The 68,224-nt window shown below is 47.4% G+C and overlaps 1 protein-coding gene across 3 annotated transcripts; it reads right to left on the bottom strand.

Annotated features, from left to right (window-relative positions):
* Positions 1-8,756: 8,756 nt before the first annotated feature.
* Vangl1 (VANGL planar cell polarity protein 1) lies at positions 8,757-59,859 on the bottom strand. 3 transcript variants are annotated; one of them, XM_029475559.2, is made up of 9 exons: positions 59,742-59,859; positions 52,166-52,350; positions 44,603-44,741; positions 38,545-39,152; positions 19,691-19,824; positions 18,597-18,635; positions 18,179-18,311; positions 16,158-16,392; positions 8,757-11,368 (listed from the first exon to the last, which is right to left on the bottom strand). In XM_029475559.2, the coding sequence occupies exons 2-9, from the start codon at positions 52,234-52,236 to the stop codon at positions 11,108-11,110; spliced, it is 1,620 nt and encodes a 539-aa protein (XP_029331419.1). In that variant the 5' UTR covers positions 52,237-52,350; positions 59,742-59,859; the 3' UTR covers positions 8,757-11,107. The 3 variants fall into 3 exon arrangements, with proteins under 3 accessions (XP_029331419.1, XP_029331421.1, XP_021013846.1); XM_029475561.1 differs by lacking the exon at positions 59,742-59,859 and adding an exon at positions 58,168-58,256; XM_021158187.3 differs by lacking the exon at positions 18,597-18,635.
* Positions 59,860-68,224: the final 8,365 nt, after the last annotated feature.

The raw sequence follows: 68,224 nt of genomic DNA, 5'->3' as shown, positions 1-68,224 counted from the left end.
GTCCTTTCCATGAAGCCCCAGCCTGGATGATTGCTATTACTGTCTATGCCATTGTCTAGGTCCCTGGAAGTGCCTTGCTCACCTCTGCTCCCACCGCACTGGGTGCACACTCGTGGTCACAGCACTCATCATTGAATTGATAACACACTACATGGCCATCCTTTCACTAAATGCAGGCTTTAAGGGACAAGGCGTTTACTTATCTTTGTATTCCAAGCACTTTGCTCATCACAAAGCAGGGCTTAGTTATTGAATCAGTCAGTGAACAATGGGTCAGCCAAAGCAGCTGCCATTGCCTCGCTGTGCTGGGCAGTGGAGCTTACAGGGCACATAAGGTGCCTCACGCTGTGTTAGGTAACAAAATACTTGAGAGAAACAACTGAAAAGAGGGGATTTTACTTCAGCTTACAATATCATTGGTTTTAGCTTAAGGTCTGATGCCTCCACAGCCTGCAGCTGGAGCTATGGCAGAAGGGAACCATGGGAGCAGCTGCTGGCCTCACTGCAGTCAGGAATCACAGAGAACGAGGGAGGGATCAGGATTCCAAACTATCCCTTAGTGTCCCTCCCTCCAGTGACCTTCTTTCCAGTCTCCTAAGAGTTCACACAGTTGTGAACTCAGAACAAGCCAAGATGAGGTTAGTCATGTCACGATCTGGTCACCTCTAAAGCCCCACTTCTGAATATAGCTGCATCGGGGCCCAAGTTTTCAATACATAAGTCTTCGAAGATATTCACCTTCATATCACAGCAGAATGCTTCAGTCTGGGCGGGTTATGCAGTAAAAGTCTGCCTTTCACAGCTTAGTCCAATGCCAAGGTGCCAATTGTGTTGGTTCCTGCTCAGGGCTTTTTTTGAGGCTTTTCATTCTGTTTGCATATGGCAGACAGACAGACAGACAGATAACTTATAGAGATAGATGATGATGAAGATAAATATATTGTAGTAAATAGGTAATTCTCTTCTAGAAAGGATGCCTGTCCTGTCAAATTAAGGTCTTGCTACTATGACTTCATTTCACTGTAATTATCATCTGAAAGGGCCTTGTGTTCAAATGCATGATTTTGGGGATGCATAATTCAGCCTATAAAGCAGAGCCTCAATATAATTTTCTCCCCTCACAAAACTAAGCAGGCTGTGCTGTGTTCCACCCACCCAAGCCCAGCCAAAGCTCCAGCAAACTCTTAGGGAAGTCATTGTGTCCCTCAAGGTCTCAATGCTAAAACTTTCAAGTAGCCAAGGAGTTGAGGGAGGTGGTCCATTGCAGAAGTGGTCTGTTTCTCAGCCCAGGAAGATCTGGTATTCTCAGAGGCCTATAAATATGCGTGAAGCTGAAACTATGCTCTGATGGTCCTGCATTAGGATCTCTGGGAGTCCATCTGGTTCTGCCTGGACGGTGCTGTGTAGTCAGTCCTGAGCCCTCTAAGCTGATATGGATTGAGCACTTTCTTGCATGCCTGGAGTACAATGCTAAATGCCTTCCATGTTATCACAGCTAATTCTTAGTGCAGATTAGAAGATTCGTCTTGTTACTGTCCTTAATAAAGAGAGGCAAAGAGAGCTCAAGCAACTTCTCAGCATTACACAAACACTCTGAAGGGTCACAGATAACCCTTCATTTTATACTTAAAAGGATTTGCATTAAGAACCAAAACACTGCATTCTTTTTCCCTCAGAGCATGTCTGAGGACAGACTCAAGTGAATTTCCAATAATTCTTTTTATTGCTTGAAACCATTTATCTTCCCATTCTGAGTTCATAATCAACTCAAACAAAACTAAAAAAATGTGGGCTAATTAAAAAACACAAGACCTGCTATCCTGTTAAAAAACGAGGAGTAAGATCATGAGTGTTATCTGGAACAAAGCATCCCCTTCAGTGTGTGTTGATGAAACTGCATCTCAGAACTTGAAAAGATCCTGCCTTTTCTAGAAGAGAGTGTGACCCCTCGGGTCTTCTGGACTTCGTGTTTGTCACCCTGTGAGGAACCATTATTGTACCTTGTGCTGACTACATATAATCTCACTTTCATTGGTACACATTCATCACATACATGTCTGATGGCAACCTTAGGGGAAAGACTGTTTTAGTCATTTCTACTTTACCCAAATTTGGGTGAGCAAGCAATAAATCTTGTGACAACTTTATAAACATGATACAACTTGACCCTCATGGCTATTATCCCTATTAAAAATACACAAACTCAGCCCAGTGATTATTTAAAGTGAATATAAACCAAAAGCTTTTTGTAGCATGGCATCAGCTGTTTGGATTAGCTTAGGATAGCAGACTGCTACAGAAGCAGACCAGGAAAACTTCTCAGCTCACAAAGGATGCTTGCCATGTAGGGTGACCTTTTTCCTCAAGTGAGCAAAGTCCTCCAGAAACACAGCCCTCCTTTGTGAGGGACAGAGCAGCAGCTAGAAAGGAGTACAGACGTGTCACATCATGTGGGAATGGAATGACCACAGCCACCTAGCAGACCAAAATATTTGCAAGATGGATTAAGAGGAGTCTTTGGAATCAGTGTGATATTTTAATAATCTGAACCCTTTATCGATAACTACAAGTCAGAGTGGTAACCCTGGGACTGCCATCCGCCTTGACACTCCTCCTACGTAACAACGTTCGATTAGTTTGTAGTCAGTGCTTTGATGCTGAATGTCCTTCTGTTCTCATTCATCCACTCGCCCATTAAAACTCACAGCCTTTTTAACAGTCTAGAGACCGGCAGACTCCCAATCTTTGTCACACATAGATTAGGGAAGGCAAGAACAAGCAGGTTGTAAATGGAGCAGCTGAGCAGAGAAGCAAGAGAGAAAAAAAAATGTCTGAAGCACCCAGCTTTCGTTCTGAAAAAAAGGCAACTTCATTATTTCCTGAAATATTATAAAGCCTTAGACCACAGAAACACCTTTGGACATTGACCCAGAAAGCAGAGCCAAAAGTCATCTCTAAGTTTGGAAACGGAGCCTGTGTAACTAGAGGATGGTCCCGTGACACATTGGCACTAATGGTGAGTTAGCCTCTTCTCTCCTATAGCTGAGATCCTATCTGTGCCAGCAGGCCCTGCCTCTTGCTCTGGGATTTCCCTACTGCTGTCCTGATATCTTCACCCCACTTCCTTAATATGGCAGTTTACCATCCCAGATTCTCAAAACTCCTCCACATTCTACAGCGGCAACCCCGGGAAAAGGCCGAAAGCGAAAAGGGCCTTTGGCTGCGGTCTGCATGTGGCTTTAATTTTTTTTCCAGCAGGTTTTGCTGTGAACTTATGAACTGTGAGCATCTGGGCTGATGGCCCAAGGAAACAGCTTATCATTAATCTATACGATGAGTATCTCCGAGTCAATTGCTTTCTCTGATCCCTGTCCATGAAACTGGCAAGAATGTGTGTGCTATCAACATTCCATGCAAGGGAAGGGGAGCTGAGTGCAGAGGCAGAGGCAGAAAGCAGCAACATTTCTTCATCAGCTAATCTAGCTCCCTCATCTAAAGTAAGTCTGTATATCTCACACCCCTATCCAATGTATACCAGGTCTCTTGCTTCCCACATCTCATTTTTTTTTCTTTTTGGTTGTTGTTTTCTCTCTCTCTCTTTTTTTTTTTTTTTTTTATTTACTCACAAGGTTGGCTTCCTTTCCAGGTTTGAGAACCTAAGGGTTTTATCTTTTGCTACCTATTCACTTAGAATTTCCCTCCCCATAAAATGATCAGCAACTGTTCGTTTTCCTTACTCTGTTCACTGCCTTTCATTGCCCCCCTCCTCTATCACATGTCCCCTGGTTGTCACAGGAACATGTGAGATTGCTGAAAAATCAAATCAAGATCGAAGATGTTCCCTGAAAAGTAAACAGACCTTAGAGCTAAGATACTCACATCAGTCAGAGAGACGGTATACCACGGGAATCTCAATTTCCAAGATTAGAGCATATTCAATGTGTAAATGCTCATTTGGAAGGGGGCGAGGGCACTAATGGAGGACCCAAAAGAAAGCCAAATAACGTTGGATACTAGATACAGTGTGTCCATGATAGACACCAGCCCTCACCAATGTCATGATCAGAGTCCATTTCATACAGCAAACCTTCATGACACAAAGAGACTTGTGTACATGGCAAGGAGCCATATAATTCAGTCATTTATATGTTCAAAAATGTCCAGTGAGAGTGCAACATATATTCAGACGTGGTCATACACACATGGTATCTGCTAACTGTAAGTACAGGCTAAGCCAGAACTGCCTCTCTTGGTTACAAAGCACGGCACTAAACTATTCAAGAGTAATATGGTCTCTGGCTACCTATTTTGTATTGTTGACTCTACCAGATAAGGATCGAAGCTGGGTTCAAAATTCAGAGATTAAAATCCTTGGTAACAAAAGCACCTGACAGATAACCTCTCCCTTAAGGCCTGGCCCAGGTATCTCTGGTCTGGTCCTTATCAAGAGTTCAATTCATACCTTGGGTGGGACAGTGCCTGCCATGGCTGCATCCTTGCTGGTGTCCCGCACTCTGTGAACACTTAGAAATTAACTTTAGTTAAGCGGGTCCAGAGGAGCTGGAAAGTTAAAGCATGGAGTAACCTACATAAAAATAAGATATTATTAACATTAGAGGTCTTTGTGGTCCCATTTTTAGGTACAGTGATCATACTAGATGACTATTCCTTCATGTCTATAACGGAGGGGCAACAGCACCTGAAGGCAAGGGCTGCATCTCCCTTCCTGGCTCCTAGCTATGCCGCATGCTTCCACTACAGTACTTGTAATACAGCATGAACTAAACTCGTCACTGTGTGTCAGGTGTCTCAGTGCCATAACTAATTCTCTAGGCAAGGGTCTGTTGTTTGATGTTTTTGTAGGCTGGCAGTTTGGCAAGGCCTACATCAGCAGTTCTCAACCTGTGGGTCATGACCCCTTTGGGGAAGGGTTTAATGACCCTTCTCAGGAATCTTCTAAGACCATCGGAAAAAATACAGATATCTACATTATGATTCATAACAGAGCAAAATTATGGTTATGAAGTAGCAACCAAAATAAATGTATGGTTGAGAATCACCACAAAATTAGAGACTGTATTAAAGGGTGACAGCCTTAGGAAGGTTGGGAACCACTGTTCTACATGAATGAATCCACCAGGGAACGCACCTGGCCATGTCTGAAGGCTCAGAGAGACAGAAAGACAGGCAAAGCCAGACAATCTGCACGCTCAAATGCTTTTATCCGAATGCTGTTTCAGGGTCAAAAGAATCAGAGATTCAAGATAAAAGCTCAGGAGGTTGTTACATTTGTCCCCGGGAGTTAATTCAAAAGTGTCTTTATCTCGCTGAATGAATCACTGGACTTTTCTGAGAAAGCCACCTTGCCGGCACGGCCTCAGGCTCCAGGAATCTCTCTAAGGGGCTGGAAAACTCCGTCCCACTCTAATCCACCAGGGAAGCACGTTGCATAGGCAAAGCAAGTTAGGTAGAAATGGGACAGATGGAGTCAAGGGGCTCTTGTTCCATCAGGAGTTTCCCACTCTCTGTCTACCCTCAGAATCTTATCTTAATTCCCAATGCAGGGATAATGTGAGCACCATCCCGCCATCTCCGTCCATCTTTCCCTCCAACAGCACAACCAAAGTATAACTTACACACGGTGGGGCAGGGGAAAAACAGGTCTTCTCTTCTTTCCTTTGACCCTTGGATTCCATTTTATGTGTACTCTGCCTGCAGTCCAAAGGGTAGGTATGGGGAAGGGGAGAGAAGCTGAGAACAGAGTCAAGGAGCCAAACGAAAGGCTCCAGAGCCACCGGCTGCAGCCAATCGCGTATCGCACCTCAGCTGGGCTACCTTAGCTCTCCCACCCACAAAGCCAACTCAGGCCCCTGTGCCCAAGGGCCAAGCAAGCCTCTTGGCCTGGTCAGGTCCAACAGAGAGAGGCAGCTGGACCTGACCAGGCAAATGGCTGTGGTTGCTGGCAGCTCAGTGGCAGCAGCCCAGGCCTGCCAGGTTAGAGCTTTCCTGGGAGGAGGGTCTCTTGGGTTGTTCTCATTATATATCCCAATAGGTCAGCCTGGTGGTGAGGCTCCCCACAGGACCAAGCGGTATAAACCCAAAGGGAAAGAAATGACCTTCCTCCCAAGGAATTCTCAGACTCAGGTTCCCACTCACGGTTGGTGTCTCCAGGTCCCTCCTCCACACCCAGAAATACCAAACCACTTATATCACGCTGCTGGGGAGAGTGGGCAGAGGGGCCAGGCTCTGAGCACTTGCAGAAATCCCTTTAACCAACCAGGCAAGTCTCTTCTTTCAACTTTCTTATTTCACCTGCAAATGAAAGGATCCCTAATTAAGACACTGTGGGGGAGGGGCAAGCTGTGCTGCACAGTGTCTGATGGGTAACAGCTGGAGAGTGTCAGCACCCTCCCCTTCCCTCCCTTCCCTTCCCTAAATACAATGGTTTGTCAAAATAGGGACTCCATTAATTTTCATTAGAATAATTTCACAATGAAATCCATTACTCTATATACTAACACAAAAAAGTTAATCACAAAATGTGGTCCCCAATTGGATTTTTTATTTTTATTTTTTTTGAGCACCCATTCAATTAAACGTGGTTTCAATGGAGTCGAACTGGTGTCAGCTCACCACTCTGTGAGTACCATTCAAGAACTGCACTATGGACATAAAAACAAGGCGTGTTTTATTTATAATTGGATATAATAAGATTACATATTAGTAAGTTCACAGTAGTGATTTATTTGTTTGTTTTTCTGATGTAACAAGATCCATAAAGAGCAAACATTACCCAGAAATACGTTATGTTGCGTTCTAATTGTAGGGTCTCTGCTGCAGGGCTCTCTTCAAATGATCATATAGACATCCCTGTCAATTTCAGTCAGGAATCATTGGTTGTTTAAAAGTTACATTAAATAGATGCATGGGAGGCTTCCTGGGGAGTGCAGTTTGAATAGTAACACCCCACATCCCACCCCAAGTTTGCCTGGTTTTGGTCTTGTTTCTTGCTGTTTGTAGGTCATAGAGGTCCCAAGGCAAGAAAGAAATGAATGGGCATGCCTGCAAGGTGACAACGGGCTCCCACAGACAGCTCCTCATGGAGAAGCCAGTATAAAGAATGAAGGAGAGGACAAATGAGCCAGCTTTGAGAAACAGTCCTGAAACAGACTCAGTCATACACACATGTACAAACGAGACACACAACACGACTTGTCACTGGCCACGTGGATGTTATGACTGCCAGCGTGCAAACATGGCAACGCACACTCCGAGAAGTTCAGGTGGGAACACATCCTCTTCTTCCCTGGTTTGCATCCACCTGTATGGAGTCTTGCACAGCAGGGCCAGGGCTGAAGAGGGCAAACCAAGGTCTCTGCTTTGTTGGTTCACTGGGTCAATGATTGGCAGTGGGGAGGGTGGGTAGTCAATTTCCATGGGTACAGTGTGTTGGTAGGAGCTCACAGACAGAGCTCTGTGCTGGCTAGTTTTATGTCAATGTGACACAACCTAGAGTTAGAGAGGAGGAGCGCCAACTAAGAAAATGCCTTTGTAAGATCGGTCTGTAGATGAGCCTGTAAGGCACTTTCTTAATTAGTAATCCGTGGAGGAGGTCCCACCCCACTGTGGATGGGACCATCCCTGGGCTTGTGGTCCTGGAAGCTATAAGGAACTAGACTGAGCAAGCCTTGAGAAGCAAGCCAGTGAGCAGCACTCCTCCACGTTCCTGCCTCCAGCTCCTGCTCTGTTTGAGGTCTCATCTTGACTTTCTTGAGGATGAACTATGACGTGGAAGCGTAAGTCAAATAAAACCCTCTCCTCCCAAGTTGCTTTGGCCATGGTGTTTCATCGTAGCAATAGTGTCTCTGACTGAAGCAAGCTATTACATTTAATACATGCACTCCAGAAGATGATGTAGAAATTAGAACTGCTCACCACCACCTCTGACTCAAGAGATGGCAAGACCGTGCAAGCACCCTAGGCCTTTCTAAGACTTATCTGCATGGCCAGTCTCCCCATTCATTAGAAAGCCCCACACTCTTAATCCCAGCACTCGGGAGGCAGAGGCAGGCGGATTTCTGAGTTCGAGGCCAGCCTGGTCTACAAAGTGAGTTCCAGGACAGCCAGGGCTATACAGAGAAACCCCGTCTCGAAAAACTGAAAAAAAAAAAAAAGAAAGAAAAGAAAAGAAAACCCCACACTAACGGTGAATTGTGATAAGGCAAACATACCCAGGCCACTGACTTCATACTCTGCGCTATAAAGAATCTGTCTTCTTGCAGATCTCAAAAGGGAGAGTTAGAGGAAAGAAGGGAGATGATAAATGTTGGGTAAGCATTTACTTTGTGAACTTTAGCCAAGACAATTTTGACCCCACGGATTACTTAAGCATGTGTGAGCCTTATAACCTTAAAATCCATTCTAATTCCCACTTCCTGAGCATTCAATTCCAGGACTATTAAAGACTGCTTTTTTTTTTTTTTTTTTTTTTTAAAGCACACACTTCTGAACAAAAGTTGTCTACGTTTGTAGATAATGAAAATCACCCGGGGAAGATGGCAATCTCAGACCTACACTCTTCATTGAGTTCTTCCACAGTTAATGTTAGAATTTTAATAACTTAGGTTGGAAGTTATAGGGGTGGGGAAATCTATAAACGTTTAAGGTAATGGAATCCTGTGTCCTCTAATAGGATCATGTATCCTACTAGCCTTGGGGAGCAATTTACATCCTTTAAAAAGAGTAGGCTATGAGGGTTCAAGAAATGAAATAAAACTTTATTGTCTTCAGTTGTGTGATGCAGCTTTCTGCAACTTCACATTTCTTTTGCAAACTCTCCTCTACACCGTTTGTTCTCACGTCACGTCAACTCGGCCTGGTAAAACGCTGGAAGCACAAAGACTTTAAAGGATCCTGCTTGTGATTTTTGTTTTTCTTTCAGGAATCGATGCAAACTTAAGTATTTTGAGAAAAAAATCGATATTCAATTTACAACCAAAACAATAATTTCAGGAAGTCTGAAGTTCTATGCAAAGGAGATGGAGAGGGGCCAGGAGGGAAAATAAATTAATTCCTTAATTTAAGCCTTTCTTTGCCCTTCTGGGAATGCACATACCAACACAGGGCTCCAATTTAGCCCCTTTAAGACCCATGATTTAAGCCGGAGCAGGAAGCACAGTATTGTAAGATGCTGACGAGCAGTGTTACCTTTTACTCTACATCACTTACATTTATGGCACTTAACAACTGAATGGTGTTGGTGGCAGAGCAGCTCTGCTGTGACATTACCCTCCACACACAGCTGGTCTCTCACAGACTGCCCACCCCTTACCTCGTCTCCTAAAATATTTCCTGAGAAAGACATCCTGAGGAACTTCCAGTAGAAGGGACCTAAAGGTTTCAAAGTAAGACCAAAGCACCTGGTTACACTATGTGTGTGCGCGCGCGCGTGTGTGTTACACTGTTATCATGGGGCATCCTGGCTGTGCCTTGCCTACGGGTTTCTCTTCCTTCTCTAGCACACCTTTCTGAGCTAAAAGTTATTGAACAAAAAAATAACATTGGCTTTTCTAAGCACAAGTGTATCACAAATATTCCATGCCAATTTGGATTTTTTTTTTTAATAGACAGAAGGGTACACTTATATGGGCATGGAGATGATGGCGGCCTTCTCCTTTCCTGAAATGAGATCCCTGAAGCTAAGAAAGGAAAGAGTACTTGGTGGAGCATTGCTTCGGATGTAGGCAAGCAGAGACTGGGACAGCCCACTACAAGGTGTCAGGAAATGGCTCCTTGGGGACTCCCCTGCACAGGACTCTGCCAGGAAGCAGCTATGTCTACAAATGGGACATCAAGGGCATTGTCCTCTGAAACCAGCTACAACATGCTGACAGAAGGAGCCTTCGGGACTGCGCCGCTGACCCAACTCTCCCTTTCCCAGCGACCCTTTTCCCTGCGATAAGTTGCACAGTGGTGGTGGTCACAAACCTCAGGATGGGACAGCAGTAGTTGCCAGGGTGGTGGGCACTGTTTGGCTTCCCATGGCAGGGCAGCTTGGCACATGAGCTTTGTTGAATACTTGTCTCCCTGGGAAATTGGATGGCTACATGGGGCACCTGCCAACTGGGAGTCACAGTGTTGGTCTCTCCTGGTTTGTGTGAAGCAGGGCTGAGGAGGACTGGTTGGATGGGCTCCTGCTGCAGCCTAAGGGAGGTGCTGCAGCTGAATAGATCCCCAGGGTCATACCCTACTTCTTGGGAGAAAGACTGGGAGAGGCTGTGCAAAGAGCTGTGGGTATACTTGGAAAGCCAAGTCCCTGACATCTCTGGAGGGCCAAGCTAGCCTGGCCAGGCTGCCCACCATGTACGGCTGTGGTCCAGATGCTAAGGAGAGTGGGCATTACAGTGAAGCCCAGGTAAGCAACCCCAGGGCTAGGGAAGGGCCAACAGAGGAGCAGGGCCAGAAACAGGGCAGGTAGGCTCTCTCTCAGGGGAAAATGGAAAGCCAATCACTTAACAGCTGCAAACCAGCAGTGCACATTTTCTATCAGTTTCTTTCTCTTCACAATGTAAGGCAACAAAGGATTAAAAACTCAGGCGGTTGGACATTTCCTGTACTGCCCACCACTCCCCAGGATGGTGTGGTGATGTGGATAACTACATGCACAAACACGCAAGTGGGTGTGTAGTGTCTGGCTTCCTGAAGCAGAATAAAGTGAGGCCCCTAGGATCTATGAGGGGGTCGACCAGAAGTCCAGGTGGGTGTGGTACTGGGTCACAGGCAGGGACCAGTTGTAAGGCGAGGCTCCAGAGGATACACAGCAGCTACACTTTGGTTTACAGCTGTCACAGAAACTCCAGGGAACAGCTTCTTCAGAAGTCCCATCTATTAAAGTCAGATGCCAACAGTCACTTGTTGGGGAGGGCATCTCCTGCTTCCTTCCAAATAAAGTGCAGATGGTCGAAGGATACTGGTCTATCCTCTGCCAGTTTGAGTCAGCATTGAAGAATTTTTAAAAAAATCTTTATAAAAGAACTTCCTCCTGGACATATATATATATCTATTTATATATTCTTTTGTTTTTCATAAAGCCACAAGTATAGAAATTTTAGACTGATGTCTCGGACTGTAAGCGAAGAACGAACTTGTGAGATTTAGGGTCTATGAACTCTTCTGAAAGTACAATGAATGGGATTTTCTTCACATTGACCACGAGGCTGAAGTCCAAGCATTTAAGGACGAAAACAATTCCATCCCGTAACCCGTTTGTCACAGCCTCCTCACTAATAAGTCTCCACTGTGTTGAGAGCCATCGATCCTTGTCATACTGCAAGGTGGGGCCCGCACTGAGGTATCGTTCAAGGAAAGCCTGAAAGCCAAGGAAGAACATTGGTGACGTTACAAGGGTTGCTGTGCGTTATAGCCAGGCGCCATCTTTTTTTCCCTTAGAAAATGTTACCCAACTACCCCATACCGTAGACTAGAGTTTAGCCTCTCATGCTGAAGGCCCACGAGACCCTCTCTGTAGAAGGAAGACTCCTTGGGCTTCCGAATTTTCTTTTGGCAATTTACAATCAGAGGGTGAGTTGAGGGAAGTGGATTGGCTACCACTGTTGATGTAACATGCCACCTGAAGACACCTCCCTCCCTGCTAAAGTCAAGAACCCCGAGGGCAGGCTGAGTGCCTGGAACAGAGCCGTAGTCAGTGAATCCTGGGCAGACAGACAAGGACAACCGCACAGACAGAACTGCATGGCTCTACCACCTGCTGGCTGTGTGACCTTGCTCAGTCATTTGCCCGGTTCTCTTAACCTCGCTCACTGAGCTGCCACGAGGTGCACAAAGCGCTCCCGGTAGACACACTGTGGTGTTGTCTGTCATGCAGAACTGATGCATGTGTGGCTAGGGCTCGGGATGGCCAGACCCACTTCCCCTCTCCTGAGCGCTTGCTCCAGGGACACGACACCAAGCAGACTGAAGTTCTCTGATTCCACTACATCTTCATGTGCCATCCCTCCTGCTGAGAGCTATCCCAGAAATCCCTCCTAGACTTTCACACCTTACACTATCCCTCAGATGGATCAACATGTTCTTTTGCCAAAGCTCCTGAAATCACTGGCGATGACGTCATGCCATAGTTCACTTCCTGAACTATGCTGACTTGCTGTCTCCTCCCCATGAGGCTTCAAACTTGTAGAAGATAAGAACTACGTCAACCCTGTCTTCCACTTTTTAAAGTATGACTTTCTAATGTACCTGGCATAGAATTAAATACATACATCAGTTTAGTTGAGAGAAAGAATGAACTGACAATATAAATTGAAAAATACTGGCATATATCCATCTGGTCCTAGGCCAAGGTGAGGACCTTTTTGGTTTTGAAGCAATCCTCTTTCATAACTCCTCCACTCTCCCGGGCAGTGCAAGCAGCTGTAGCCATGGTGATAGGCACACAAGAAAGCGCTGCTGTGCTTCAGTGAAATCGGAGTCACAGAAACAGCCAACCCCTGGCTTCGACCTGTGAAACTTAATTCAAATGTGCACCAACAGACAAGTGGTTAGGCAAATCTACATATCTGGTGGAATCAGGAGCAGCTATTCACAGTGAAAGCTACGTGAGTCAGATCTGTGTATATGGAATGAATGATCCAAGAAACTTTGAGTGAAGAAAGCAGGTTTCCAAAACGCAGGTGTGTCTAGTATCAAAGCATCTCGGCCTTAAAAACTAGAACACAGACACAGCTAAGAGAACACACATCAGCCCGAACTGCAAGGAGTGGGGGATGGGGGCAGAGTGGGGTTTTTGTTGATAGTGTGGGGGTTCTAATTACTTTGTGTTCTCTCTGTGTCTTTCTCTGAGTTTGTGTGTGTGCACACCTATGCATGCCATGGCACGTGTGTGCTGGAGAACAGTTTCAGGAGTCAGTTCTCTCCTTCCACCATGTAGTTCTGGGGCCTGAACTCAGGCTTGGCAGCAAGCACCTTTATCCAAAGAGCCATCTCACCAGCTCTAGTTTTGGTTTTGGTTTTGTTCTTGTTTAATTGGTTGGTTTTTTTGTTTGTTTTTGTTTTTGTTTTTTTTCTGAGAAAGTTTCTGCTAGGTAGCACAGGCTGGACCAGAATTCACTACATAGCCCAGGGTGGTCTTGAATCCATAGTCCTTCTGCCTTGGCCTCCCAAGCAGTGTGATTACAGTGATAATCTACCACAGCTGGCTGAAAACCTAACTTTCTACATTGGACTTTTCTTTTTCTTTTTTAAATAAAAATCCAAGAAAGCATACATTTAAAAAACGAAATGGGAATATATCAGACAACTTTAAGGAACTCTGGAGATAGGAAACCAGCGGTCCCTTCTCCTTGCCAGAAGCTATTCCTCTGCACAAGGGGACAATAGTTTTCTATTTGCAAATAGAAATGTTGTATGTGGACTTTTGTAACAAAATATTCAAGTGTTCACCCACATTGCCACAGATGATATACCCCAGCATGTTAGACACTCTTGCTTTTGTAAACAATTTCCAGTTTGAAGTTACACAGAATAATATTCTGGGGGTGGGCAACGTACCTTTAATGTAGAGTTGTACATACAGATACTATATACCATAATCTGATGTTCAAGTCTCTCATATAAACGGGCTCACTGTTTGCGTTTGCATGTACCCTGCAGATACCTGTGTACTTTAGAATGCTTAATCTCTACATGGCTTGCAGCACCTACTCCACCGTGATGCTAAGTAGCTGCTACACTGTGTTGTTTAGTGGTCAGTGACAGGAACATGTGTACATGCTCAGGGTGGCAGGGAAGCATGAACATGCACTTAGTATGACAGGAGTGCATGTGTACACGCTCAGTGCAGAGATACGTGTTTCCATCCATGGCTAGCCGACTCCACAGATGGGTCCCGAGCTGACTATGGACATGGCTGTGCTGGATATTTTCTTGGGTGAGAGACTGAATCAAAGAAATGAAAAGCCTTACAATTTATCATGGCTATTTCTGCACGGCTTTCCCAAGCTGGTAGTACTTGGGAGAAGTGTAAGAATAAGATATCCTTATGATGAAAGGTGATCGGATGTCACTTGTGCACGAATGCCAAGGTCATCCACGCTTCCATGAGACTTACATGCTTATAGCCTCTCTTATCAGCATCCCTCACACAACAACTCTGTCAGGCAGCTATCCCTGCTTTATACGGGAGGAATCATTATAGAAAAACTTGTGCACAGCTACAAACCAACTGAGTGGATGGGCGAGAATCCAAACCCACCACGATACCCACTGTGCCCACCCATTTCTCTTTTTGCCCCAGTCCTCTATTAAATTACACTGCTGATGACTGCAACATCTATCCCTTACAGTGTACTAACGCCATGAGCCAAAAACAAAGTCTACAACATCCAAAATGGTGGCATCGTTTCTGCCAAAAACCGACAGCTGTTTAGTCAGACTTTTATCAAATGATAGGTATGACATTATCACATGAATTAACATGAGGTATGAAGAACATCCTCAATTCACTGGTTAGGAAACTGAGGCACAGTACCAGAAGATAATTGTCCAAGGTTGTACAGCAAGACAGTTGGTGGAGGGCCCAGGTTAAAATGGGTCAGTTTAGCATGTGCTCAGCATGTACATACTTTCCTGTCATACTGATCATGTACACATGCTTCACTGTCACACTGGGTGTGTACATACACTTTCCTGTCATACTGAGCGTGTACACACTTTCCTGACTACCCTCACCACTACACTGTACTGGTTCCAGGTGGAAATTTTTCCTCTGTTATAGTGCTACACCCACTCCAGTAGTGACAAGAGCGACAGGCCCCAAAAACCTGGGCGCTGTCCCGAGGCAAAAAGTTCATGGAAACTTAGTCTCCTGGAACCGTGGCATCCTGTATAAAGAATGCTCCAATGTCCTTGCTTTAGTTGGTAAACGGATCTGTGTGCTTTCCCTTAATATTACTTTATTACAAGTGCTCCTAAGGATTGATTTTTTAACATATAGCTAAGTTAGATTCTAGGCAGTCCTTGATCTGACCTTGGGCATGGATAGCTAAGTCACAGCCCTACACAGGAATTTACCATTATCTAGGAAGAAGGAAGTTTGTGATCTAAGAAGGAACCAGAGTAGATACTTAGAACTATAGATAGCTGAGTTACACCCACACACAAGTATTTACAATGGCCTAGGGGGAAAGTGGACTATACAATAGACTAGAATAGGAACTAAGGCAAGAGTGCGGAAGCCCTTGACCCTGGCTTCTAAGATTAAGTGGACCTTAGGTGGAGCTGTTTTTGATCCCAGTTGTTAACATTGAGTTTTACCCCAGTTGGTTCCTGCCAGTCCTTCCATGTTTGCATTCCCCTGTTTTGTGTAAGAATCCAGTAACCTCTTTGTACCTAGCCGGTGTGTCACCCAACTTCCCTATTTTCTTCTGTATAAAAAGTTTGATGCTCGAGTTGACAAATTACATTCAGATTCTACACAATCTCGTGTGTCGCTTCTGTTTGTCATTCGCCAACTCCTTGTCCACCTGCAACCAGAGACCCCATTCCATGCAGATAGGAGACCCCAAAAGGGGGATAGTCTGCAGCATTCTAGAATCTAGAGGCCTTCAAAACGTGTATTTAAAAAACAATTGTTCCGGGCTAGGGAGCCGGCTCAGGGCTACAGTGCTTGCTGTCCAAGTGTGGGGATCTGTGTTCAGATTCTTAGGACCCCCACGTACAGTGCTGGAAAGGAAGAGAGGGAGGATCCTAGGGCCTCACTGGCCAGCCAGTCTAGCAGAATCACTGAGTTCTATGTTCAGTGAGAGACCCTGTGTTAAAAAATAAGATGATGGGCTGGAGAGACAGCTCATTAGTTAAAGAGCCTTTATTGCTCTCCCAGAAGACCCAAGTTCAGTTCCTACTGGCCATATTAGGAGACTTACAGCCACTTGTAACTCTAGTTCCAGGAGAATGTCATCTTCTAGCCTTTGCAAGGGACATCCAAACATGAAAGATGCTCATACAGAAACACACAAGTACATAGATATCAAAATCAAAAGTAAGTCTTAAATAACGTGGTGAGCAATGGTGGAGACACGGGATGTCATGTGACCAGCCAAACCCAGGGACCTTTCTGCCCGAGCCCCGACCTGGCAGCTCACCTTGGGGGTCATGCTGTTGGTGATGCAGAAGGCCAGGTGCTGCAGGATACTCTCCATGCTGTGGTAGTGTTGCTGCCGTGTGGTGCGCAGGTACTTCTGCAGCGCCCTGGCCATGGAGGGGAAGATGGCCTGGGCTGCCTCTCTGGGGTCCATCACCTCTCCTGGAGACTTCTGCTGTTCCTCAGCCTGGAGACGCTGGATATGGATGAAGGCCTCCTCCACAGCCACCACCAGTCTGGAAGGAGATTCGAGACAGTCAGCAAGGCAGCGCCCACTGCAGGGTCTGGGGACAGTCCCATAAGATGCAGAGGGCCTTTGTTCACTGAAGCACCCTGGCCTACCACCAACTTCCCCAAGGCTCTGTCATACTGTATCCCTCCAGGAGATGGAAAGAGCCTGGGAGAAGAGAAGCAACAGCAGACATGAGATGGGAGTGGGTGGGTGGTGTCTCTGGGCCTCCCAATTCTGCCAATAATGAGCTCAGAAAGCTCACTTTAACCTGTGCTTTGATTTCTCCAATAAAAGGTGTCTCCTGAGAGGCTCTGCCCGAGCCTGACATATACAGAAGCAGATGCTTGCAGCCAAGCATTGAACTGATGATCACAGGGTCCCCAACGGAGGAGTTAAAGGACTGAAGGAGCTGAAGGGGTTTACAACCACATAGCAAGAACAATAATATCAACCAGCCAGATCCCCCTCCCCCTCCCCCTCCAGAGCTCCCAGGGGCTAAACCACCAACCAAGGAGTACACATGGAGGGACCCATGGCTCAAGTTGTGTATGTAGCAGAGGATGGCCTTGTTATGCATCAATGGGAGGAGAGGCCCTTGGTCCTATGAAGGCTCAATGCCCCAGTGTAGAGGAATGCTAGGGCAGGGAGGTGGGAGTGGGTGGGTGGGTGGGGGCACACCCTCATAGAAGTAGGAGGAGGGGGAGGGGATAGGGGGCTTCTGTGTGGAGGGAATCAGGAAAGGGGGTAGCATTTGAAATGTAAATAAATAAAATAACCAACTTTTTAAAAAGTGAAATAAAGACTTCTGCTCACACTCCATCCGGAAAGAGAAAGCGAGCGTGCAGACACAGATGCTAAAGAGCCAGAGCTTGGGTAGCTTTAGTTGGCAGAGGGCTTGTCCAGTACCACAGAGACCTGGGACAAATCCCCAGCACCTCATGTGGTGGCACAAGCTCCTGATCCAGCACTCAGCAGGTGGAGGCCACACAAGAAGTCAGGCTGACAAGACGGCTCAGGGCAAAGGTGCTTTGCAGCCAAGTCTCACAACCTGAATTTGACCCCCACCCCCACCCCAGAACTCGTGTGAGAGAAGACAAAGAACCAATCCCCAAAAGTCATGCTCTCCATAGGTTCACTGTGGCATATGTACACGCACACATACATGTACATGCACACATACACATGTACACACACACACACACACACACACAAATAGATGTTTTAAAAGGTTTTTAAAAGGAAGTTCAGCATCATCCTTAGCTATACAGAGGGTTTAAGGCCTGGTTAGGCTACAAAAAAAGAAAAAAAGAAGAGAAAAGAAAAGAAAAGCAAGCAGAGCTTTAGTCCCCTTGTTCCACTTACACCTCCCCCAACCCCCCAGCAACTCAGGAAAGGGAAGAATGAGGTGACAGGCTTAAGGGAAGCCACCTTTGTCACCTTCCGTTCACATGGGAAATGGTGTGGGTGGGTCTTGCCCCCTCCAAGGGCAGCCACAGAAGCCCCGTGGAAATCTGCTCTAAATGCAGATTCCCAGGCGCAGGCTTAGGCCCACAGACCACGTGGTAAGCCTTGTGAGTGGGCCCGGGACCTGTGATGGGTGTTTAGAGGTATGTCTGGTGGTGACTACACACAAAGTCTGAGAAACGTGAGAGTAATGTGGTCTGTAAACAGTCATCCAGGGCATGTGTACAAACAGAAAATTAATTCTGGAAGTTAAAAAAAAATTTTTTTAAAAAGTAAGAATAAAATGTTCAGCGGGAGGAGGGCCCAGGCGCGCAAGGGTCACAGACCTTGCTCTCCGCTTCTTCACCCTGCGTTCGTGTTCGGCCTCTTCATAATACAACTCGTTGTGGCTGGAGTCTCTGCGCCGAGCTGCTGCAGCAATCATGGCTCGGGACTGACCAGTGGCGTTATTACTGGGCCCTTTGATGGAAGGAGAAAGGTAGATAGCTTTAACGGTAAACGCCAGGAAATGGGACCGAGAAGCAGCACCAGGGTCTGTGGTCTGCTAGTAAGCTCCCACCCACGCCCCTACGGAGCACCCCTGGCTGGGCCTGCGCAGTAGTACTCCACGCTCATGGCAGCCAGGAGATCTAACCAGAGTCTGATGGGGAAATGGAAAAAGATCTCTGAAGGGGTTGCCAACTGCTCACCCCTGACGCCGGCCAAGAACAACACCCGCCGGAGCGTGCCGAAGAGGTCACTTACCATCTGCTACACAAAGTTTCAGTTTGGCCATAAGGGCAGCTGGGACATCGCATGCAGCGGACAATGAGAGAGAGTAGGCAGGATGGGAGAACAAGGACAGACAGAGAAAAGAGAAGTCAAGGGACACTGACAGTGACCACACACAGGAACACAAGCTAAGCCGAGTGCTATCGCCCCCAACACCAAAACCCAGCAACCGCAACATGCCCCACCCCATCTATGAAGCGATCTAGAAGTCCCGTGTCACCCTGTGCATGACCCAATTTAGCTTATCACAAAGACACAGCCAGGACCTAATGCTTTCTTCTGGGTGCCTCAGAGAGCTAAGTTTCCCAATCAAGGGTGAGGCTTACCAGTCATACACCTTCCATAGCCAAATTTAAAAAAAAAAAAAATAGACTGGACACTAATACCAAAAACTGATACCTATGTAATCCAGCTGTCTTATTGACAACATGAATCTCTCCGGGAGTGTGCAAAGCTCTTGTCTTAGCCCAGGTGCCCAGCAAGACGTGAGAGGGAGTCCTGTTTCTCACACTTGAGCACCTGACACCCTGAATAAAACTGGCCTTTGACTTGGTGAGTCTGCCTCCAGCTTCTGGTTGCCATTCCACTCCTGCTCCTGGCCAGGACTGAGAGACTAGAGAGGAGTTCCCAGATAGCTGACTCTCTAGGCTGAATACATTTCTAGGCCAGGGTGGAGTATTCTAGGCCGAATGCCCTCTGAGAGCATCGAGAGCATCGCAGTCTTTGGGTGAACAGCTCAGACTTCAGACTTTGAAAAGCATTCCTTTCCTAGGACTTTCAATCTAAACTGTTCCCAGCAGGAGGCAGGAAACACAGCTACAGTTTCCAATACCAAAATCTCCAAGTGGATGAACTTGCTATATATATACATATAGACTGTAAACTGACATCCCCCTCCCCAAAACATGTTTGTCTACATTTAAACTAAAAATAGAAATTGTTCTAAAGTGAGAAAAGACCTAAGGCAAGCACAGAGTACAGGGTTGAAGCAAACGTACTATGAGGTTTAAGCCACAGAGCCGCCTAACTGTGGCCCCCATGCCCCACAAACGGTTTCAAGCACATACCATCTACATTGTAGACTTTCAGGCCAGCCATGTGCTTGGCTGCTCGGAATTTGGCTGCTGTTAGGAGGTTCGGGTTATAGATGGTGAAGTCCTTGTAGTAATTTTCCAGAACCGCCAAGGCTGCTCGCTGGATGCTGAAAAATGAGGGCAAAAGTGAATGCAGGGTTTTCACCCGAATACAGTGGGGCTGAAATGAGAAGTCTTTCTGAGTCAGGTCAATTCTAAGTCAAGGTAGCCCTCCCAGGAAAGTCTGCTGGCTCCTGCACTCCCCACGGCTTCCACTGTGGTGGCTTCCTCTCCTCTCCCAGGCTCTGGCATTCCCCATATCCCATTCAACCAGAAGCTGAAAGAGGAGAAAGTTACAAGCTGTAACTGAGATTTAGGTTTGGGGTACATAAAGCTTTTCCTGTTTATCCTTAATTTACAAAAAAAAAAAAAAAAAGAAGAAGAAGGAAGGAAATTGAGAAGCTCACCCCCCCACCACACACCAATAAAAAGGTAGGAACTTTGATGATGCTCTGAGACCCTCATTCAGTAATTGATTACACACACATACACAGAGAGAGAGAGAGAGAGAGAGAGAGAGACAGAGAGACAGAGAGAGAGGGGGGGGCAGAGATTTGCCCCAGGTCTAAGGAACTGGTCTCCCATGTTACAGCAATGTCTTCCCTATGGGGCAGAGTCCTTCAAATGAGGCTTCAGTTACGCACTAAGATATTCTGGGTCTTAAGATCCTCAGAAGCTCCTGCCCTTCAAGTGTCCCGGACACTCAGCAGATGATAGCTCCAAGCTACCATTTTGGAGCTCAGGTGATAACACACATATCCCAGGAGCATGCTGGGAGCTGAACAGAACACTGCAGGATCCCTGCAGTTTCAGAGATCCACCAGCTGCAACAGGGAGGGGCTTTCACTCATCTCCTCGCATTTGACCTTCACGATCACTCCAGGGAAGAAAACAAAGGCACAGAAACCCACAAGACGCACAATGGCATGGCACACGTTAAGAGTCTGGCTAGAATTCTGGGGCGGACTGACAACCTAGATGCTGGCCCTTCACCCTGCGCTGTGTGTCCTGACATCTGCAGCTCCCGAAGCCGTTCGCCAACCACGCTGCACTAAATACCACAGCTCTGTTTTATCTTGCCCTTCTGTGTCTCTTTCCCAGTGCTCTGCTAAGATAATGGGCTTATAAGGATTATTTACAGTGGCCTGAACGCCAGGACACGGACTGCCTTGGATTCCCGGAGGGCTATATGGCATTCCAGGGCTCTCTACCCACTACTGACTGAGCAACCCTTAGCCAGACCGCTGAAGCCCCATACTACCCCCTACCCCCACTCCCCAAGACTCCCTTTGCACTCCGCTTTAAGAATTGAACACAGAGCTGAGGATGAGTCTCCAATGGCAGAGTCTCCAATATTCACCTCTGCACTATGTAGGAACCGAGCAGTCATTAGGTCAGCGTGGAGTGCAAGACTAAGGCGGTCCTTGAGGTGAAGGGCTTCATTTTGATCTTACTGTTGTTCTGAGTTCTGCTCATTGTGTTTTCAATCTCCTCCTCCTCCTCTGCTATGACCTTCCCCAAAGAGGAACGAGTGTTCCTTCACTTCCAATGCATCCAAAAGTGTACCCATCCCTATCACACACATGCATCCTTGCACATTGCTGGTCTTCTGCCTCTGCCCACACACTAATGTTTGAAAACCCTAAGGGTGAAAACAAGCTTGGTTATACACAGACACACTGGTTCAAACTAGTTCATCCCATGCTTTTATACCAGCAGAAGAATTTCTCTAGGTGCTCGGATTAGAACATTAAAAAAAAAAAATGTCCGTCACCAAAAGTTAAGAACTGGTGGGGAGAAATTGAGAGATGGCTTAGCCATTAAGCATTGGCTGCTCTTGTAGAAGCTCAGGTTCAGTTCCCAGCACCTATATGGCTTATAACCACATATAACAAGGGATGCAATATACTTTTCTGGCCTCTGTGGTCTGCATTCGTGTGGTGCACACAAACTCTGCAGGTACATACACATTATAAATAAGCAAGTAAATAAATCCTCCTTTAAAAAAGTCCAGAGTTTAAAAGTAGTTTCAGAAGTTATCCTCAGGCCCACCTCCAAAGCAAACCTTGTGGTGACTGCTGGGTTTTGTTTTTCATCCAGGTCACAAGGAGGAGCCCAGAGAATTCTATCGGCTCAGTCCAGTGCCTTCATCCCACATGTGCCATCTCTAGAAGTGCCTTCTGTCCTTGTCTCCCTCTTCAGAGCTCCAACCCTGCCACCTTCTAGCATGGCCTAAGACACGGTTGGGGCAAGGCCCACAGCTGCCAATGTTGGAGCAAAACTCTATGCATCCCCTAAGAACTTCCCACAGATAGAGCTGGTGCCCAGGGACAGCGCCCCGGGGCTTCATGCAGGACCTCAGTCTTGCCAAGGCCAGAGAAGTCCATCTCCCAAGAAGCACAGAAGAGAAGAGCAGGCATCCTGCGCCTTCTCCAACCCCATCATCGCACAGAGCTCCAGCATGACTCAGAGCCAGGCACAGTCCTGGCCGGATGCCCAGGCTGACAAGCTAATGCAGGAGCTGAAGTACTCGCGCCAAGTTTATAAATGCCTCCAAGAGCTGTGCACACTCTCGCCTACAGAGAACCATTTGTCTGGCACTCAACACATCTAACAATACGAGGGAAGGAGACTTTCCACAAAACTAAGACAATACACAACCAATGTGCCCAATTTGAAAAGGTTGCAGTCGTTTGAGCTAAAATCCAACATCACAGTGCTTCATCCTTTTTACAGAGCAAACCATGTACTGCATGCCTGAAGTCTTGCCAAGATACAGGATGGTGATTCCTTGTGTTCATAGCTGAGCTGTGCTTTGTACGTAACAGCCAGAAGTCATGGGTGCAAACAGCAGGCAGACGTCCCCAGTGCCCATGTTCTGCTCCAGGTTACAGGAACAATCTAAGCACTCAGAACTCCCTGGTTGATGTCATTTTCCACATTCTCCCTTGCTCTTAGCTAGCAAAGTCATTTCAGTGGTTTAGGTGCTAGCTAAGTCATAGACCCACAAGCCCAGGACTTACAGTGCATCCACTCCTCCAGCCAGTGTCCGTGCTCAGACACCTTCCTTGCCTTCGATCCTCTGTATCCTCCAACTGTGGTACCACACAGGCCTCTATCAGTAAGCCTTTCACACTCCCTAGACCCTAAAGTCTGTCCCTACACTCAGAGCACCCAGCATAACACAGACCAGTAATGTCTCCTACAAGGAGTTAGACATGCAACCCCTGCCTCTTTAACTTCTTACACAAGTCCCTCTCACACAAGCAAGGCCTCCTGTATTTCCTCCATAGGTAACACTTGTTGGCTCAACTTGTCTATTTATAAAACCTTAGGATTCCCATAGGTTTGAGATTAAGATCTTAAGGTTTAAGACTAAGAAGAATTTCATAAAGACATTAGAGGCAAAAAGGGTGGGGGGCAGCTGAGAGATGGTTGAAAGCAAATCCTAGACAAGATCATCTCTGAGGAAAGACAGGGGCAAGGAAAGTCAAACTGGCAGGGAGCTTGGCATCATACCAGCACTGGAGCCAGAGAGGCAGTGAGCAGGCCAGCCACCTTCACGCAGGAGCCCTGGGTGCAGGCTGTGGAGACAAGGCCATCATGGTCCCAGAAGTGTGAAATGAAAGCCATCTCCTTGTTCTCCTCCAAAGCCAATAATCAAACAAATCATAATTCAACTATTCCAATCTCCCACTTTATGAAACAATTGATAGTACTTCATACCCACCCCCCAGAGAACTCCAGCCTCTGGAGAGAGAGAGAGAATGAGAATATGAATCATTTTATCTTAAATTATTCACTTCTTCAAATTTCATTCATTTTTTTTTTCTTGAATAGGATGGGACTAGCAATCCAGAATGCCTGGCACTGCCATGGTACGTGGGCTCCAAACACGTATGTATGAGATACATCACTGAGAGCTGAATGAAATAAACCTGTCAGGTCAGTGTAGTTAGAAGTTCCAGTGAGACACCCTGAGGTCCAACTCGATGGGGTGCTGGCTAAGGCTGGCATCAGTTTCTGAGAGCTGTCTCTGAAGCATCATGACTAGTGGGCAAATTCTGGACTTCGACTTTCTGAGAGTTCACTTTAACCGACATTTAGGCCAGGGAAAATGCTGGCGATTGGGGCGTTTGCCTTCTATCTTCCCCATATTGATTTGTTTGGTTGGTTTAGGCGTGGCACAATTTTATAAGGTAATATAATTTAAAGGGCCCAGCCTAAGGCACATGCCTCGTGACCGATACCACTATGGCCATAGGTTTCTATGTCTGCGTGTGCTGGGGAGGCTGATTTGCCCCCTGTGTGCATCTGTGCCAATCTCTCTCCCCAAGAGGGACTGACTCCCTTTGAAATCGAGCCAAGGCAGATCCTTCCACATAGCTTTCCCTGGAGAAAGGAACCATAAGGACCATAAGGTTAGAGCACTCCTTGACAACTCTCCGCCTCCTGACAATCCCATCCACTTAGGGGAGGTGGCCATGACTCACACGTGGAGAAAGCCTTGGCCTAAGAAGCAGAAAGTCTGGATTCCAGAGCTGATCCTGCCATTCTGTTACTTTCTAGGGTCTTCCTTCCTCATGGCCTGTGATGGTGAGAGAAATCAATGGCCTTCTGCGGTTGTTGAGAACATCCACTGAAATCTCACCAGTGATTACATTTATAAACCATAAAGCATTATTCAAAACTGCATCATATTATTGATAACGGCCCCGAGCATTTTATAATAGGGAATGTGGTTCACTGGTTCATGCCATTCCTGGGCATAAAAGCATGCTCAATATTCATTTATCCTGAATAACTTATTATGTTTTGTCTCTTTAATGCTCCCCACAAACACTACATATTAAATGCTCAGCTGTCAGCCTGAGGAGCTCTGGGGAAGCAGTGAAGCCCTGAGAATGTCGAACCTCGCAGAAGGAAGTCAGGTCTCCAGGGGGACGCTCTTGAAAGGGACTCTGGGGTCTCCTGTTGGCTCTCTTTTTGCTTCCTGGCTGCCATGTTGGACAGCTTTGTTGGACTTTAGTTCCCCACCACATGGCTCTACCTGCTGCAAGTTCAAAGTACTGGGGCTGAGTGAGTGTATGTAAAACAAACAAACAAAAACAAACAAACACAACTGAAATTGTGAGCCCAACTAATTTTTCTTAGAAATTGGTCATCTCAGGTATTTTGCTTCAGCAATAGAAAGCTGACCGACACACACCCAGAATTTTGAAAACGAAGTGATCTCGGTGTTCTGCCAGAATCCCAAGAATCAAAAAAAGCGGAATCCACTCCTTTGAGAGTACCCCAGCCTCTGAAAAGATCACTCTCCCACTGTGGAAAATAATCTCCAACTTCTGCTACTAGTCCTTACTGCTTCCTCCAGAGACGCGGAGCATCTCATACTTGGAGGAAACACCTTGGCCATAAACCATCTCTCTTTTAACCCCTCTAGGTTGCAGAAAGAGGGACTGAAGTCCATAAAAGTATGCACTCTCACACACATACATGTGCACCTCCACACATACACACACACATGCACCTCCATACACACATGAATGGACTCACACACATACATGTGCACCTCCACACACATTCCTTTGTTTACTGTTCATTTTCTCTCCCCTTGATTGTGCTTTCTACAACCAAACCTGTATATATGACTGAACTCAGAAATTAGCACTGGTCTTCAGGATGTATCCAGGAGAAAGCCCTTATATCCTCCGCTCCTCTCCAGGGGAGAAAACATGGCCAAACAGGTAAGACCCTCTTAAGTTTCAGCCTTTTTCAATATAAACTAGATCCACACCACTCTATCAACAAAACAGCTTTCTCCATGAGTGAGAAATGTGAGCATGTTTCGAACATGTAACTGCCCCACATCAGTGCCAGGACATTATTGCAATTACCTCGGCATGTGCTGACAGATGAACCACTAAACAGTTTCTCATCACAATAAAATCTGGGAAGACTTCCGTGTAGAGTATATAATCACCATCCTTTGAGCCAACCACACTGACGTCCAGAAAAGGTTCAGAAGAGGATGAATAACCAGCTGCCCCACCCCCATCACAACAACTGCAAACACTGAACACCTGTGACTTTCCAGACGCTGAGCTATAAGCTGGGCTTATAAAAGGATGTCCACTCCTCCAATAGGTGGTGACAACCACCCAAAGGATGGGAATGCTTAACCGATCAGACAGGGGTGGAAGCAAACATGGAAGGGAAGGGAAGGGAAGGGAAGGGAAGGGAAGGGAAGGGAAGGGAAGGGAAGGGAAGGGAAGGGAAGGGAAGGGAAGGGAAGGGAAGGGAAGGGAAGGGAAGGGAAGGGAAGGGAAGGGAAGGGAAGGGAAGGGAAGGGAAGGGAAGGGAAGGGAAGGGAAGGGAAGGGAAGGGAAGGGAAGGGAAGGGAAGGGAAGGGAAGGGAAGGGAAGGGAAGGGAAGGGAAGGGAAGGGAAGGGAAGGGAAGGGAAGGGAAGGGAAGGGAAGGGAAGGGAAGGGAAGGGAAGGGAAGGGAAGGGAAGGGAAGGGAAGGGAAGGGAAGGGAAGGGAAGGGAAGGGAAGGGAAGGGAAGGGAAGGGAAGGGAAGGGAAGGGAAGGGAAGGGAAGGGAAGGGAAGGGAAGGGAAGGGAAGGGAAGGGAAGGGAAGGGAAGGGAAGGGAAGGGAAGGGAAGGGAAGGGAAGGGAAGGGAAGGGAAGGGAAGGGAAGGGAAGGGAAGGGAAGGGAAGGGAAGGGAAGGGAAGGGAAGGGAAGGGAAGGGAAGGGAAGGGAAGGGAAGGGAAGGGAAGGGAAGGGAAGGGAAGGGAAGGGAAGGGAAGGGAAGGGAAGGGAAGGGAAGGGAAGGGAAGGGAAGGGAAGGGAAGGGAAGGGAAGGGAAGGGAAGGGAAGGGAAGGGAAGGGAAGGGAAGGGAAGGGAAGGGAAGGGAAGGGAAGGGAAGGGAAGGGAAGGGAAGGGAAGGGAAGGGAAGGGAAGGGAAGGGAAGGGAAGGGAAGGGAAGGGAAGGGAAGGGAAGGGAAGGGAAGGGAAGGGAAGGGAAGGGAAGGGAAGGGAAGGGAAGGGAAGGGAAGGGAAGGGAAGGGAAGGGAAGGGAAGGGAAGGGAAGGGAAGGGAAGGGAAGGGAAGGGAAGGGAAGGGAAGGGAAGGGAAGGGAAGGGAAGGGAAGGGAAGGGAAGGGAAGGGAAGGGAAGGGAAGGGAAGGGAAGGGAAGGGAAGGGAAGGGAAGGGAAGGGAAGGGAAGGGAAGGGAAGGGAAGGGAAGGGAAGGGAAGGGAAGGGAAGGGAAGGGAAGGGAAGGGAAGGGAAGGGAAGGGAAGGGAAGGGAAGGGAAGGGAAGGGAAGGGAAGGGAAGGGAAGGGAAGGGAAGGGAAGGGAAGGGAAGGGAAGGGAAGGGAAGGGAAGGGAAGGGAAGGGAAGGGAAGGGAAGGGAAGGGAAGGGAAGGGAAGGGAAGGGAAGGGAAGGGAAGGGAAGGGAAGGGAAGGGAAGGGAAGGGAAGGGAAGGGAAGGGAAGGGAAGGGAAGGGAAGGGAAGGGAAGGGAAGGGAAGGGAAGGGAAGGGAAGGGAAGGGAAGGGAAGGGAAGGGAAGGGAAGGGAAGGGAAGGGAAGGGAAGGGAAGGGAAGGGAAGGGAAGGGAAGGGAAGGGAAGGGAAGGGAAGGGAAGGGAAGGGAAGGGAAGGGAAGGGAAGGGAAGGGAAGGGAAGGGAAGGGAAGGGAAGGGAAGGGAAGGGAAGGGAAGGGAAGGGAAGGGAAGGGAAGGGAAGGGAAGGGAAGGGAAGGGAAGGGAAGGGAAGGGAAGGGAAGGGAAGGGAAGGGAAGGGAAGGGAAGGGAAGGGAAGGGAAGGGAAGGGAAGGGAAGGGAAGGGAAGGGAAGGGAAGGGAAGGGAAGGGAAGGGAAGGGAAGGGAAGGGAAGGGAAGGGAAGGGAAGGGAAGGGAAGGGAAGGGAAGGGAAGGGAAGGGAAGGGAAGGGAAGGGAAGGGAAGGGAAGGGAAGGGAAGGGAAGGGAAGGGAAGGGAAGGGAAGGGAAGGGAAGGGAAGGGAAGGGAAGGGAAGGGAAGGGAAGGGAAGGGAAGGGAATGATGAGGAGAGGGTGATGGGGGTTTTAACTGAGGTCTACACAACAGACAGTGCTAAGTGTCTGGGCTGAGTCTTAACAGGTCACTGTTGCGTCCATTCTGTGGACTCTGGGCTCCAAAAATTCCAAGTGGAGCGAATAGTGCGAGCAGAAATGGGTGTTAAGCACTGTTCTGAAATATCCACAGTGGGGGAGTAGAATCAGTGTTCATCACTGGAGAGAGGATAGCTTGTGTATTGTATGAACATGTCACCTGTCAAAAAGCCTGTGGCCTATAGCTTAGGCAGGAAATATGAGGTGGAACATCTGGGAGGCAGAAAGAATCATGGGAGTGTGCCAGGAGGGAGATTCACGAGGAAGATGTGACTAGCAGAAGCCTGATATCTGAGCACATGTAGCCAGCCATGTGGCAGAATATAGGTTAAAAAAATAGGTTATTTTAGTGATGATCTAATAAGAAAAAAGCCTAGCAAAATGGCAAAGTTATTCATAAATATATTTAGAGTCTGAGTCTTATTTCTGGGAGCAGGAGACTGGAAGGAAGACCTGGGCCAAACTTCTAGAAAAGCCTTTCTTCCTTAGGGTGCTTTTGTTAGGTATCTGACAGCAGCCACCAGGTAAGTAACGAATACAACCATCAATGCCTTCCATTCAGCCAACTGTGGATTCTCCCCGGCAGTATCAGTGAGAGCCGAGTCACTCTGCATGCGTGGACATCACTGTCCCAGACCAGGAGCAAGACACAGTGGGGCCACATGCAGCAGTATTTGTGTGAGTCCCAGAGTAACACACATAATTAGGGGAGCACCCTGCCCCCAAGTGCTGCTGCCTCAGTCAGGCACAAAACCTGTTTGCATCTCCAGACCTTCTGCCTTTTAACTAAGATGCTTGCACTTGGGAAGGTAGCTTGATCAAGTCCTATACAGATAACAGGGAACAAGCAACCTTGGAATTCAAGAGAACAGAAGGGGCAGAAACTGGGGTTGGCTTATGTTTACTAACCCAGGAGACAGGGTGAACTTCCTAGGACAAAGCATTTTGTGACACATTTCTGGTACCCGGACAGCCTGTACCACGGGCACACCACCACCCTAGGGGGGAAGCAGATCAGTGGTTCTGGCTGGCTGCTGAGGCTGCCGAAAGCGCTAGTCCATCACTACCTGGATTCACTGGTGATCCATGCCCAGCAGCTCTAAATCAGACTCACAGTGTATCCTTATCAGTAGTGCAGGAAGAGCGAGCAGATGGGAAACCGGGGACCCTGATGGCAGACCTCCAAGACAGAACAGGACTGAGTCACCATGGAAGGGTCTCCAAAGTACAGGTTCGGGAACACCTATGCTCTTACTGTCCCCATTTTAGGTTTATAGTGAAAGTGAAACCCTGAGAGACACCTAGTTTCATACTGTGAGTGTAACCACAGTAAGAGAAACCTGCTTCTGGTCTCAGGAGAAAAAACGGGACAAAGCAAGCTGCCATGGGTGTGATACTCCCTGGCCATTATGCATGATCCTGTGCAGGGCCCCGAGTGTGCTGATGGTGCTAACAGACATTCTCCTTCTGAGTCTGATGAGTCACATCCAGAGCCAGGCATACAGGAGCCCTCTCCCACTGGGTACCCAGGAGATCTATTCCTATAGGCAAAGGCCATGGCCCTGCCACTAGCTCCCCAAAGGGCTGCAGCTCTGCTTCAGGCTATAGTACAGATCCCCACCTTACTGCCGCCTCCCTGTACTGTCAATTCAACCTGGCCACAGTCCCTATCCGGGAACTGGCCTTTCTTCCTTTCACACACTGCCATGGTGAATTGCACTAAGATAAACACCAGAGACCTAAGGATCAAAGAGGTGCTTGCCTAGTATATTTGAAAGCATCTCTCTAGACAGAGGCTAAGAAGACCTGCAGACACACACACCCGAGAGGCTCTGCTGGCCTTCTCTTCCCTGCCTCACCTTCCTCAATGTCAGCACCGCTAGCTTTGGGAAGATGGGAACATAGATGATAAGTCTGGGATCCAGAGGTTAACAAGTACCCAATGGGATCTCTAATCACAAAGGCAGGGCGGGCAAAGCTATACCTGGAACAGACCTGAATGCCAGCCAATGAGTCAGAAGAACTCCCCAGTCACCACTTCCCGCTTGTCAGTGCCGCGACAGCATAATCACACCCATATTTATGGATGGGAGCTGGAGTGTGGGACCAACTCACATAAACCCTTGAGGGAAAGGCATGCCACTTGTTCTGGAAGCACAGCTGTTTCTCTTTAGGACAGCGACCTTCACCAACAGGGTCCTTGGTGTTTATACTAACCCTGCCCCGAGGAAGGTTCTCTATATCAGTGTGGCCCCCAGGTAGCTGTCTATACTAGTGTGGGTCCTAGGTAGGCTGTTCATTCCAGCAAAAACCTGAGGGAAAGACCAGAATGGCTTCCATACAAACATGGTCCCCAGGAAGGCCTTCCATATCAGCGTGGCTCCTGGGAAAGCATACACAAGCACGACCCTTAGGAGGCACTCTCAACATTCTCACACACACACACACACACACACACACACACACACACGCCAAGGGAGTGGAAAGCACCTTCCCTTCCATAGCACGCTATACCCTGTGAGAGGTGAGTCCTCTGGCCTCAGCATGAGGCTGCAGGCAGACGCCATGAGAACAGCTGGATAAACACAGTGCTTCAATGTCCAGAAACTTACACTCTCATTAAAGCCACTTTTAAGAGGTACCACAGCAGCAAACCACAAACGGCAGCTCCCGAGCTTGCCCTGAAATTCTCCTTCAGCCTGAATAAACCCTTCACCCTCTAGTCTTAAGCTTGCATTCATTTTTATCCACTGCTTTTTAACGGAGTGGGCACAGGGACTGGTAAAATACCGTTATTGGAAAGTAGTTACAAATGAAAACACCCATTTCTAAAAATAACAGTTTATATATGAAACCACGATAGTAATAGCATGAACCCAAAACTCCAGTAAGCATTTAAGAACGTTCCTCGGTGCCACGGCCCATGGCTCTGGGCCTTCACAGCCTCCCAAGACCATTGGTGTCAGTTTCCAGTGTGGGAGGGGAGGCCTGGGCCTACAGCTGAGCTAGATCTGCAGCCTGAAGACCAGCTTGGATACTACTGGAGTCAGAGTCAGGGACTTAAGACTTCCCAGATGCTGGAGTAAGCTAACTGTTGGGAGACTCCTCTGTCCTTGTTTTAATTAAAAAACCATAGACTAACCAGGGGAAGAAAATCCCCTACTCATGCCTAGAGATGTGTGGGTGAGCCACCCAGACAACAAGACCAGCCCTGTTTCATTAAGGGCAACGTGTGCTTACTCACCCCACAGATTCCTGGTCTTTAGGGTAAAAAATTGCTAGTACTGATAATATCCCTATCTTAACTTGGGCTATGACAACATGTACGAGTCTGGGTAGATTACACAACATAAATTGTTCTCTCGCAGTTCTGAGAGCTGAAAGTCCAAGAGTAAAGCCGATTTGGTTCTTAGGAGAACTCCTATTCTGGTTTTCAGATGACTGCCTTGGCAGTGTCTCACACGGGCTGTGTACGTGTGCACACGAAGAGTAGGCTATCTGGGGTCTGGGTGCAAGGACACCAATCCTATCGGACTAGATTCGTAGCCTATGACTTCAACTAAGCCCAACTAGTTCCTTAGCAGCCCATCTCCAAACTGGGATGAGGGCGTCACCGTGTATGTGGAAGAAGGAACATAAAAATGTCTTCTCAACAAAGCTGTTCAGCAACTGTGTATAATCAATCATGCATTCCTGTGGTTTAGAAAGCCATTCCGGGGTCATTTCTTTTCAAGCAGAGAAGGTTCTCTGGTTAGCTACCAACCCTGTGAAGAAGGGGTTCACGTTCAATGTCAATTGATAAGATGCTCATAGTCTCACTGAATGTAGAATTAAAACACCGCCAACAACAGTTAAAACCCACAGTGCTGTGAGTTGTGTGGGCCTTTGTGGGTTCCTTTCTGTTGAGGTTTAGTTTATTGCTATGTATTTATACTGCCCCCCGCCCCAAGATCTGGTTGTGCCCAATGAAGAGATCCTCACATATCCAAGAGGTGTTATGTAACCTTACTCCTTAATATAAAACTATTGGTTGAATAAAGATGCCTACAGCCCGTAGCTGGGCAGAAGAGAGGTTGGGGTCTGAGACAGAGATTACAAGGAAGAAGAGGAGAGAGGAGAGGAAGAAAAAAGATACCACGAGGTAGGTGGCTCGTAAGCACGTGGCCATGAGGGCCTGCATGGTAGAGTAGGAGGGGCCCAGGCAGAACATGGCAAGTTATATCCTGGGGTTATTGACTGGGAAGCAGACAAAATAGCATAGAGGGATGATATTTGTGCTTTTAAGGCTTATTATAAATATAAAGGTTTTGAGTCTTTGGGGAACTAAAAGATCTAAGGTGGGGCAGAAACCCCCAACTTCCACCCCCAATATTTACCACAACACTTTTCTTCTTCCTTTGGCAGATGATCAGCAAGGTATTAATATTCCTGTACAACCCTAGAACAGCACTCTGTCCCCATTTGTAACATATTTCTGGTCCTTTAAGATATAGACATTAAATAACAGAACTGTATGTAACATAAAGGTAAGCAGACTAGGGCTGAGGAGCCTGAGGTAGAGATGCTGACAGGGATCTAGGACAGTGGTTCTCAGCCTTCCTAATGCTGTAGATCCTTTAATACAGTTCCTCACGTGGTACTGACCCCCAGCAATAACAGTATTTTGTTGCTACTTTATAACTGTAATTTTGTGGTTATGAGTCATAATGTAAATATCTGAGATGCAAGATATCTGACATGTGACCCTTGTGAAAGGGTCATTTGACCCTCAAGGGTTTGAGATCCACAGGTTGAGAATCACTGATCCTAAGATATATCCCTATAAGAGATTACTTAGATTAAGTCAGCCTCCGAGCATACCTATGAGAGATGACCTAGATTGAGTTCATTAGAAGTGGGAAGATTCACTGTAACTGTGGGCAGTGCCATCTCCTGGGCTGGAGTTCTGGGCTGAATAAAGAGGAGAAAGTAGGCTGAGCTCCAGCCTTCATAACTCTCCACCTCCTAACCGGGGATGCAATGTGACCATCCATCTCAAGTGCCTGCTGCCATGATTTTCTCTCCATGACTGACGACATGCTCAAACTGTGAGCCAACATATACTCTTTAAATCTGGGCTTGCTTTAGCCAAGAATGAACACAGCAGAAGTGTTGCTGGGCTGGCTCTCAGCCTGAGCTCTGCGGGGCCTGAGAACTTCTTGAGCATCCTTCAAAGCCTCAAGCTGCCCCTGACATCTAGATACTGATGCAGGAGCAATGAGTCCATGTGGGAGATGGAGAGTATCTCAGGAGATGCAGAGAAGGACCAAAGCTGAGTCAGGCTGGCTCACTGTGTGTGCATAATTACACAAGGACTCAAGTAGGCTTAGAGAAGACCCACCCAGCAGAGCCTAACCCATGCTGCAGAACCATTCGATGTAAAATGATGGTTGTTTTAAGCTACTGTGTTTTAGGCTAGATATTACACAGCACTAGGTTTGAAGGAGGGAAAGTAGAGAAGGTAGGAAAGGGTTGGTCAGAGAGCCTCAAAGCCACTGCTGTAGACCCAAGGACCAGCCTTGGACAACTGGCCAGTTAAGAACTGGTGGGTCTAAGGGATCAGAGAGAATAAGCCAGCCATTGCTGCCACCTGCCACCTGCCTCCTGTCCACCTAGCTGTAAAGAAAGAGCCGGATGAATATAACATCATGACATCAGCTGGTACCTGGTAAATGTGGACATAAACCCTCTGTTAGGGGCCAGTACAATGTGAGGTTAAGATCACTCTGAGACCAGACCATCAGGGCTCAAGCCCTGTCTCTCACAGTTACAAATGCCACGGAGTCTTATAGAACTTCCTGAACCCTCTGTGCCTCTGTTTGCTCATCAACCAGCGAAGAAGACAGTGCCCACCCCACATGACTCTCCTGAAGACTGAGTTCTATGTTCAAAGCAAGACAGCACCTGACCCCTGCTGGGAGCCAGCTACTGTGTAGCTGCTCACTGTCAGCTACAGGAGTGTCTGTTCCAATAGTTACTGAGTGTTGCTTCTAAGATTTCAAATCACAGAAAATACTGCAGTTATTAAATGTCATTCTGAGATCTGTTTTCCATATTCATCTGGGTTTCTCCCCTCACACAGTCAGTTAAAAAATAAATTATATTTCTAGTAAAGTTAAACAAAATTTAGCAAATCACTGAGAAAACCTGACAAATGGGATGTGCATGGGCTGAGACCCCACCCCCACCCAGAGAGCCATGGAGAACGGAGGTGGGCAATGAACTGCACCGTGCTACCTGCTGCGGACCATGAACAGGTCCCTTAACCTGTCCCCAACTGGAAGAGATGTTAGCTGTTGTCCCACCTGCCCTGACCCCCAGAGGCGGGGTAAATTAAGTCCAAATATAAAAAGCCCATGTATAACTCCTAAGGCATCAGTTAAGAGCTAGGTCACACCTTACATCTATTTATGGAATTTCACAGTCTGCAACAATACTCTTCCATTTCTGAAGGTTTTCAAATAAACCCCTAACGATCCCTGCTCACGAGGAAAGCCACAGCAAGGGCCTTTTACAAGTGCTAACAAGAAGCCCATTTTCTTTATGAACCTAAAGTGTAGGCATTCTTTTGAAAACTCTCAAAAATAGCTCAGACCATTCAGGAAAACCTCCTTTGAAAGTGAGAAGAAAGACCTCTCCAGCACTCCATACCTAAGCGCAATAGGTCACTCTGCAGTGAAGGCTTTGCATAAAGGGGAGGTGGAAGGGCCTGGGGTTCTGGTTGGGTTTGCTGACGACCTGCTATGCTGATATCTGGGGCTTGCTTTGTCCTTCCTGCTCCCCCCTTCCCTCCTGTTTTAACAATTTACAAAAGGGCTTAGAAGTCATATTTCTGCCCTACTGATTCTTCCCACCATGGCTGCCTTGGGCCAGATTTAGCCCGTGGAGCAGCAGGTGATGCAACCTGAGCAGGGCCAGGGGAGGTGCCAAACCTGCTTCAGCTCCCTCACCCTGGTTGTCACAGGTCACCTAGTGCTGTCCAGGGAGAGACAGGACACCTTTCCTCCCACCTCAGAATTCAGGATCACCTCATAAGGGTCAAACCGGACCACATAAAAGGAGGGAGAGTGAGGACCCAGGGAAGAAATTTCTTTCAAATACTCCCCTCCAAGCCTGTTAGACATGTCACTTGCAGTTTTCCTAGGACCTGAGGTGAGCCTTACAGAACTTCCCGAGCAGCAGCAGGCCAGCAGTCTGGGAGCAGTCTGGCTTCTCCCACCCAGTTCGCCCCTGACCCACATAGCAAAGCTGCTGACAGGGATTCTTTTCCTACTTTGCAGGGGCCGTTTGGTCGGCCCCTTCCATTTGCACCCAGGTCTCATGTAGGGGTGAGGTCAACCTGTTTTTGAGAAGAGTGGGAGCCCAGAAGGGATTGTTCGTCCCATCAACCTGGACTGACCTAAGGTGAGGAAGACATTACCCTTCTCTGTGCAATTGGGAAGGACACTACTCAGAAGGAAGACTGGGACAAGGCTGCAGCTGGTCTCGCTCACAGTCTGTGGCTGCCACAGTCCCAAATGCTATTCACCTGCTCGGAGACCACAGGTCTGGTTGCACAGCATAGATCACAACAAAACCGGCCTTGGAGCTGGGCTGTTTGCCAATAGGTTTCATAGCTGCCACTCGCTGGCTGACTGAAACTCCCTATCTTCTTGTGCCCTGGTCTCCATCTCAGGCTTGGCAGAGCAACTGTCCACTTCAAAGCCATATGCCAGTGTCTCTCCAAGTGCCTGGGATCCCCAGAAAACCCTGGGAGAGATCACTGGGGTGGGGGTCGGGTGGGGAGGGGTCCTTCTCTAGTATAAAGACTGGGGAGAGAGTTCTCTAAGGTTCCAGTGCCCCAGTAGCTTCCTGGCTTCCACAATTTTACTAGCATCTCTCGGGGGATTAGAAACCAACTTATCCTGCATGGCATACCAATTCAAAGAGAAACTCCCCTGGGAATCAATCACGGTGACAGCAGCCTCGAACACTAAATCAGCCAGGATGAGCTGAGCCAGAGGCTACAGATGAGAGTGTACGTCAGCAGGACACTGAATGAGCAATGGGATCTACTCCAAGCGGGCCTGGGCCACCTCTCTGGACAGTAGCTAGCACAATGACAAAGCCAGTTATTCTAGTGACCACAGCGGTGTTCTCACCAGCCCTGGCTGCTTTGCCATGTGACACATCAGCTTTTACTGCTCAGGACAGTGAAACTTTGAAGCCAGGCATTCAAGGTGACTTATTTTTATATTATTGTGAAGAGATACCATGACCAATGCAATTTATGGGAAAAAAAAAAAAAAACATTTAATTTGCGGGTTTATGGTTTCAGAGGTTTAGAGTCCATAGCCATGACTGTCATGGCAGAGAGCACGCAGCTGAGAGCTTACATTTCTCAGGCAGAGGCAGGAAGGAGAGAGAGATGATTGAAAATAATAAATAAATGGAAATGGATGGAAACCTCAAAGCCCACCCTCCCTGACAGACTCCCCCAACAAAGCCACGCCTCCTAATCCTTCTCAAATAGTTCCACCACCTAGAGACCATGCACTCAATACATGAGCCTCTGGGGCCCATTCTCATTCAAACCACCACCGTGGATCCCAGGAACCACAGGGCTGCCAACTGTGGGTCATGCTCCATGCCAGGCACCAAGGATGTCAGGTGGAGTAAGACACACCGTTTATCATTAGGGATCTCAAAGTATATGGCAGGGAACAGATGGAAGAGGAAGATTCTGGACGGAGGGAGAGATGTCATAACTGGATCATTCACTCAGCCCAATCGCATAACATTCAAGGGATCCTGAATAAAGCTGGGCATGCCTGGTGTGTTGTGTAAATTACTCACACCCTCTACCCCAGCTTTTTATCCATAACACTGGGATGAATAAAATTACACCAGGTTTTACAGTGATAACCAGCATAGAGTGCTTACCTTCATTTATTTATAATACAAACAAGAAGACTCTCACCTTTGAGCTAACCATGGAAGAATGCACTAAAAGTATGCACAGATAGGAGGTTGTTTGTTGTTGTTGTTTTGTTTTGTTTTGGTTTGGTTTTTTTGGGTTTTTTTTTGAGACAGGTTGTCCTGGAACTCACTTTGTAGACCAGACTGACCTCGAACTCAGAAACCCGCCTGCCTCTGCCTCCTGAGTGCTGCAACTAAAGGCGAGCGCCACCACGCCTGGCTACAGATAGGAGTTTTAACCTTTCTCATATTACACAAACACTTTCAAAACATTCAGTCCTTACACATTTGTAGTCTGTAGCTGGAGTCTGACTCTTTTGTTGTTGTTGTTGTTTGTTTGTTTTGAGACGGGGTTTCTCTGTGTAACCCTTGCTGGCCTGTAATTTATGCTGTAGACAAGGCTGGCCTTGAACTCACAGATATCCCCCTGTCTCAGCCTACTGATGCTGGGATTAAAGGGGTGAATCAACATTGACTGGAGCCCAACTCTTTATTAGTCACTACAGTGACTACATAATTGACTGACCAAACAGGCTGTCTCTGAGAGCGGAAACAAAAAGGAGGAGCTAAGAATCCCACTGAGATACCAGGGTAAACTTGATACACCATTTTTAAAAACGGCATTAAATCCAGGTGTGTGATGTATACTTGCTATATAAAGCTATACATTTCATAATATTTTTGATAAAGTACATCATGTACTTAACTATATTCACTAACCCATAACACCACGCCCCTTTCCTATTTCTCCTCCCACCCTGCATCTCCATTTCCCTTTCCTAAATAGATCTCCTATTTTCATGTGTGTGCATCATATATATATATATATATATATATGTATATATATACACATATATAAATATATAAATATATATGTGTGCATACATACATATTATACATACATATATATATGTATGTATATATATATGTGTGTGTGTGTGTACATATATATGTATATACATATAAAACCTAGGTCTGCATGAGAGAAAATGTGATTACCTGTCTTGTAGGTCTAGCTTACTTTGTTTAACATGATCACACCAATTCTGTCCATTTTTATTCTTCTTTATACCTAAATAAAACTCTATTACATATATATGTATATATACATACATATACATATATACACACACACATATATATAAATTATCACTTTTTTAAAATAATCCATTCATCTGCTGGTGGACAACTAGGATGATTCCAAAACTTGGCTATAGTAAGTATCTGCTGCATCATTTTGGACAGAATGGAAGTCCTAGTCACCTCATCCATTATCCCTAAGCCAAGTTCACAGTCAAGGTAGGTAGCCATCATTGTGTCTATCTTTGGGAATTGCCATTGAGGTAGAGTGTGAGTCCAGCAAAACCCTGAACTTATCTGAGAGTCCCTTGGAAAGGCACGGACACCCCACTGCTCACCCAGCCCCTACTAACACCAAGGGTCAAGCTCCAGTCTTAGCATCACGGGAAAGGCACAGACACCCCACAGCTCACACTGCCCTTAGTAACACCAGAGAAGGGTAAGGCTCCAGTCTTAGCATCTGCCTCTAGGACTTCATCTCACCCCTGCTGACATCTGTTTTCTAGAGTTATTACTCATCCTTTCTGCTTACTCCGTGTGCATGCATGCCCCTTACCTCAAGTGTCCCAAGCTGTAGAAGCGGGACTCTCCGTCGGTGGAGCGGACCACCTGCAGGGTGAACATGGGTTGCAGCTGCCTCAGCTCCAGCAGGACGATGGCAAGGTAGTGGATGAAAAGCAGCGCGTCCACAAGAGAGACTGCATATTGCACGATGTCCTTGTAATTTTGGTCCCGAGAGTCCAAAATGCGGACCCCATAAAAAAGCCAGTAAGAAACCACAAAAAGAAAGATAAGGACCAGTAACAGCGCTCGGAACACGAACACCCGCGGCACATCCGCTCTTTGCTTGCGGAAGAAAAGTGCCCAGGTTCCGATGAGCAGGATAAGCAGTTTGAACGATACGGAAATGAGAAGTCCCTCACAAATGGCGCCACAGGGTTTCAGCTCCTCCCTCCACAGAATTTGGGGTAGCAGGATGAAGGCGATGGGGGTGAGGAAGACAAGTAGTCCAAGGAACGAGGCAACGGTGAGGCCCAGATAGCGCTTGCAATCCAGCCCCACACTGTCCTCCATGTCCTTGCTAATCCTGGCAATGTCCTCTTGGGATATACTGTGCTCTGAGGTGCCTGTGATGGCGGTGGTGGTCTCTCCCCAGTTGTCATCCTGATGACAGAGAAGATAATGAGGATGATTAATAAAAGCCACAACAAAATAAAATACTTCAATTAACCAACTTTCTTGGAAATGTACATAGAATCAGCTTTTTTTTTTTTTTTTTTTTTTTGGTTTTTCGAGGCAGGGTTTCTCTGTGTAGCCTTGGCTGTCCTGGAACTCACTCTGTAGACCAGGCTGGCCTCGAACTCAGAAATCCGCCTGCCTCTGCCTCCCGAGTGCTGGGATTAAAGGCGTGCGCCACCACGCCCGGCTAGAATCAGCTTTTAATACAGGGACATTTTTAACTATAGCTATTTTCATTGAAATTTTCGACATGTATTTTATGTTTGCCCTTTGAACCCAGAAAACAATTTAACCTTTCAATTTGTTTGGGAGATTTCATTACTATGACACCTTGTCATCCCTCGAATTGAAAAGTCCTGGGAAGCCCTGGGTCTAGGCCTTTCTGCTCTGACATTACTAGCAGTTGTTAGACTGAGCTGAGGTGACTCCACTACAGGAGAACAGCCACCCTTACCGCAGTAAACTCATCCCATGCTAAGTTCTAGGCTTACAAAGCCCACATCCAGACACCCCTACCCCCCCCCCCCCCAGTAGCTCCACAGAGCAGAGAGCATAAAACAGGAAATCCCGGCACACAGAGGGCAAACTCACCCACAGCTGAAAACACACTACCGACATTTCTGTATGACATTTATAGGACTCACTTCAGTACAGAACAGCATTGAGGAGTCTTTGACATCATTTCTCACTGACTAAATAAAGAAAATTCAAAACTCTATGGCCAGAAAAGCTCAAAAATTCTCTCTAAAACATGTTTTCATAATAAACGAAATGAGGGTATAGGACTATCGGGGTTATTATATCTTTCACTTCATTATTTTCTCCTTTAATGCTTCTAGGCAGTTGCTGCTGTGGGCTCCTGCTCTGATCATTCAACAAGAGTCTGCCACTAGGCTGTCGGATGCTTTTGCTGTTCTGGAAACTAGGACTCCATTTCAGGGCACAACAGAGCTGGGGTGCACCAGAAACCATGTGAGCTCCGCGCATATGATTTAACCAGGAAAAATATCCCATATAGAGCAAAGTGTTGGAATGAGGCCACAGATGGAGTCTCAGCTCATAGGTAAAGCAGCAGCATAGATCGCTTATAACCAAACCAACCACTTCACAGTTATATGTGGATCCCAGCGCTGAATCTTTGGCTTTGTGTGCTTAATCTGGAGTAGCTGTAGAATCTGGGGAGCAAGAGAGGGGACCATTGGTGGAGGGGAGGAACAAAAGTCTTAAAGGGAGAGTATAGGAAGAGGAAAGTGGAGATGGAAAGGGGTGGGGAGAGGAGTTTGGGGAAGGGATAACTACTATTTTACAAGCATCACACATACATATATTCATATAAAAGAGTTAAATCACCCTACACAAGACATAAAGTTCCTCCCAGAAAGCCCAGGTTACCAAATACTGTCCAGTACTGGATGTGTCCACCAGAACTCAACAGTAAGACCGTACTGCTGAAGACATCACACTCTCTGGTCATAGGAAATGGAGACATCAAGTAGGTACTGACGAGGAATCTCCCTCCCTGCTGGCTAGTTTCCACAGTACAGGGGGAGAGTCATCAGCTTACTCTCTGTGAACTCTCTGAGCTACAATAATGACCAGCATGGGAAGAGACCCCCAAGGCTGCAATAGTGGCACAAGTGTTATGATGGTAACCAACTGTTTTCTGTTGGTTACCTGTACTTAAAGCCTGCTCCACAGGAGGAAACATACCTAGTACTATACATCTGGCCAAGAATCCATGGTTGGGGAGCTCCCAGATCTTAGGGGGATACTACTACCATTATTCTGCTAAACAGTCATAATATATTTCTCTACCAATAGATTAATGTAGCTCTTAGACCTCGTCAGAAAGGTTTCTCTATAAAGTAGGCGGCAACTAAAACAGAAACTCAAGACTAGTTAGACTACAGGGAAAGTGAGTCAGTCACAAATGGGGCATCTTGTTTCACACCCCTTCTGTATGAGGGTCAGGGACCACTGCAGAGGAGGGGATGAAAGATCGTAAGGGCCAGAATTCAGGGAGGACCCAGGAAAACAGTGTCTTTGGGACACGATAGGATGCTGCACTTCTGAATTCACATCAGCTGTGTCTGCCTGCACAAAACCAACTCAGTTAACAGTCCAGTATGGAGTGGGAAAGCGCTCATGAGTTCCCACGCCTATCTGAGGAGCTAATAATAGTTCATGGATTGGGGGTGGGGGGAAGAGTCGGTTTGGTTTGCTTGAAAGGTTTGGCCCATGGCAGGTCGACAATAATCCAGTGGATGATTCAGATGAATACATAGATTGGACTCAGTAAGTGCTTAAAACTGGACCTGTAATTGGAAGCAGGTGAGAAGGTGAGGGTGGATCTGGGGGAAACTATCAGGAGGAGTGAACTAATAAAAATATATTCTATGCACGTGTGAAATTCTAAAATAATAAAAACATATTTAGTTTTTTAAAAGATCCAGGAAAATGTTTTATCATTACAAAATTTTTAATTTTTTTTTAAAAATTATTTATTACTATACATAAGTACACTGTAGTTGACTTCTGTTGCACCAGAAGAGGGTGTCAGATCTCATTATGGGTGACTATGAGCCACCAGGTGGTTGCTGGGTTTTGAACTCAGGACCTTCGGAAGAGCAGTTAGTGCTCTTACCCACTGAGCCATCTCACCAGCCCCAAAATTTTTAATTTATTAAGGCATGAGCAATGCTGGGAGTGGGTAGTAAGGATTTCAACCTCGGGACAGAGAGGCCATCAACTTAAGAAGTCAGAAGTATCACAGAGCATGAGAGAAAGGACTGTAGACAATAGTTAGAAGCAGCCAGCTCCTTCAGGCACTGCTGGTAGAGGTTTAAGATGGTTTAACACCACCAGAAAACTAGCCTGACACTTTTGCAGTGATTTAGGTATGCATTTAACTATACAGACCAGCCATTCGACTCCTAGATTTTATCAAAAGTTAATGGAAAAATGTCCACAAAAGACCTATAAAAATATTCACAAGAGCTTAATCCATCATAGTTAGACTGTGTGCACCTCAAATGTCCACCCACCAGAACAGATACAAACTGCGGTCAGTTCAGTGGAACACTAGTCAGCAAAAATAATAAAGAGTGAACTGTTGAAACACATAAAACATGGATAAATATCAAAATCATCCTGCTGAGTGGGGAAAAACTCATATGATTCCAATTATATTCAATTCTACAACAGGCAAAACCAATCCACTGAGATGGAAATCAAAACAGCAGTTGCCCTGCAGAGGTGGGGGTGGGGTGGGGAGCAACTAGGTAGAGGGAGGAGTGGTCTGCGCTGAGAGGTGTGGCTTCATCTGTTAAAATTTACCAAAGTATACCCTTGAGAACCATTTGGTTTGTGTGTGTAAATTTAGGTCGGTCTCCTTTAAAAAGTACATCGACAAGAGAAAACACACCACAAAGTCATACAACGTGCTTTAACAGAAGACAAGTTCACAGGCTATAGAAAACAGTTGGCTTCATAGTAATTGTCTCAGAGAAGACAAATGCTGGATTCTACACATGCGATTGATAAATCCCTGCTGAAGTAAGCATTACTAATACCATGTGGACATTCTGTTGTGTAATGTCACTGCTCTGACTCAGCTGTGCGTCCAACTTCCTGCCAGTGCACTGCTAACTGAATCTCTGTTCATTTTAAGGACGTATGTACATCTTTGTCTAAAAAAGTAGGGCTATACAAAGGCTTCTTTCAAATTTGAGGTCTTCAGGGGTTGGGGAGGCTGGGAATGCATCTGAACTTGATCAGGCTCGTCCCTTAGAGTCTCAGAAGCTGGGGACAACAAAAGTTTAATTACCCAAGTTGACAGAGCTGCTGAAACACACAACCTCCAAAGGCTTCCTCATCACACCATCCTGCTGTAAGCATCAACAGCTTCCCAGGGAACTCAGGGGACAAAGAAGGAAATGCTTTTCACAGTGGGTTACTAACACCCCTGAATACACTTCTAGGAGGAAACTGACCTGTGAAGCTTTTAAGAATGATCCAGTCCTAAGACTGACCACATCCATCCCCCATCCATCCATCCATCCCCCATCCATTCATCCCCCATCCATCCATCCATCCATCCATCCATCCATCCATCCATCCATCCATCCATATATCCATATATCCATATATCCATACATCTGCCTTCCTAGAACCAAAGCAAGCAGCGCAACGACATTAAAGGAATTTGCTCACCACTGAACAAACCCTACATTCAGTGCAGAAGCACAGTTATGAGTCTCAATGGCATCTGTACCCTTGGAGGGACTCTAGTTCAGTCTTCCTATCTGATTACAAATGCCTCTCTGTGGGTTCCTACAGGTGTGCACGGATACATGCTTATCTCTGTTCCTGTATCTTTATAGCTGTGTAGTCCTTCATTGCTTTGTTTATATGAGGCAAGGCTGGGCATGTAACATTTCAGGAGATGGGGGTTGGGGGGCAGTGCAAACATACTTCTGAGTCTAGCTCACACATTTATTTAAATCAACTAGGCTGCCAAACAGTTGGGACTCGAAGGCAATCCCACACAACTTTCTTTTATTTTTTTAAGTAATAAAGTGTTGATATTTTAAAACTGATTGACTCCATTTGAAGTCCTAATGCTAATATTACTTAAACATGCGAGGCCTAGCAACCCCAAATTCCTACAGTCCTGAGTGGCTGCAGTCTGGACCACAGAAGCTGCTGGATCTTGACAGAGGAAATCCATTCTCCAGATTTGTCCCAGTCCCAACCTGTGGACCCCAAACACCACCGCTACTAACTCCAAAGTTTGCTGGACTTCTTTCTGCCCCAATCTTTGACTCAGTATTATCCCAGTCACCAGATTTCCATGCTTGCCATCTGGATGCCAAGCCCTTGATTTCTTTCTTATATCTAGTCCTGGGCTGGCTCTTGGAGTCATTGTTAAGCACTCCTTGATGGAGCATTTTTTGTTTTGTTTTTGTTTTGGGTTTTTTGTTTTGTTTTGTTTTGTTTTGGTTGTTTGTTTTTGAGGGAGTTTCCTGCCCTCTCCAGTCCTGCTCCATTTTGGAATTAGTCTCCAGGGACTCTTGCCTGTAACTTTTCCCTTTTCTGACCTGTCATCAGCCAAGCTGGCTTCTTTCCAACACCATTCAAAGGAGACTAACCAATCACAGGGCAGAAAGGATCGCCCCACTCCCCAGCTCTTCAAGGGTAGGACGCGTTGTGCTTAGACCAACAAGAAAGACAGAGAAACAGATAAACTCATTAAAATGCTAGAAAAACGAAGATTAAAAACCCAAGAGAACTTAGTGCAACAAGACTTAGGAAAACGCAGGAGAGGAGGCCAGGCTGAGTGGCAGCTGGCTTACAGCAGCGCCTTTGATCCTTACCTGAACTTCCTCTGTGCCTGTGCGAGCAGAGTCGTTTGCCAGCAGGGGCTCTCCAGCAGGAGCCTGGATGGTGACAGACTTTTCTGACCCTCTGCCATCTTTATTCCTTGGTGATTTGTGTCTTTCTCTTGTTCTTTCCCTGGGGGTAAATAATCCAATAATCAGACACCAAAACTTATGCCAGGTTAGTTACTCTCTAAACCTTATGCCAGGTTAGTTACTCTCTAGCTCACCCCTCACACCGCATCCATACCTACCCATCCCCACAGCCTGCCAGGAGTAAGATTGTCCTAAATTTCCCAACTATTTTCAAATCAAATACTGCCACTCCTCCACCAACAACGGTCACATTTTTCAGAGCCTTGTTTTAGAAAGCCTTGCTTTAGATTTCACTGTAATAATTACTCAGTTGATTTGGTTATCATTTGCCTAAACTAATTAGTGTTTTACTGGACAAACACTATACTGTATCATATCTAAACTTCGATCTGAAAAAAAGAAAGAAGGGAAAGAAAAAAAAATCTGGGACATGATATCGCCCTACAGTTTGGGACCAGAAGAGAAGAAAGGAAACCCAAAGCCAGGACAGAGAATCCTGTACTTGTCTTTCTTACAAATTCAACATGAAAAGCCACTCTGTGGGTTTTGACTGTGTTCAAAGACACCCATAGAAACAAAGAAGGTGAAACAAAACATTCCCAGGGCGGGGGTTGGGGGGGTGCGTGTCCCAGGCCACCTAAGAGAAGCAGGCTCTCTGTACTTCCACTCCAGAGGAACTTCGTGGGTGGTCTTCCAGAGACAGTGGGAGGGCACCCTGCTGCTGAGTCTTAAAACTACAAAGGGCACCAGCCACAGTGGCCGAGCCCTAGAGGTCACAAGCTAGTCAATAAGCAGTAAAGGAGAGGGGCACCAAGGCAGCCCTGCAGTGGCCAAAGCCAGTATGTCTCCTTGGCGACCTGACATCAGTTTTCCCCATACCTACCTGTCCTCATGCACAAGGTTTCCCATTTTGTGTGCAAAGTCAGACAGTCAGCTCTCCTGTGTGTGACCTTGCACAGGTTGATGACCTCAGTTTTCCTTTGTGGGGAAAAGAATGGGGGCCATGATTCCACATACACAAGGGAGAGTGCGTGTGCTCAGTACAGAGGCGTGGAGTGAGTACCAATGTACAGCAGCCATCTTTGGCCAAAGGCAAAAATGGGGTCTGAACTTTGTGAAGGAGAGTGTGATATCTCTATCCCAGAGAGTGTGATGTCCTGGAGAGAAGGACACAAAAGAACCATGAGCACACCATGGGCACACCATGAGCACACCATCGGCCCACCATCAAACCCTCTTCCCCACTACACATTTATCTCCTACTAACCTACTACTTAGCAACAACCATAAACCCCTAAAACTGCATGGCAGATCTATTGTCAGACTCCTATCTTGGGAACCCCTCCCTTGGAAAGGCACTGGATAACTATTTCAAGGAACAAAGGGTTTGTGGCAATGTTTCAATAACTCCATTCTTAGCCGGATAACTAGACATAGATGTGTTCTGGTTAGCTGTGTATGACTCCCAGACAGGTAACTGGGGGGCAGGGGGAAGGGGGCAGTAAAATAAGCAGAGAATCTAACTATTCACCCAGAGCTGTATCAAATGATGTCAATCTCTCCTGCCCTGCCCCCTTCACGCAGCACTTGGCTGAGTATGTGACTTCATTCAATTTTAACAAATAATTCTGAGGCCAGTATTACTGCCCCATTTCTCAGATGAGAAAAACTAAGGCACAGAGAGGTCAAGCACCTTCCAAAAGTTGTGGTAAGGAGCAGAACAGGAACTGATGCCAAATCTGTTGCCACCATTTCTATTCAAAACCACCATGTGACACTGCTTTGAGGAAGGATTTGATTTTTAAAAACTAGCATATATAATTATATAAGACAATGAGATTTTACCATGGTACTTTTCATACATAAAGATAATGTACTTTGATTATGTTCACCCTTCTTTACCCCTCCCCCACTGGCCCCCTTCCTTTCCTAAATCTCCAAAAGTTGGAGATTTCACAGGGTCAATATTCCTAGCCCTCATCTTCATACCCCTATACAGTCTCACTGCTCCGAGTTAGGAAATAGGCCTTTGAGGTCACTGTTGGCTGTGACCATGGATAGCCTTAGTTATGTGTACCGGGTTGTCCAAAATCAGCACCCCAAAGGGTGTTCTCTGTGAGCAACAGTAAGCAGGGTGGGAGATTTCAGAGTGAATTTTAGGCTAGGTCCAGAACAGTTAATCCACCAGTTCCACCTGCAGCCCGAGGGACGACCCTGGAATGATCCCCACCCCTTCCACTTCCCCTGTGATTCCCCATTTGTCACTCATGTTGGCCACCAGTCTAGTCACATGCTTATCTAACCTGGTTCTCTATTGAAAACTCCCGTAGGTCAAATACTGTGACAGCAAAGATTCTACTAAAACAAAACCCTTTTGCTTTGTGCCAGTTCCTGATTCCTGAACATCACAGGGGTGAAAAGCAGGCAGAAACCAACCAGGACTAAAAATGGCTGCACTGCTCTCCCCAGGATCACCGGGCTGGGTTCTTAAAGGACCCAAGGGCACTGAGATGGGAACAGCCCACATTCGACAGCTTTGCCTCTCAGCTCCCCGTATAACCCTGACGTAAGCCGGGTAAGAGCATCTTGTATAGGACGCCAAGGACATTCCATCCTCCAGCACCTGCCCCCCTACACCCGTGTTCTCACTTCTCAGACCCCTGGTGCAGACAAACCACCAGGGCTGCAGAGATTGGGTGGCCCTGCCCTCAGAGAATCTGTCTGGGAGGAAGAAGACAGGAATCTACATTTTCTCACCAGCACCCCAGGTCATCAGGATGCAGGTGATGCAAGGGTTGTTCAGGAAGACTTTCCCATCCCATGTTTCCGGGGCGGCTGTGGGGATTCCTACTCAGGGAAGTTTGTGTGTATGTAAAACGCCTTGTGAATCACAGGTTATCAAAATCATGGATGCTCAACTAGATGTGTAGCACCATAACACACAGTGTGTCATTATTAACAGAGTGGGGCTGGAGAGATGGCTCAGCAGTTAAGAGTGCTTACTGCTCTCCTAGAGGATCTGAGTTCTGTTCCCAGCACCCCACTTCCAGAGACTGGCAAATACCTGTAACTCCTGTTCCTGGGTTCCCTCAGCACCTGAAGACACTTACACAGACCCATACACATAAATAAAAACAATCTTTTCTTTTTAGTATTGCATGGACATAGGGCAGGATGCAATCCTGACTGAGGGTAACCCAGAATAATGAGGGTCCTATCAGCACTGCACCAAGAGAGCTGCTCTTGTATTACCTCACTGTGGAAGGGAGTGAGACTCACCACATGGCAGTTACAGAAATCACTGCTGTTAGTTACTGCTCTGGGCAGGTCTCCAAGCCAGGCCAGGACTTAGCAGTGATGTCCAAGAACAACACTGCTGATCATCCATCCATCCAGTGCTTTCTAGTTTGTAGAACTACAAACCTCTCAGAGGTCATTTGACTGCAGAACTTACCTAAACACTCATTCCTGTAGCTGTAGAGGCAGGAACAGGGGGAGGGAGCTATAGCTCAGTCAGTAGAGGGCTTGCCTAGCATTGCTGAAGCCCTGGGTTTAATCCCTAACACCACATAAACCAGACATAATGGTACACACCTGTGACCCTTGGTGACATACAGAATTTGAAGCCAGCTTGGGATAGCCAATGGACGATGTAAGTTTAGGGGACATCTATCTGCGGCTGCCCATTATCCTAGGAGAGGGTTCCCCAAGGATGAAGATGTGTAGAAATAAGTAAGAATCCAGGGGAGAGTAAATGGTTTAATAAGCCAATAAATGGAGCATTAGGACACAGCTAAGATTTAACTGCCTAAGCGGTCAGGATCACCTGGGGGCCCTTTTCTGGGAAGCCTTGTCACCCACAGGAATCTGCGTCTTTATCGCTAGATCTGTCTTCCTGCTTCCTCGGCCCACAGGAGTAAAGATAAGTCTATCAGTGCAAAGATAATTCTGTCAGTGCAAAGATAAGTATATCTATGCACCACACGCACACATGCATGAGAGGGTGGGGAGCGCAAGTTGCAGCATGCAAGAGGCAACCGTGTGCGCAGGTAAATGCATCATTACTTAGGTAATTTGCTAGCTGAGCCCTGGAGAGCTGCTGCAGCCCCCCAAGCCCAGTCGGAATGTCTGCAATTCCCACACTGTCCCTACTTACAGTCAGCACTTCCTGGGAAGGCCATTTCCTCCTGTTCTGTTGCTTGTTTGTTTCTAAATGGGGAAAGCCATCCCCTCTCCCAGCCCCCCTCCCGCCCCCACTTGTTACTCCTCCCTTTCCTCCTCTCCCATCACCCACTCACTACCTATCCTCCCGCTGAGGGTGGAACAAACAGGCTCAGAGTCCTCGGACTCCGCCACTGCCCGGGCAGCCCTTTAGAACAATGCATTTTATAGCACATTAGTCACGTTCCCTTTCAAAGGCGGCATTCTCTTCTGAAGGACTCACAAGCCTGAGTCTTGCAGAGGGTCTTCCTGGCCTGCCAGTATCTGGGAACCTTGTTCCTCCCCATGCCTCAGTTTCATCACCTATAAAACGGGAGCTCCCAACTCCAGCTCTGCTAGGACTGCTGTAAGCATGGGAGAGGGAGACTCCCCAGATGATGCTTAATGCTTCCAGCTGCTGCTGACTGCAGGTCAGATTGGCTGTAGTCTCTACACTCTCTCAACAAAGCTAACTGGATGACACTCTCTGGGGACCGCAGGCATCAGTGACCTCTTTGTCAGCAAACAGGATTGGAAAGTGGCCAACCCTCTAAGACAATCAGTGTCATCAGGCACTACATTATTCCTTTCTGAGTCGGAGCTGTGCTCAAATCACCAAAAGACCAAGTCCCTTTCTTTCCCACTCCTCCATTTAAACTCCCCACAAATCATCAAGCAGAGAAGTCTTCACATGGCCCTCCTGGGACAAGAAATGCCTGAGACCGCCAGCTCTCAAGCCTGTGGAGGGCTCCTTCACTGATGGACATTCTTCTTGCCCAGGCTATGCATTCCACAGCATCTACTGTGAGTGTATACAACCTCTGACCCCGAGTTCTTATGACCTCTGTGGTCCTCCCTTGAATGCACCAGGAGGCACAGGGCTTCAAAGATGCACCAAGTGCACACACCAGCCCCACAGCTCAGGCCCCTCACTCAGCTCCACTTGGAACAGGCACTCTGCAATATTCCCTGCTCAACTGCAGAGAAGCCGGAGCCCCACTCAGCGCTCCTCCCAGTAGGCAGGCACGCTGCAACGTTCCTTGATCAATTGATTAAAAGCCTCAGCTCCGACTCACATTTGCCAAGTACTTTCCACAAGGGATCAAGACAGAACTAAGCGTTCTGCATGTCATCTTAATTGAAAGTTATAGTCTCTTACAGTTCCCATAACAGCACTAGAGAATCCATTTCTGGATCCCCAGGAGGTCCAGGGAAGCAGCAAGGGGCCTGGAAGTGTGCAAGTCTTGTTGGGTGTGCGGATGAAAGAAGCCAGAGCTGGCTCCATTCAGAATTCTGCAAGCCATCCTTCCTACTCAGCCCCAGCCCCAGCCCCAGCCCCAGCCCCAGCCCCAGCCCCAGCCCCAGCCCCAGCCCCAGCCCCAGCCCCAGCCCCAGCCCCAGCCCCAGCCCCAGCCCCAGCCCCAGCCCCAGCCCCAGAGGAAACCCAAATTCCTATTCATACCATCTGGAAGAGGAAGTCCAACACCCCAGTAAGCCAGCTGCTTTTTCCAGTTAGGTCTAAAAAGCAGGTATTTGAAAACAGCTGTTTCTGGTATTTTATAATAAATCTGTCAAGTTCATCTACAGATCGAAATCTGTGATTATTTTTAAAACCAGGGCTCTCTCGGAATCGGGACTATAGAATGTCACTATAGGCTTTCCTCTCCCCTACCCTTGAAGCACCCACACCCAGAGCCTTCTGTCCTCACTGAAGCTCCAGCGAAGCACACAAGCAATTCAGGGATGTTTATAAAATAAAGCGAACTTTCCAAAAGAACCAGACAGAAGCCCACTTCCTTAAAACAATGGCATTAAAACGCTTCCTTAAAACAAGAACGTTATCTTTAAAGAGCTTTCCTTTACCCTTTTATTCCACTCACTTTATTATCTTAAAGACAAGGGTCTCACTGTGTAGCCCTGCCTGCCTGGCCTGGAACTTTCTACTTGCTATGCAGCCCAGGCTGGCCTCCAACTCACAAAGATCTGCTTGCTCTGTCCCCTAAGCGCTCTCCGCTTGGATTAAAGGTGCCTGTCACTTATCACGTTCACATTAAAAAAAGTTACAAAGTACAAATTGGTACAGAAAACTAAAGTTTAAGTGTCTAACTCCCCATCCATCAGTCATCACTGCCAAGAGCCCCTTCCTGAAGATGCCACACCTGACAGCTTGGGAAACACTTTCGGGCTTCTTTCCAGGTGTGGCCACCCACACACAGCCCATGAAACCCACATCTTATTCTGAGATCTATCTCAATCTGGGTACAGTTACTTATATGGTGCTCTGCTCACCGAGAGAAGCAAACACCAGGACAGCCACCACTTCCACACAGCACACAGCTGTGGCCACAGCTGGGCCTCTGAGCTGGGGTCAGCTGTCACCTTGGAACAAAGGTGCTGAAATACCAAGACTGGGAATAGCATTAACACAGCTACAAGAGAGGGGCCTCCTCCTGGGGCTGAGTTAATCATTTCCCATGTAGATTTCATTCAGTCCTTACCAGTTCTAGAAGGAGGAATCCCTATACCCTCTTCACAGAGGAGGAGACACCTCCATTGGGTTCCTACCCTGCACAGGATAGTACCACCCATTTCATCATTTATCTGTTTGTCCATCCATTTATCTCTCCACTCATCCAGCATCCTGCCCCTCGGAATGCACTTGGCCCCCTGAACAGCCACCCAGGTCTCTTTGTTCAGCAGAGGAAGGGGAACTTGGCCCCACTACTCAGGACAGTGTTTTCAAATCCTGACTCACTTGGAAGACTAGTTAAAGACAAATCAGGTGCCAGGCCAAGCAAGTATGTGCCTGTGTGTGTGTGTGTGTGTGTGTGTGTGTGTGTGCACGCGTGTGCTCGTGTGTGCGTAGCCAGCGAGTCAGCAGCTTCGAGAGAAGCAACAAATTAACACCTGCTTTTAAACTTTCACTTACAGTATTGGTAAAGCTCTGAGAGAACAGACACCTATAAGAAGTACTTAGAAATAAGAAGCATTTCCAATGCCAGGGAAACTTTAATTTAAAACCAATTGTGAGAAATTAAGGCCATCAACTCTAATGGCAGCTATAAAACGTAAATTGGCAGTATTAGTGACTTCCCAAGCATGTCAACTGCTCTTACAGCTTGACTTCTCACCCACCAGTGACGGAACCTTCCACATCCTCAGCCCTTCCGGTGGGCTGGTGGAAACCTGCTTCTCTAACAGAAAGCCCTTCCAACCTACAGGCACTTGTACACAGAAGGATGGCGTGACGGATCGCTTACGTACCCTTGCCTGTGAGATTTTTTGGAATGGCTTGAGTAGTAGGAATAGCCAGAATACGTGGATTCGGTATCCATAGCAATGGCAAGCTTCCTCTGATGAAGGAGCAGGGGCTGTCCTTCCGCGTGCTGTCTCACCCACTAGCTCTAAAGGCCTTGGAGGACTCAGAGACACCACTCTTCAACAGGACTCTGTAAAGAGGAGAAAAAGGAGAGATAAATTCTCAAAGTCAAAGGGTAGGAAGATAAACCAACAACAGGCAGCTCTCCTCTGGGGTCCCTGTTATAGAATATGGGGTAAGCATAAAAGCCAAACCTCCAAATGCATCACTCAGCCAGGAAGCAGCGTGGCAGGTGTCTGAGAGGCAAGCGGGGTGCTCGCAAGCTGGACCCCAGCTCAGCAGGAGGAAGAAGGTTTGGGAGAGACCTGGACATTGGGACATTTATTTTCTGAGCACAGCCTTCTTACCCTTATGGCTTTGGCTGTAGAGTAGTACACCAACCCCCAGATAAATGTCTACTTCACCCCCAACTGTCGGTTATAGAAACAACACCCAAGGAAATCCCTTACTCAGCAATTTGGCCATCATTTCCAAAAGTCAATTTGTTTTTTGTTTTTTGTTTTTCTTAGTCTCTGAGAATCCAAAACTCCTAGAAATTTATCTTCCAAATTAAAACTCAACAACCACCATGGTTGCCTCGCTGTCTATGATAACAGAAGTCAGCGGCCACATAAACACCTCCCCCCAGCCAAGGAAGAAATAGCTGGAGGAAGACAGGACTCAGTCAGTCAAAGAAAATACCACAGATCTGTACAAAATGACAATTACAAAGAAAGGAGATTTTAATAAGCAGGATATGGGACTGCAGGCAGCCAATGGAACTATAGAACCGTTGCAATGATGTAATAACTTATGGAAGGGCCGGGACCACAGGGGACATCAGCAACGGTGATTTACTAGTTACAAGGTCCTAGGTTCTTCCCCACTTCCCTCTAATATTGCTCTGCAATAAAAATAAATGAGAAGCACTTCCAAGTACATTACATTCCGGAGCCTCCGCAGGCTCAGCCTTCACCTCGAGAAAGCTCTACAGCTCTGCCTCTTTCTGAATCGCTCTCCCAGGGCTGCTGGAGCCTCAACAGGGCTCCTACCCTGCAGGGTCCTGGAGCCTAAAACTGCAAACAGAGCCAGAGATAAGTGGGAAGGAAAACAAAGGAATTGCAAAGGTCACGCCCCTGCCCCTCACATAGGAGGAGATTCTGGCTCCCTGACCCCAGCTACAGAGAAGACATTTCAAACTGGGAGCCCTAACTGGGCCTGAAGTCTCATCTGCACAGTTACACCAGTCCAGAGCCTAGAAGTAGTATTCTAGTGTTCCTTCCAAAGTGAAGAGGAAAAAACGTTATTAAAGAGACCCTGGGCCTAGGGGTTACTCGCCCTGTCCTAGATGCCTCAACTTGTGACTTAGGAGTTTATCTTAGAGCGCTAATTCTTCAAGGAAAAACTTTATCTCCTCACTGTTCATTGTGATTAAGAGCTAAAAAACAATGAAAGGTCCCCTAACCCAAAGAATAGGAAGGAAACAAGGTTCAGCTCTACCCTAATTAGCACATATGTAAGAAACAGTAATTATGGAGTTAGGTCCAAAGGCCACCATGCACTCACTCATCCATTTCGCATCCAAGTTTCTAAGCAGCCAGAAAACCCTGCTCAGGAGTGCTAAGGCCGCAGAGCTATGACAGAGAGCTCACTACTTTCCTTGGTTCTGCTGGTGGCTGGTTTCCATTTGATGGCACTTGTAGCATTTCTCCTCCAGCCCTCCGCCCCCTTTCTCCCTATCAGGTTATTACTTAACAGCCTTTGGCCATCAAGAGCCCAAGTCTAGCCACGGGAAGCCTGGAGTCCAGCCAAGCTGAGCCACCTGTGATCAGCCCCTTCCTCGCCTTGCCTTCTTGAATCTCAGTCTGCTCACTTGTCAATCAGGAATCCAAGCACCGGCCACCATCTCCCAGGGTGAAGCTATAAACAGACACAGACTTGACTCGCTTCCTAGCTCCAGGACCTCAGTCAAGCTATGCGATCTCTTTGAAGACTCTGAGCTGGCAGTGGTGACAGTACCCAGCGTGGACACCACATGCACTGGGTAAGTAAAACTGGGTGGTCCCTTCAGTGGTTTCTAAACTCCACCATCTCCTTGTTTTTCTCAGCCAAAGGAAAGCTTAGAGAGCCACAGGGTGGAGGGCCAGCGCCTCCCTCCAGGCCATCCCACCCAAGTCTCACCTGCTGTGGGCAGAATGGGGCTGCCCCTTAGGCTGCCTGCTCACCCACCAGCTGTGTACTGGAACACGGCAGTTTAATCTCTCAGAGCTGTGGATTTTCCACCCAGTAAAAGAAAGGCAAACAGCCTGCTTGGGAGGAAGGGGGCGATTCTAAAGACTAAACATGAAACTAAGCAGGCATCTCTCAGAACATTAGCTTGGCTCCTGAGCCGAGTCTATCAGTCTTTCTCCTCCTCCTGTTTCCCAGGGCTTTCAACTGCCACTCAGTGAGCTTCCAGCACACAGTGCTCTCCCTTTCTTTCTGCTATGGCCTGTGCTCCTTTCCCACCGGCCTTCTGGCTGGCAGACAACCAACCTTAGGAGATACAGTCAGGATATGGGGGCAAAGCACGAAACAATCTTCTCTCCTTGATAGCCAATAGCTGGACTCTTGGTTGACCTGCAGATTCCAAGGCTTGGCACCTTCTTCAGAACACTGACTGTTCTTCTCTAGAACAGTCAGTCACACCCTTACCCTTCTTCTGCAGGCCCTTCATACCCCATTGCTTTGCCTCCATATCTAATGAGTAGCCACCAGACCATGCTCAGCGGTTCTAGGGAGATGGCTTCAACTGGGGCACACCACCTGCCCTCATTAATAAGCCTTGATGACTAGCTCGATCTGTGTGCTGTTCCTTCTCCCATCCCTATATCAAGTTATCCCTTAACAATCAAGACACACCCCCTTCTTCTTCTCCATCTCCAGGGATAAGCTCCCACCCGAGTCAGGAGGAATGGCCCCCTCCCCCAAATATTCTGAACATAACGGGAACACTTCCCGAAACCTAAGTCCAAATGCTCCCTTTCCACTTGGTCAGCTCTCACCCACAGCCACTCTCTTGTGCCCTGACTTGATCTTTCTAATATCCGTTTCCGGTAATGCAGCCATCTTGTCCAGTAGACGGACCTGCTCTGCTGTTTTGAACACTCTCTCCTGTTCATCCGTGCATCCTACTGCCACCAAGCTCTGCTTGTCCTTGGATCCTCCTCTCCCTCCCAGTTCACAGCAACAGAGGATAACCTAGAGAACATCCTAGGCTCCCTCACCTGCCCTGGTCCACACAGAGCCAAGGCCTTCCTTTCACCATGGTTACCAAATCTGGTGTTATCTAAGATCTGGGGGAGGAGTCAGGAAGTAGACTAGTAAAAGGCAGGGTGGACTCCTTCCAGAAAGGGCATGACCTCAGGCGAGGGCTCCCTTTTGAGTTAGTGAAGACACATTATCCTGACGCTTAACTCTGTGAGGATGCACTTAAAAGAAACTAAAACAGCTCCTGACCGGGTCAGAATGTTTACCTTTATCAGCAAAGGCAATCAAGAAAGGAAAAGAAATCAATTTCCCTGGGTCGCAAACTAATGAATTGTTGCGGAGGCCAGAATGGGGTACAGGCAGGACGGAGAGAACACAGACAGACCTAGAACCCGCAAGGTCTGTCACACTGGCCCCTGACAGGACCTGTATGTGTTGGGTTCAGGGAGGGCAGCAGCCAGGCTGACCTAACCTTGTTCAAATCCTCCCATGGTATCCGCTGAACTTTAAAACACAGAATCTTCCATTTGATCAGTCTTGCCAGCTGTTCCAGTTCCTCGGGGCCTGGTTCTTTCCAGCCTCAGGACCTGAGCCCAGCCCAGTGTATCTGCTGAGGCTCATTCTCTCATGTGAACCATTCGGCTAATCCCTCTCAGTTTGAACACCCTTCTTTTGGAGAGGCCTGGCTGACCCTCCAGTTCACACCTGGCCGCCCGCTGCCTGCATTCCGCCTACACTTGGCTCTAGCAAGTCACATGCTCACTTGTGTGACAATCCAGCACCAGGCTCTGAAGAGGCTTCTGGGGTGCGGGGACCACAGTCCTTTCTGTCCTCCTGGCTGCTGGCAAAAGAGAGGTACCTAATAAATAGTTGCTGAGAGAAAGGAAGAAAGGAAAAGAAAGAAAGAACAAAAAAAAAAAAAAGTCTTGTGCCTATCTCAGGGCATGAAGGCATGACTTCACCATAGAAGAAAGCTCACAGAGGGTAGAAAAAATGAAGATTTTTCAGAACTATCCAGAACAAAGTAATACTGCTGGTACAATGCTTATTCAGTAACAGAACATATAGTCCAGATGTGCTCAGGGAAGACCAGCACCATTGTTTCAGCTTGTGCTGAAGAGCATCCTGCTCCAGTCTGGCTGGATCAGAGTATACCAAACTACACAGCCTGGGGAACAGTGCTGGGAGAACATCTTACAGGGTGCAATTCATTTCTCCTACCACCTTGTACTAAAACAAGCTGATAGCCAGTGACCCAAGGAGAGTCTTCCCCGAAGTCACATCTATTCCTATAAAACACACAACTCCTACTTGAAAGAAAAACAGTAACACACACACACACACATGGGAAATGACAGGTTATGATAATGACCATGGTAAATGTAAGCTAACTTTTATGAAAAGGAAGTTATAAAAACATCAACAGCTCCATGTAGAGCCATTAATTAAAGGGCCTCTGCCTGGGAAGGTAGAAAGTTATTGCACAAGGGGTCCAGAGAATAGCATATGTGGGTTTACTTGGTGGGTCTCGGGCTAGGAAAAATGGTACAGGGCCGTGTGACAAAGCCTGAACGTGCGCGTGTAAATCATAAAGCAGTATCCAAGTCTGTGATGTGAGTGAGGCTCTGCAGGGCTCAGACACCTGGGACAAGTCAATGATCCCCTTCCAGCAACACAGCGCTTCAAGATGCACAGCTCCAGGCCACTGTTAACCAGGAGAGAAAACACCAGCCTCATTTTACCTGGTTTGCCAATGAGTTCAGCTCCCATTCCCAGACTAACTGCTATTGGCCTGAGTCATTAATTACCTCTGGGACATTCCTGGCAGCTGGACAAGGGTGTGAGGAGCTGTGAGGGGTTACTGTATCTAGGATGGATATTTCTTTTCAAGCAAAGCCTTTCCCCCTAGTAGATTCTGAAGCTTCAGCCACAGCCTGATGCCCACCACACATCCCATGGTGTTCTAAGGGGGATCTGGGACGAGGGTGGAGGCAGAGCAGCAGAGGATGGAGGCAGTTTGCTTCTGCCTCCAGGAGGACACAGAGTACCAGAAACAGCCCAGCCACAGCCACCGAATCTTGTCTTCCTCGTAGAAAGTGGCACAGTTAACTGGCCACAGTTAGCTCACTCCACAGATATGGTGGCACTTAAGGCTGAAGTCACTTGCATAAAATATCTCAATCTTCAGAACAAGTCTTTAAGGGAGGCAAAATTGAATGTCATGGCACAGTTAAGGGAACAAGGTCACACACACAAGCAAGTGCCCCCGTATGGCTTTAACCTTCAGAGAGCCATGGAAAACTGAAAGCTATGTAGCAATTACGAGAATTGTTTGTTTACTTAGAGAAGAGGCAGGCAACAATAGTGAATTGTTCCAAACCACACATAACCTCACAAAGAATCCTGCCTATGGACTCCTACTCATAGGCTCAGTAGAAGGGAGACTGTGTGTGTGTGTGTGTGTGTGTGTGTGTGTGTGTGTGTGTGTGTATGTGTTGGGGGTCACTTTAAGGAGAAAGGAAATTAATCTCAAACAGCCTCCAGCCCAGGTGAGACCTATGATTATTAATCAGCGTGATGAGGCCCCCATCCAACCCAAACTACATCAGCCGCAATGCAAGGTGTGCCTTTGGGTATACATCAGGGGGATAAAGAATACCTGGCACACTCAGCACATTCATTCTTCAACAGAAGGTTGTCATGGAATTGTTACTTGGTAAGGAAACTTCAATTTCCTGTATGGCTTCATCCTATTGCTCAAGAAATAAGACAATAACAACTTTTTTGAGACTTGGCAGGCAGTCTCAAAAATATGACACTCACAAAGTCTTTCATTTTACTTACAAATGAATTGCTACCAAGTGACACTGTCAGCAACTGCATCCCTGAAAATTTCACACTGGGTGTTTTGGCTAATCTTAGTGGGAGTCGCCAACCTTTAAAAATGCTAAATGCTCCTGGATATTGCTTTGAAATGTAGAATAAAACAGTTTCCTCCCACACATCAAAGCCCCAACTATATCGCACTGATTTAATTCAATTCTAAAAACTCTAATTAGTGGTTACATAAAATGGCTAATTATGCCTCCCTGGGCTCCGACGGTTTCTGCACTTACAGAGCCTAGGAGCTGTGTAATCAACACGCCCACTAGAAGGAGAAGGCTAATTAGTATTGTTGATTGGTGACATAACTTATAGTATTTTTTCAGCAAACCCCGTAAAACGTATAAACACGTCAGTGAAAACACTAGTCTTCACAGCTAACTTTTGGAATTCGCACGCACTCCTGACCACAATCCCCTCAAACGGGTTCAAACTAACGCACGCACCAACCACACAACCATGCCGATAGAGTCCTGCCACCCCTCCATGAACTTCAGAAGGAGCTCATCTTCGCGGTCTGGGCATCACACACGGTTTGGAGACGTGAAAATTGAGATTGCCCGGCTCCGACTCTCCTCTACTCATCACTGAGCCACCAGGCTACGGCTCCGCCCCCACTCCTGCTTCCACCACCGACGCTTTTAAATTTTTATAAAGCTTCACACTTCTCTGGGCGCGCTGCTCGGGGCAGTTCAATGGCTGCAGGATGAAATAAGGTTCAACTGGTGTCTAAGGCTGCCCGAGTGTGGCGAGGTTGCCCAGGACAGGGACTCCTCCTTTGGCTGGGACTGGCTGCTCGCCTCTGCTCCGCCCCGGCGCTTTTGAAAGTAAACTACCTGCCTGTTGCGCTCCGCGATGCGCAACGGGCCGCGCCCCCCAGGCCTTCCCGGCTGCGGTTTTGTAAGTGAAATAAGAAACACGAACCAGCTCCATTCCTGTGCTGGAAAACCGGCCAGTTGACCCCGGGTCCTGGTGGGGACCCCCATCGCGTTCTGCCCTGCAAGGCGCGTCCAGCCACTGGTTGCCTCCGACACGCCGTCATTCCCTGGCCACCACCCGGCACGCGCACTCAGGGGCGCACTCCGAAGGCCAGACAAGGCAAAGAAGTCCGAGGTAGCGCAGGCTGCCCCAGGACTCCGAGCACTGGAATGGAGCGGAGAGAGCCCGGGGCAGGGATGGAAGGACCCGCGTCTCGGGAAGCTCGACCCGGAGGAACCCAGGGGTCTCCCGGTCCGAGGCCCCGGACCCCGGTCCGACTGCTGGGGAGCAGGGACACCCGCAGTTGGGCCTGACCTCCCACCCAGCTTAGTCCCGAGTCCCCGCGCCGCGCCCGCCTCTCCCGGGACTCACCCCGGCGCCGGCCCGCCGCGCTCCACGCCCGCGCTCTCGGCTGCAGCGCCCGGGCTCCGCGGCCTGCGCTGGGCTGCAGTGGAGGCACAGCCCCGCCGCGGCCGCTGCTCTCTGCTGCTTTCCGCTTCCTGTCCCGGCGCCGCCCCGCAGCCCCAGCCCAGCCCTGCTAGCCCGGCGCGGCCGCCAGCCAAGATCTGCGAGCGCTGCGGGCCCCGCTGCCGGCCCGGCCCACCTGCAGCGGAGGGCGGGGCAGGGACACACACACACACACACACACACACACACACACACACGGCCTGACCAGGGACTGACATCTCCTCTCCCAAGTGGACCCACTAGCACACAGTCTAACAAATCTCATCCTGAATTCCTGAATACATGACGCAGGGGTTGATGTCTCCCCACCCAGCACCCCAACATACCCCCAAGATCACGCGCGCGCGCGCGCGCGCACACACACACACACACACACACACACTTACAATTGTGCATAAAATCCAAGCCCTCTCATTGTTTGCCATCATTAAAAGCTCCAACCCGCATATTCACATGGCTCAAGAACCAATTTCTACCCCTCCCCCAACTCATACATTTTTCAGCACACATAATACACTTAAACTCCAATGTAGCTCAAGAGATGACCCAACCAGTAACCACCAACGCCCACAGTCCTACAGCAGCTTCTCCCCGCTCCTCTTCCACCAGAGCAGACATGCCTGCCTCTGCTCTCCTGATCTACTGGAAACTACCAGGAGAGCGCATCTCTGAAGGCAGGGAGCCAAAAGTTCCAGACCGATTGAGACCACTTCCCTCTCTAAGCTTCGTTTCCCGGTTTGGATAGTGCTGAGGACTCTAATGTCCTTGAAGGGTTGAAATGCGAGTATTAGAAAGCGCAGAACAGTTGGCAACTGTTTTTGTGAATATTCTCACCGTTCTTAGTCGTGATAGAATCCGTGCCCAGAATGACAGATCTATAGCTGCCATGACAAAATGCTCCCGCGAAGGCGCGCACAGTGGGAAGTGCTGAATCTGCAGTTTGCAGGAATGCTGGGGGTGATTTGCCTTGCGAAACGCAGGCTCTTTGTGAAGTCGCCTTGTTTGAGAACCTGTAGCCTCAGGAAGTCCTCACTGTCTGCTTTTTCCTAACTCCTCTATATTCCATTTTCTCCACCATCCAGGCCATGTCCTTCTAAGTACACCCAGATGTTCAGGGTAGCAGGACGATGTTCCACACTCCTAGCCTCCAGACTCCAATGACCCCACCATCTGCATGTACCTGAATTGCAGCCTCTAAATGACTCCAGAGAGCATATCTAGAGTCCAGCATCACGTTTCCTCAGGTAAATCCAGCTGTCTTCCCTACATGCTTAGCTGCTAAGGTGGGAAAGCCAAAGAAGTCTGGAAATGGAGTCTCATTCACCTTACCACTTAGAACCTTCACAAGTAAAGCAGAGCAAGACATCCCAGTTCAAGTGTGAGGTTCTCGAGGAGTCCTGTGTAATACTAAGACCCACAATGAATTTTCATGGAATGGAATTCCAGCTTGCTCTGGGTGATTTAAGTAACCTTATAATGTGATGCTTCTGAGAGGGATCAGGAGAGAAGGATAACCCAGAATATTATAAATGATAAGTTCACGTCAAAGTGCCATCTGCTATTTGTTTTTACCCCATGAACTAGAGTTTCAGAGTTGAAAAGTTCAACTGAAGGCATTCAGACACTGAGTGGTGGTCCGTGCAACCGAGCGTTGCACTGGATAGAGCAAGCTCCCTGTGGCAGAGCTGTTCAGCACTACTAGCCATTCATCTGACGTTGACTCCCCCAGCTACACCTTTATCAATAATGCAGGTGACTCTACGGGCACCACCTGCTACTCTCTTGTTTTGCTAATCCATTTATTTCAAACTGCATAGGGGAAGAGCAACACTATGCATTGGGTTTTTTTCAAAATGTCAACCTGCCTACCTTCCATGTGTGCAACAGCAGCTTCCTGGCCTTATATTTACCATCCCTCCTCCCTTCCCCCAAGGCTTGTAATGCTCTACCTGCTGTGATCCACCCTATCTACCAAGACCCAACGGTTGTATGACAAAACTTATCCTGGGGAGATGCGACACACACATCTGCTCACCCCAGATAGGGAACCCACGACAGAACAAAGTGTGGATACTACCGAAGTCCAATGTGGTGAACCAATGAGTTTTATAGAGGCTCCTTACAGGAGAATAGGTGAGGGGTTACTTAACAGGAGCAGAAATGACTCAAAGACAGCTGCATCACCAAGGCATACCCCAACATGGGTGGCACTTCACAAAGCTGGGAATCTGGAACACACTGCACATCCTGCAGGCTGCTTAACAGGTTGGAGAGGGTCCTCAGTGGGTCTAAACCTCTTCCAGGCAGCTCAACTGATTTATGCTTCTTCCAGACTGCTGGTCTGGTCTTAGAGTCTTCTTTGCTGTTCCGTTTGTCTGAGACCCTTCTTTTGCAGCTTGGCTATCTTTCTTTGAGAAGGACTCTCAGCTTTTATTACTTACTCAGGCAGGGAGGGGCTTAGTGAATCCGCTTAGTTTCAGGGACTTCCTGAAGCTATTTTGAATTGTCTACCTCCCTGCTTAAGCTTTCCTAAAGGATGGGATGCTTTAATTCCAGTGGAAGCTTACATAATACCAATGCAAATCCCCAGCTCCAGAAAGCCTCTAGTTCTCCTGACCAGAATGCAGGCTCTTCCCTGTTTACCACTTCCAAAGTGATCTGGGCTTTAAAAAAATTTGTTTGCTTTTGGAGACAGGGTCTCACATAGCCCAGACTGTCCTTGAATTCCTGATCTTGCTCTCTTCACCTCCTGAGTGCTGGGATTACAGGAGAGTGTACCACCACACCAAGTTGCTAACCCCCATGACAGATCTTCCCATATAGTGTGCACTTAATTTATTTTAAATTATGGGCACAAGAATGTGTGTGTGTGTGTGTGTGTGTGTGTGTGTGTGTGGCATCTGGGGACTGGAAGATTGTTCACCTGTGAATGCATGTGCCAGAGGAGTCTAGAGCAGGGTGTTAGATTTCTCAGAGCTAGAGCTATAGCTGGGAAACTAACTCCAGTCCCTGCTAGAGCAGTGTGTATGTGCTCTTAACTAACGAGCCATCTCACCAGCCCCAATCCTTGCTTTGTTATATTTAGCAAAGGAGTGTATGACTATCTTGACTTCCACCTCTTGAGAAGTTAATAGGGTAACCAGGGAACAACTGACTGAAAAGTCTTGACTTCTGCACCTGGAGTTAGTTAACAGAAACAGATTATCTGCTAGTATACAAGCTAAATATGCCGAAGGAGGACTTCTGTAGAAGTCACCTATCCCAGCTGCAGAACTCCAAAGCTAATAAGCAAAGCAAAGCAGAACAAAACAAAACCAAAAACAGGAGCTAAATGAGAAACATCTCTAATAGAAAAACTCATGCGCATCTCAGTTTGCTCGGTTTAAATTATAGACTGTGGTGAGCCACCGTGTGTTCGGTAAATCAAATCCTCATCCTTTGCAAGCACAAATGCTCTTAGCCTCTGAGTTATCTATCGAGCCCTGTGCAACCCAGTTTAAAAGAGGACAGACCTACAAATAGGAGACTCTCTTACCCACACTCAGAGACTAGTTACATTGAGAATCAGAGGATACCTCAAGAGCACCCTGGGAGTGTGAAAGGGCTCATTGCGAGGACCATGAAGCCCCAAAGCTCATTTTACTAGGTATTTCTCCTGGCTCAAGATCATACCAGAGGATAGTAGCTAGTACGCACAGGCAGGAGCCTGCACTGTAACTGTCTAGAAAGATGCTTTCTGAATTATTTAAGAAGGCAGAGATGATGCAAAGTAAATATTGCAAAGGTTTATGTCTAAAATGTTTCAACTGGTAAAAGGAGCTGCTCACGTAAAGGACCATTTAATGCTAATATTTATATAAGATCTACATATACTACATATACTTAACGTCTTCTTGTTGTTGATCATGCTGGTGATGAGCCTGGATGGCCGGAGAAGGTCCCAAGGAAGGATCAGTTTGTCCTGAACGGTCATAGGTGGAGGGTGATGGCTGGAAGAAGGCAAGGCTCTCTCGAGTGCTGAGGAAATGAGCAGTAGTGTATCTGACTGGGCATAGGCGTGGAGGGAGCAGCGCCGGGATACAGCCAAGGGCAGGGAGTGATGTGGAGAGACACAGGGAATTCAAAAGCCAGGGCTGGGATCAGAAAAGGGAACATGAAATGCAGTCCTAGTGTTCAGGCTTTTCAATGGAAGCTAACCATAGAATAAATGTTCCTTAATCCAAGAATAAATACAAGTTTCTGAATTACAATGACTCTACTTAGGAGGTTTCAGTCTGAGACGATGGATCAGTCAGTAAAGTGCTTGCTATGCAAGCATGAGGACCTGAGTTCAAATCCTCGACCCTCACATAAAAAAGCTGTATATGCCTATAATCTTAGTGTTGGGGAAGAAGAGACAGGAAAGATCTGAGGAACTAATCACCTCTGGTTGATGAACTCTAGGTTCAGTGAGAGACCTTGTCCCAAAAAAGCAATGGAGGGAGACCCCAGACATCTACCACTGGTCTCCACAAACACATGTACCCAGATGTGTGCTTACACGTGCTACGCGATCACATACATACGTGTATACAGAATACACACTCTTATACACAGAGAGACATTTCGACTTTAGAGTGCTACAAAAGCAATACCTATCCAACAGAAGTTGACTTTGGATTCTAAGTATTAGCCTTTACTCTGACTAGTAATATGCAGCCACAAGGAGCCACAGGTCCAGGTCAACCAAGTGACCAAGGAGGGTGGACAATGCAAATGGAGCAGGTTGTGCTGCCAATGCTTTCTCAAGGTATGAGTCCACTACGTTACATGAGATAGGCAACACTGAATTATCAAGTAGGCCTTACGGCCGATGTTAGTAAAGGGATACCGATTCAGACTTAAGGCAAGCTAGGCTACGCCATGATGTTTGGGTAAGTTAGGCCAGTTAAGCTAGGCCAGTTAAACCCTTTTAGGATGTTTTCAACTTAATAGGTTTACGGGGACCGTAACTTCATGGTAACCGGAGAAGCATCTATACTTAGTGTAAGTTACTAGGGATATAAATCCAGGTAGTGTTGCACCAATCAGTGATTCAATAATTTATTCAGCAAACACTTACCACAATCCAGTCACTATTCTAGGCTCTAAAGGCATATCAAGACAGACAAAAGCTTACGTACTTGTGGGGAAAAGGGGCCACACAAGCAACACAAACATGTTCTCTTTAACAAGGTGATAGGAGGAGATGGGGAATATACAGGACACCCCTCTGGAGGAGCTCAGGCACAGCCTGGAAAGGTTCCTGAAAGGCGGTGGTGCTCAACCTTCCTAATGCTGTGACCCTTTATCACAGTTCCTTGTATTGTGGTGACCCCTACGACCATAAAATTGCTTTGGTTGCTGTTCCATAACTGTAATTTTGCTACTGTTTTGAACTGTAATGTACATATTTGTGGGGTTTTTTTGTTTTTGCTTTTGTTTTTTATTTGGCTTTTCGAGACAGGGTTTCTCTGTGTAGCCCTGGCTGTCCTGGAACTCACTCTGTAGACCAATCCTGGTCTACAGAGTTCAACTGGCCTTGAACTCAGAAATCTACCTGCCTCTGCTTCCCAAGTGCTAGGATTAAAGGCATGTGCCAACACTGCCTGACCATATCTGTGTTTTGTACCTGACCATATTTGTGTTTTGTAATGGTCGTAGGTGACCCCTGTTGGAAAAGTTCTCTCAAGGGGTCGCGACCCACAGGTTGAGAACCAGTGTTGTAAACTGGACCACTAGCGCTGTGACAAGGTGGGATGTGAGTACTTTGGGAAATCAGAGATTGAAGGTCCAGCTCAGCCTGCAAAGGCTGCCTGGCTTATCTGGTTGTGAGCCCAGGACTGGAAGGATAAGTATATGGTCTATAACAAGGAAGGGAGCACTGGGTAAAGGTAGGAGAGCATGACCTAGCATGGACAGGAAAGTGTCTCCAACAGCCAGGTGCAGTGCAAGCTGCTGGCCAGCAGGGGCAGCGGTGTTCACTAAAGAGGCTATTGCAGAACCACAGGCCAACACCCTAGAAGATCTGAAATGCTGGAGGTGGGACATGGGGAGGGAGCGAAGGAGAAGCTGAATGTTGAAGCAGGATGGCTCTTTGCAGGTGCCAGTCAGCAGTCTGGGCTGAAGAACAAAGGGACTGTGAGGAATCCGAGTTTCATGGGAGAGGGTAGACACAGGCCAGGAAGAGACTAGTTTTATGTTAACATAAGCTAGAGTCATTTTGGAAGAGGGAATCTCAGTTGAAAAAAAATGCTGCCACCAGATTAGCCTGTGGCCACCTTGTGGTGCATTTTCTTGATTGATAATGGATGTGGGAGACCCCATCTCACTGTGGGCAGTGAGTGCCATCTATGGGCTGGTGGTCCTGGGTGCTCTAAGAATGCAGTCGGAGAAGGCCACAAGGAGCAAGCCCGTAAGAAGTGTTCCTCCATGGCCTCTGCTTCAGTTCCTTCCTTCAGTTCCTTCCCTGACTTTTCTTTGATGATGGACTGTGGTGTGGGAGTATAATCGAAATAGACCCTTTCCTCTCCAAAGTTCTTATGGTCTTTATCATCCTAGCATCATATTCTACAGAGAAAAGAAACAGGAAAGACAGACCACTTGCCAGAGATGACTCAGCTGCTGACAGCTGGGGCCAGGCTTGGCAGACCACAGATCTCTGTCTGTCTATCTATCTATATCTATCCACCCGTCCATCCATCTATCCATCTTCTCCATCTTTGTGTGTGTGTGTGTGTGTGTGTGTGTGTGTGTGAGAGAGAGAGAGAGAGAGAGAGAGAGAGGGAATGTCTGTGTGTGCATATGTTCCCTTAGAAGACAGAAGAGGGTATGGGATCTCTGACAGCTGGAGTTATAAGCTGTTATGATCTGCCCAGTATGGGTTCTGGGAACTAAATTTCTGGTCTTTTGCAACAACAGCAAGAGATCTTAACCTCGGAGCCATCTCTCCAGCCCTCAGATTCTTTAGTGATGAAGAGGGTTTGGAGGGATGACCCAGCAATGAGGAGCACTTGATATTCTTGAAAAAGGACCAGAGTTCAATTCCCAGCACCCACATAGTGGCTCATGATCATCAAAATATCCAGTTTCCCACCCTCTTCCGACCTCTACAGGGACCAGGAATGCACATGGTGTGCAGGCAAAACACTCACACACATAAAATTAATAAATCCAAAATGAAGTGTAAACACACAATCCAGTGATAGCGAATATAGTTTTGGGACAGTCGCTCCATTCAGTAAAGAGAGGAGTGACTAAACGCCAGGTAGCAGAGAGGTGTGAAGAAATACTGTCTGTGTGAAGCAGAGAGATAAGATAGGGGTGTGCAGAGGTGAAGCAGGTGTCCTCGTTCTGTTGCATCACAGGAAGCTCTGAAACCTTTATAGGGAGAAGTAAATTCAGAGAGGCTAAAGTTTAGAGAAGAAGGGATAACCCCATGAGACAAAGTGGCCTTGTGATAGCGAGCCTCGGCACAGACAAAGGTGAGATGACCAGGGTCATGTGACTACGGCCGGGAGAGGCTCAGCGCTCTGGATGCAGAAGGAGGAAAAGGCTCTGACTGCAGACAGAACCGAGGAAGCTGAGGAATGGAGTCAGGCCAGAGGAGGAGGCGTCTGATGGTCACTGAGGTGGAAATCACAGAGAAATGGAACCCCACCCCCAACCTTAGCAAGCCCCGTGAATTGGTTCCAGATCTAAGGACCCCAACGCTGTGCTCTATGGTCCCTTTCACATCTAAGGATTTCTTTCTTCCATGCTGAGCCTTGAACAAGGGACACGTGTTCTACCACTGAGCTACGCCCTGCTGTTTCTGTCGCTTTTCTCATTGATATGGCAAGATACATGATAAAAACAACTTAAGGAAGAAAGAGGTTATCCTAGGTTCCTAGGCTGAAGGTGCAGTCCATCTTACTGAGGAAGTCACATGGCAGGAGATTGAGGCAGCCAATCACATTTCTTCCATAACCAGGAAGTGGAGAAAGATAAACGCCTGGGTCCTTTCTCCTTTGTCCCATCAATGGTGCCACCCCAGTAGGGCTGGCTCTGCCCTCTTTAGGTAAATCTTTCTGGAATCAGTCTCACCGACACACCCAGTGGTGTGTTTCCATGGTTACTTTAACACTGTGTAGTCTGTGGACAAGTATATACTTCATCAGGGCCGTGGCTGCCTTAACAGTCACGATCTGTGGACCAAAAAGACCTCCACAGAAGGGCCAGCCCTCTGGATGCCTGGATGATTCTCTGCAAGTCCAGGCAGGCAGGCCAAAAGGCTCTCAGTCGCAGGGAGAGAACCTGATGCCAGGTGTGTAGATATGCAATCTCAGAGGCAGATCCTCCCGAGGACGACAGGCAACCCCTGAGCTTGG

This window comes from Mus caroli, unplaced genomic scaffold (assembly GCF_978045245.1).
Source record: "Mus caroli unplaced genomic scaffold, Mus_caroli_1 scaffold_3, whole genome shotgun sequence".
Classification (NCBI taxonomy): Eukaryota; Metazoa; Chordata; class Mammalia; order Rodentia; family Muridae; genus Mus; species Mus caroli.
The sequence above is the reverse complement of the archived record's forward strand: the minus strand, read 5'-3'. Positions and strand labels throughout refer to the sequence as shown.

Bases quoted from the DNA above. Each gene is read 5' to 3' on its own strand.
- Vangl1 (XM_029475559.2), bottom strand. From the start codon at position 52,236: ATGGATACCGAATCCACGTATTCTGGCTATTCCTACTACTCAAGCCAT. The intron at 44,742-52,165 runs GTACGTAAGCGA...ATTTACCCCCAG, and splicing joins AAAAAATCTCACAGGCAAGG to GGAAAGAACAAGAGAAAGAC. The intron at 11,369-16,157 runs GTGAGCTGCCAG...CTTGGCTTTCAG, and splicing joins CCAACAGCATGACCCCCAAG to GCTTTCCTTGAACGATACCT.